This window comes from Perna viridis, chromosome 4 (genome assembly GCF_037379345.1).
Source record: "Perna viridis isolate PV_CMFRI_1.1 ecotype Kerala chromosome 4, ASM3737934v1, whole genome shotgun sequence".
Taxonomy (NCBI): Eukaryota; Metazoa; Mollusca; class Bivalvia; order Mytilida; family Mytilidae; genus Perna; species Perna viridis.
Genome location: NC_142448.1, coordinates 40,098,567 through 40,170,655, shown reverse-complemented (window position 1 = coordinate 40,170,655; position 72,089 = coordinate 40,098,567). Strand labels below are relative to the sequence as shown.

At 32.3% G+C, this 72,089-nt stretch overlaps 2 protein-coding genes and 3 long non-coding RNA genes across 6 annotated transcripts in view; 2 read left to right on the top strand and 3 right to left on the bottom strand.

Annotated features, from left to right (window-relative positions):
- Window positions 1-2,225: 2,225 nt before the first annotated feature.
- LOC148620063 (uncharacterized) lies at window positions 2,226-9,600 on the top strand. Its single transcript, XR_015921706.1, has 2 exons — window positions 2,226-4,954; window positions 8,815-9,600. It is a non-coding gene; the product is annotated as an uncharacterized LOC148620063 (long non-coding RNA).
- Window positions 9,601-16,967: 7,367 nt separating this feature from the next.
- Window positions 16,968-31,935, bottom strand: LOC148620062 (uncharacterized). Its single transcript, XM_088580645.1, has 9 exons — window positions 31,855-31,935; window positions 29,520-29,618; window positions 29,070-29,245; window positions 27,974-28,130; window positions 25,187-25,351; window positions 23,971-24,051; window positions 22,902-23,012; window positions 19,526-19,613; window positions 16,968-19,144 (listed from the first exon to the last, which is right to left on the bottom strand). The coding sequence occupies exons 1-9, from the start codon at window positions 31,925-31,927 to the stop codon at window positions 18,973-18,975; spliced, it is 1,122 nt and encodes a 373-aa protein (XP_088436771.1). The 5' UTR covers window positions 31,928-31,935; the 3' UTR covers window positions 16,968-18,972.
- On the top strand, window positions 30,861-32,798 carry LOC148620061 (uncharacterized). The gene is made up of 3 exons (XR_015921705.1): window positions 30,861-31,086; window positions 31,509-31,668; window positions 32,637-32,798. It is a non-coding gene; the product is annotated as an uncharacterized LOC148620061 (long non-coding RNA).
- An 8,857-nt stretch (window positions 32,799-41,655) lies between these two features.
- Window positions 41,656-54,290, bottom strand: LOC148620060 (uncharacterized). Its single transcript, XM_088580643.1, has 10 exons — window positions 54,045-54,290; window positions 53,770-53,895; window positions 53,494-53,619; window positions 52,832-53,001; window positions 52,459-52,603; window positions 51,509-51,673; window positions 50,982-51,071; window positions 46,382-46,417; window positions 45,347-45,431; window positions 41,656-43,322 (listed from the first exon to the last, which is right to left on the bottom strand). Exons 1-10 carry the CDS (start codon window positions 54,220-54,222, stop codon window positions 43,166-43,168), a joined length of 1,278 nt encoding a protein of 425 aa, XP_088436769.1. The 5' UTR covers window positions 54,223-54,290; the 3' UTR covers window positions 41,656-43,165.
- Window positions 54,291-70,155: 15,865 nt separating this feature from the next.
- LOC148620059 (uncharacterized) overlaps window positions 70,156-72,089 on the bottom strand; it is a 5,417-nt gene continuing 3,483 nt past the window's right edge. The window contains exons 2-3 of one of the 2 annotated variants that reach the window (XR_015921324.1): window positions 71,354-71,447; window positions 70,156-70,681 (exon numbers count right to left, since the gene is read on the bottom strand). This is a non-coding gene — a long non-coding RNA (uncharacterized LOC148620059). Of the gene's footprint in view, window positions 70,682-71,353; window positions 71,448-72,089 lie in introns of those variants that run through there. The other variant, XR_015921323.1, reaches the window with a different exon arrangement.

Sequence of the window (72,089 nt, the reverse complement as noted above, 5' to 3'; positions counted from 1 at the left end):
GTCTGCGTAGTTTCGGCAAGCTCTGCCATAACATATGAGTTATGATATGAGAAATACCAACTGAAGAAACGATGCTTTGTTCGGCCTGAGTCTGTTATATGCTTAAATCATGGTTGTTCTTCCTGTATTCACTTCTTTATTTGTTAGAAAACTATATATAATTCTTTTACAAATAACCCAGATCAAATCAAATCAAGAACAATAAATATTGTAAAACGCCAATTACATGCACAATCTGCATTTTGTTTGAATTTTTTATCTCTCTAGAGCAAAAACCGAATGAGGAAATAAACTTAGTTTTATGTAAATGTGGTCCGTAACAAATTGTGTATAAGAAAGAAACATTCGGTCGTTTTTCGACATGCAATAATCACCTGCTGTCCAATTTTTGACAATGACCGCTACTTAATATTTATTTTCACCCCCATTGTATTTACGGATGTATAAAATCACATATTTCATCGCTTGAAAAAGAATCAATTTGACAAAAAAAATCAAAACTTTTTTTATAACAGAAACATACATTGAAAAACAAATATATCATGTATCAAGTAAAATTAGACAGAAAGGACATCCTGATACAGAATTAAACATTTTCAAAATTACATGATATTATTACATTATCGGGTTGTTTTTTTAAATGATAAACACGTTAATGAAATAAATCAAATAAATATAGTCCTCTACAACGTATCACCTAAATGTGCCAATTTACTTTCCCAACCTTTAGTAAACCAATACCTTTCAACTGTTTAAGAGCTGGAATCTGTAAAAATTAGGCATTGTTTTAAAAAAAATAATGAATCATGATAACCCATAAACACAAGACATTTGGCAAAAAACGTGTGCCGATATATTTATTTAAGACGAATTGACAGTGTTCCCGTCTCAGAAGTCTAAAACTGTGAAAATACTATTGTTCGTGAGGTACCAATTTTTGTGGGTTGGATGGGTAGTTAAGCCATGAAATTTAGTTCCCGACGAAAAGTAGATGTACATTGATTTGTATACTGAAAACTTCAAATCACGAATTTAAGAATCCACGAACTTGTGTTTCTTTCCTGATCCACGAAAATTGGTATCCACGAATTAAAGTACTTTAGTACAGTAGAGCGTAGAAAAGCAAGTATAAATTTACAGTAGAATGAAAAGTAAGAGATGCCAAACAGAAATAATGAGAGCAATTTCTAATTTCAGATAACATTTAGAATCGTATTTTTTCCGACAATGATTCACCCACTGCCTCATTATTATATATATTAGGTTTTGATCTGTAAACATACTGAATGCCACCAGGAAGTAGTTTAATCCGTTGGTCGGTATGTATTATCAATTACAGACTTGGACGTATTAATAATGTTTTAATTAAGACATTTACATTCCCGACAGTCGTACGATTTAAATATGTTTTTAAAATGTTTTGTTATCAAATAAAATAGAAATAATTTGTCGTAGCGCTTAATAGAAATCATGTCTGCCAGTAAATAAATCATAAGTTCTCTCGATCAGTATGTCTTATGTATTAGATAATTGAAGACGCTCAAATAATTTCTGAGACAACGCTACATGTAATCAACAGTTAAAAGTTTACATAGATACATAAATAACTTGGATTGTTAGTGAAAACCTTCATTACTGGTAATATTTAGTTGAACTATCTATGTCCTTTTATGCTACCGGATAATATCAGTAGACATTTGGCCTTCACTAAAAAAAAACATTTGAACAATAAGAGTAGTCACTGTAGACTTGATCTGTAGGGATAGTTTAACGTTTTCTTCGTATAATTATCACAAACCGATGACTCTATTTATTCGTATTTTCTACAGCTAAAACTGTAGAAATAGAACCCTGAATAATAGTACCATCTGCCTGAACAAGACACATTTTTTAAACGCCCCATAAATCAATAAGGAGATGGGATGATAACGGCTTTCATAGGCCTTGAATACGACTGAAAATTGATCATTAACTGTTATTATGTATCTAGGTTTACATTTGATTGTGAACTTAGATACATGGATCTGTTATTCCTGCATAAAAGGGAAAATAATTGCTTGAAGTTAATTCAAATTTTCAGTATTTATACTTTAAAATTAAAGCCACTTTAAAAATTTTACACATCAGGTTACCAATAGAAATAAGTATTTAGTTATCACAAACCGAATACTCTATTTATTCGTATTTTCTACAGCTAAAACTGTAGAAATAGAACCCTGAATAATAGTACCATCTGCCTGAACAAGACACATTTTTTAAACGCCCCATAAATCAATAAGGAGATGGGATGATAACGGCTTTCATAGGCCTTGAATACGACTGAAAATTGATCATTAACTGTTATTATGTATCTAGGTTTACATTTGATTGTGAACTTAGATACATGGATCTGTTATTCCTGCATAAAAGGGAAAATAATTGCTTGAAGTTAATTCAAATTTTCAGTATTTATACTTTAAATTTAAAGCCACTTTAAAATTTTTACACGGTTACCAGTAGAAATAAATATTTAGTCCACGTGGCATATATAAGAGCATTAGTATCCGGGTATCAGTTTTGTTTACTTCTTGTACCGATTTCTGACACTGTCCTTGCTTTTATATTTATGATAACATTTTGGGATGGACGGCCGATTTTGAATATTTGACCCAGAAAATATTTAATATATTTCAATAATATAGTCATACATCTCAACAAAATGCATATAGACCCTACAGTAGTTTCCATTAACACATGTCTCATCCTCATTGACAACTTGTCTTTGAACATAAGCTAGGAAACATATTTGCAGAATTTTGATTAATAATAATAATTGCTATATAAATATAACTGGTGTCCATTAAATTTTGGCTGTCTTATTACGAAAATCATGAACGATATGACACTGTTTACCTGCACATAGAATGAAGCCATGGTCGTATACATGACAATAACTAATTGTGCTGCAGGACGGCCTTATTGCGTTGTAGCAGGTAGTGAGATTCATATAGACAGTAAGTTAAGTTGGCTAACGATTATTTCTTCAGCTGAATCATAGTTTTGTCGCAAGCTTGTCACCGAGCGTTCTATGGTTTGATCCTCTGTGAGAACTATGTAATTTTGTGAGTGAAATCATCCTCTCCTCTTACATTTAGAGCCCCAACTTAAAAACACAATGGGTTAAAATAGCCGTTTAGGCTAGTGTAAAGAACTGTTCGTAATACATATACTTTTGAAGTGGGTAAGTGAGACAGGATGGCATACCTGCGTCTTTGTGGGTTGTGAGATTTAAAAAAATCAGTAAATAAATTTGGTTAAAGGAATATTTCTCCAGCCGAATCGGTTTGTCGTTTGCTTGTAAGTGAGCGGTTAAGTGTGCGATCATCGGTTGAAATGATGTATTTATTTGAAGTCATGCTCCTCCCGTTACATTTGATAGAGCTACAAAACTAGAAGAAGTATTTTAGAATATATGTACTGTCTATGGATAATATCATTTGTTAGTTCGTAGCACATGGACATTCATGAATAATGACTAAATGTTGTAGTAGATAAATCAATCTATTTAGTCAAATAGGAAATGTGTATATTACATTTCGACACCATTTCACAGGCAGTTTTATGATTTGCCAGTATGCACTGCTCTCTGGTGCATTTTAAAAGAATATCAATTTTTTAGCCTACTTCCTAAAGGGGTAATAAAATCATTCAAATTGTTCAATCATTTTCGAATATGCTCACGTACTTATGATAATTGTTTTATGTCTCCAGTCAGTAAATGTCTGACAAATCTAGCTGGCAGGCATTGAAATATACTGAGTAAAAAAAAATCACGATGATGCCAAATTTGTATTTTGACATATTTGAATTATGCCATTGCTGACGCCTCGGTGATTGTATTTTGCTGTTATCAATATAAAATGTAGACATTGTCTATTGTCGAATTTATTCTTTACGTAGAAATACCAACTGAACATAAGATGCTTTTTATATGGTTATATGCTTAATGGATGCTCTTCCTGTATTCAATTCTTTATTTGTCAGAAAACTATACATAATTCTTCCATAAATAACACACATCAAATCATATCAAGAACAATAACTATTGTAAAGTGCCAATTACTCGCACAATCCACATTTTGTTTATATTTTTTTTTGTTTTGTTTTTTTTTCTTTTTATATTTTTTTTATCTCTCCAGTGCAACCACCGACGGAATAAATAAACTTGGTTTCGTTTTATGAATAAGAAAGGAAAAAAATGTCGTTTTTCGATATGCAATAATCACCTGCTGTCTGATTTTTACAACGACTGTTACTTAATATTTATTTTCACTCTCATTGGTTTTAACGGACTTATAAAATGTTATCAGTACCAGTCCAACATATTTAATCGCTTGAAAAAAGGACAAATTTGACAAATGATTTAAACTTTATAACAGAAACATATTTTGAAAAAAAAAACAAATGTCAAGTAAAATTTGACAGAAAGGACATCCTGATACGGAATTAAGCATGTTCAAAATTACATGATATTATTACATTATCGGGTTGTTTTTTTAAATGATAAACACGTTAATGAAATAAATCAAATAAATATAGTCCTCTACAACGTATCACCCAAATGTGTAAATTTACTTTCCCAACCTTTAGTAAGCCAATACCTTAATTCAACTGTTTTAAGTGTGTGAATGGATTTATTGAAGGCGAATTGACAGTATACCCGTCTCAGAAGTCTAATACCGTGAAAGTACTTTTTGTTTGTGGGATACCAATTTTCATGGTTTTCGTGTGTAAGTCAAACCATGAAAATTGATTCACAACGAATAGTAGATTCCCGTTGATGTGTATAATAAAAACTTCAAAACCACGAATTCACGAATTAACGTACTTTCACTGTAGACAAACAGGTTTAGATATTCAGTAGAATGGAAAGTAAGAGGTCCCAAACAGAAATGAGAGCAGTTTCTGATTTCAGGTAACATTTAAAATTCGTATATTTATTTTTTTTCCAACAACGATTCAATCATTGTCTGTCTCTTACAGATAATAACTTTTGATTTGTAAACACGTTGAATGCAATCAGGAAGTAGTTCGATCCGTTGGTCGGTATGTGTTATCAATTACAGACTTGGACGAGTGTTTAGATGTTTTCATTGAGACATTTATGTTCCTGATAGCTGTACGATTTAAATATATTTAAGATATATGTCGTTATGAAAAAGGAAATATTTATTGTAGCGCTCTATGGATATCAATATTGCAAGTTTGCCAATAAATAAACAAAACAGAAAATTCTCTTGGTCAGTATGTCTACAGTAATAGACAATTTAACATGCTCAAGCAATCTGACTCAAAAGAGAGATATTTAAGTTCCTATGTCATTATTTCTGAGATAACACTAAATGTTATCTACAAGTAAAAGTTTACATAAATACTTAAATTAGCTTGAATTGTTAGTAAAATCCTTCATTACTAGTAATATTTTAACAAGTCCTTCTCAGCTATTGGATAATATCAGTTGTGAACTGGCCTTAACTTCAGAAAAAAAATTAACTCTTCGTCAAAAGTTTTATTTTGTACAGTTAAATTAGTCATTGACGACTTGATCTGCCATCCGAATAGTCGTAAATTCAATATGATTAGCAAAACAATCCGATTGGCAATACAACAGGAGGAGGAAACCGTCTGGTCATGTGGACCAACCTCAAGCCGCATCAGCAAGAACAATTACAGCTTCTACTTCTAGTGTAGCTACCAGTCCCAATGCCAGCAGTAGACAAATTACTATTGCTTCCGCTAGCAGTACAGATAATACTTGTCTGTCAATGCTTAAGGTGAAAGTTTTTCACATATTTCATATTGCATATTTAATTCAATACCTTGCTCAATGATATTTCACAAGGTAAATATCTGGTCAGTATATCCACGTCTTTTTCTAAAGCCAGCATGTTCTTCTATAGCTTGATGTCAATCACATCATTAATCCTAGCAAGAACCATCCCTTTTTCGGTATTTTGACAATAAGGCCTATAAAAGATTCGCGTTAACCGATTACAGCAGTTTTGTTAAACTAAATTATACGTGTTCTTTCATTTATTTCCTTCAACAATTATGAGTCATTACTAATCAAAGTAGCATTTTTATAGCAGATCACGCTTTACGTAGTAAAGCGTGAAATTGTGGGTTAAAATTGCGACATATTTTATGTTTAGATGACATCTTGTTCTTAAACGATGTTCTACATTTAAAGACAGGAACGTCGGAAACAGATCAGTCATGTGAGGGTTTAACTCTCTGTTTAACTGGTCATTCTAATCAAGTTATTTGCCCAGTAATGATGCTGAAGAGTTTCTTGAGTCGTATTCCAAAAGGTCAAGGTCCCTTTTTCTGTCATTTGGTTGGTAAACCCCTAACCATATTTCGAGTGGTATCGGTTATGGAAAAAGTCATATAGTTTCTTGGGTATCGACAGGAAAGTTTACAGTTTCCATTCATTCCATATTGGGACTGCATCTAGCATGGCCCAACAGAGCATTCCAGACCATATAAGAATGAAGGCCGGGAGCTGGAAATCAAATCTGTTTAAAGGGTATATTGATTTAGGATTTAGCTTAAACTTTCCCATCTATTTTATGGGTTTTTTTGTTTTTGTTTTATTTTTTGTTTTTGTTTGTTTGTTTTTTGTTTGTTTTGTTTTGTTTTTTTGTTTTGTTTTGTTTTGTTTTGTTTTATTTTGCTTGGTTTGTTTTTAAGGTAGCCATTTATCTGTATGGTTCATCTATAACTAGGATAGCACAGTTTGCTGCCAGAACTAGACCTGGTTGCATGAATTTAGGTCTGGAAAAATTAAATGTTAGCATTAGCATAGTTAGCTTGAAATGGGTTCCGGGAATGCGCATACTTGATTCCTCTGATTAAATTTTTCATATTGAACTCTCATATTGACAACGGTATCATATCGTGTGTTCCCATGGTGATGCTAAATTTTAATCTCCATCATCTGTATTCCCACGGTGCATAAGTTATCTACAGATCCCCAAATGCGAGTGGCCGGCGTCCACTTGATCTAGCTATAAATAGACATTGCAAATATTATCTAAAGATTTATCTCACCTTGAACGAGTGAATTGTTGATTTGTTGATTTGTTTATTTTATCTAAAACAAATAAAGCTGTGGCCAGATACCGCCAAACATGCAAGTTTTTCATATTTGAAAAAAAAAAGGCTTTTATTAGATATTTGTTTTTAAAAATCACAAAACACGGCATGAACGTGACAACAGGAAACTAAGACAATTAATATAATAATGTAGCAAACCGAATAAAATAGATTACATTGAGTATCTTAGTTTAAGATTTATTAATAAAAATAATAGGGTTTTAATGTGAATTGAATCAAACAATTCACGAAAAAAAAACGAAAAACATTAAATGCGCATGTGTCCTACCGAATTCCAATTTACAAGCGTTTCTAAAAGTATCTCTATGATAATACGTTTTCTGTAAACTATGAAATACAACATAGCAAGACACAAATTTGTAATATTATAAAGGTTTTATTACACAATATACATATGAAATTAATATGACATTCAATATGTTACTTTAGAAATAAACTGTGTTTAATCCTATCTAAAATCAAGCGTAACGAGAGGGGCTCGGTTTACATCTCAAATTATACTATCGTTTTTCACAGACAAACGACAACCTGACCGCTTGCGAAAATCCACTGACCAACAAATTCGGCTAAAGAATGAATCACTTACCTAAGTCAACAAGCTGTTCAAATCTCAATACCCACTACAACGCGGCAATGCCGTTTTGTCACCCCCGCCCAAACTCTGGGGTCGTCAAACCACGAACGACTATCAGCAATACTTAACTCAGTTCCTATCAAAAACTGGTGGGTTTTTATTTGGGCACCAAATATGATTTACCTCATAATATCATATATTCGCCGCCGATAATTGAACTGTAGACTGTTCAATGCTCATAAAAATGGCATTCAAAGCATCTGTTGTTTTCCATAGTAAAGACGAATGTCAATAGAGAGGAATAATTGAAATATTATTTTGAGACAATTAAAAAATGTCAAAAGTGAAAAAACACGACATGAACCTGAAAAAAAAATAAATAAAACGAAGGCGATATACATATACAACCGCATTGGAGCAAAAATCACCTGTTTACAGTATAAGCCTGAAAAAAAAATTGTGGAAGTTTCGACTTTCGATAAGAAAGGACAACCCAAGAGATACAATCGGAAGAATTAATTAATTAAATCCTTAACTGTATGGCCGGTTATTTCTGAGGTGTAAAATTTTGCGATTTAAAGTCTTATGAATACACAAACATTTTAGAAGCGATTCTTATATTGCCAAATGCTATTTTGAGCACAAAGTATTCAGTCCGCGAATAAATATTTGCGGACTTATGTAAGTAGATACCATTACAAATATAATGGAAATTGAGGAACAAAAAAATTAACTAAACAATACGAAAGTCGATTTGGACAAAATTTTCTTATTAAAAGACCCCAATATCCCCAAGCTCATAGTCATCTCTTGTTGAACAAACGATCTTGAATGCATTTATACAACAAAATAATAAAACATAGATGATCTCTTTTGATTTGTACATCCCGAGAAAATGGCTACAGACAGATTGAAATACGCAAAATATGGTAATGAAAGTAAGTCTTTTTGTTTCGCTTAGTTTTTGTACACTTATAACATTATTTAAGAAGCTATGATATTATGCTCGACAAAGGATAACTCTCGTAGTTCTATAGACAAAATGTGTCTTGAAAAATATGTTTTTTTGTCTTTTCTTTCAGAACGATTATTGCTGCCGAACGAAAATGAAAACAAGAAGGTAGGATTTTATGCTTATATCAGAACACCAGATACCATTGGTCAGCACAAAGTGATGGTGTTCAATGTTGTTGAGACATATGTTGGCAGCGCATATGATAACCACATGTGAACATTTAACGCACCTGTGTCTGGTCTTTACGCATTTGCATGTTCGCTTTATCCTGGTCATGAAAGTTATGGGAACTTGTACATGTTTGTGAACGACAGAGTTGTCTCCAGAATATTTACGAATTCTTACACCGATGACTTGGATCTTTCTCCATCTTCGACGACAGTCCTTTTATCATTGAAGCAAGGGAACGACGTATACATCCGATCTAGAGAAATAAGTGGATTAAAAAATGTCGGCATCATTGAAGGCGGTACGAGAGTGACATCGTCACTTACTGGTTGGTTGATGTCTGAATAAATAGAACTTTTGAAGCTTTTGAGTAGATTCTTCTTAAAACACCTACGAAGCTCAAATGAATGGAGACAAATTATTGATTCAAATAAAGTTCGAAAAATGGTGACTCTGAAAAAATTGAATTCCATGTCCATTGTCGAGAAAAAAAATAGCTTCCAGACAAACAAACACATCTGAACCGATTCATTAAATAACAATCTTATTTGATCAATGATAAAATATCTAAATTTAGCAATGGTCTTCACATGGACATAATTGCACTCTGTCGTCTGTTGGTGTAACGTTGTTTATAAATTAGTTTGTGGTTTATCAAAATATATTTAAACTTGTTTAACGATCATAGTTTTGGGGAGAAAAAAAATAAAACTAGTTTCACTCCAACATCGAAACTGCAGTGTTATGGTAGATTATTACTTTATTGCAAATATTACAACATAATTCATTGTTATAGGTACATGTTTGTATGTGGTTTTAGAAGGTTACATATGTACTTTGGTACATATAGCTAATACCAACGTCAAAGAGTACAAAGAGAAGGGACTTACACTATTTCAGTTTTGTCATATAGTTACCAATGATGGTGAGATAGGGAAAATTTATTTTCCTAAGCCTTCCGGGTAGTCAGGACTATTTTGTAGTTATGACAAAATGAACGTTTGTGCATAATATAAGGGTCTGGAAATTTATTAAAATGAGGTTTTTAATCCAGATACTAACAAAGAGGTGTCCACACTGTTTTTTTTTTTTTTGTATTTGTTACCGAATGTTACATACATTTTTTTTGTATGTATATAGATATATCTTTTGTTAAAATGTTTCACAAATGGTATTTTTCATATTACGTATTTGAATATCAGATCTGAATAAGAAACAAATATTGAAGCATAGAAAATATTGACATTTTACCTTATACTAAAATGAATGTTGTATTAGTATGGTACAAATGAAAGTAAAACTGCATTTTGTTATCCACAATAGGAAGTGGCCCGTGAGTTTTTCTTCTTTCCTTTTCTATTTCGTCTGTATCGGACGAGATATATCATGAGCAACTTGGTGGATGGTTCTAGAAAAGTAGAGGACCTTACCGGTATACTTGGTCCATACTCCAAGTTTTTGGTTGGCAGAGTTGGTCATTTGGCTTTGGTTCAATTTACATGTTTTTGTTTTTACTGTTGCATGTGTCTATTTTCTTTGTTTGGGTTTTATCTTTGGATAGTAATCGTTCGATTTCCGCACTAATGACGGTTCCTTATAACTTTTTGTTCGTGTACTGTTATTTCTAGAACTGTTTAACTAATATAAACTTGCACTTGATTATACCCTTAATCGTGTTGATTTATTAGACAGGATATGGTTATAAATTTATTTCTCTTAATCCTTTTTCTTTTTTTTTTATATAGTTTGTAATATTTTATCTCTTTATTTTATAATTTAAAGTCACTAAACCACAAAATAAAGAACATCAATGGTTCACCTCAATTTACCGTAGTATAACACTTGATACGTCTTACACAACGAACTTTCATTCCTTGTTTTAAACAAGGGGCTTGCTTCAATAACATAGCTTCTTTGAAAACATGTGTTAGGACTTATCGCGCTGTATGTGGCTTGAATCTCCGATACTTATTCGGGTTTTTTGTGTGTACTAGATGTTTTCGAAAAAAAAAAAACAGATATTGGACGCCAACTACTGTAGTTTGACCGTGAAAGAGCACGACCAGTATCATATACAGCTTAAGAGCTATTCTATGTAACCATCAAAATTAACCAGAAATGGTACATTGCAAGTTTGGAATAAAGTATTGCGCAATGATAGTGTATCATATGAATGTTTAAAAAATGGTATGCTTTGCTATAAAAAAAATCGTGTCACCATAGCAACAACATTAATTCTGTATGGTCTTCACAGATTTGTTATATCTGTATTGTTCAATAAAAAAAAACCATCCACATCCGTTTATCTGCCATTATTTTGGTATTCAATTATGATCTTGATATAATTAACTAAATAATGAAAGGAATACAATTGTTTTATTAATTTACATTTCTTCATTAAGACTGTCCTTGTATCACTTTCAATGACATTTAGAGTCGAAATCACACTAAATTGAAACATGTTTTATTTCAAAATGCGACGAAGGAAGTTCCTCCTGATATCTTGTTTTTACAATATTTAATATGTGTAAAAAGTAATCTTAAAAAATCAGAATGGATATTTCTTCAATAAAAAAAGATATTGCAAAAAATCAGATGGCTTATCTCTGGGAAATGCCACAAAGCACCACTTAAACCCTAAACTGACCCCTTTTGCACATTTCTGAATACATTTAATAAAGAATTTATTTTTCTAACATTTTTGAGTACAGCATATTTAAATCTCATCCTATGTTTATTGCCTTGTCATAGGTTTCCAATTAGAGTTATCTTTCCTTTCATCTAGTTTACTCTCTAACAGGGAGGCTATAAAAAGTCGTTTGCTTTTTGAAGAAGATGTTTGTTTACAAAATAGAATGACTTGTAATTTTAACTATCTTGCTGAATCTGTAGTGTGTTCAGGGGATTTTATTAAAAGGCATTCTAGGGAAGGCATTAAAATAGTATTTACTGAATGTAGAATTTTGCCTGAAAATTTGTTTGAAAGTCCTTTGAAAATTTGTACATCACATTTTGCAAGTATCTTGCACAGAAATAATAAGCAAAGCAGAAGGTTATATTGCGAAATACCCCAGCATCTAAGCACACATCCTGAAGCTAATGTTGCGTCTGCGTGTAGCTTTTTTTTACCACCGAAACGATCGAAACGGAAAAGGGACGGAGTTTTTGTCGTTTGAAAATGTTGTGATAACTACGGCATTGTTCTTCCTGTTAGAACTCGCAAGTAGTTTTAGCTATGCTATTTCATTATTATATTAAAGGTCTCTTGAACATAAGCATTAAACACATGGATCTGGGAATAATAAGACCGATAGAGAGTCCTAGTATACATGTACTAATTTAGTAAGTATGGATCAGATGGAACTTTCTGTAATTATCACCAAAAAATCATAATAATAAAACAATAATAGGAATATAATTATGGAAACTGAGCTTATTACATGTACAATGATTTTGATACTGTTTACAAGTAACATTATGTAAAAAACGTTCGTTGGTACATATGTACAAGAGTAATCAAGGGAACCAAGATTATAGCGGTAATCAAAAGAATGTAATCCAGGGACAAAGACCCAACATAGAAAACAGACATACACAACAAAGAACATAACGTAACTAAAATCATACATACAAAGTAACAAAAGTAAATGAGCAACTCGGACTCGACTAAAAACTGGGAGCATGTACCAGGTGCACCGGTAAGGTAAGCGTCCTCTGCTTTTCTAGAAACTCCCGCCGAGTTGCTCATAAAAGTCAAGTCCGGGGTATACAATATACAATATCTATACTTTTGACGTTCAAACCTTCTTCTGATCACAATGAGAAAGTTAAACATGGAAATTTGATAACAATGGCATCGTTTTATCTCATTTTTTGTTTTCTTGTAAACAGTGATAAAAGTACCATGTCTATCCAAAACTTGCATCTATATAGAATATTATTTACTGTTAGCTGAACTGTATGTTTACTAAACTTCATTCAATGCAAGTTGATGAACAATTATGGTTCTTTGCTAATGGTTTCCATAGTGATCAAGCTCTAATTTATTCTTGTTATGGAGTGTAACACAAATTATCAAAAGGCCATATAAAGCAAATTATGTTTTGCTTTTAGACCTTTTTTCCTAGAAAACTAGACTTTGTGTAAACTGTAACTGATATCACATACACTTTCACAGTAATTTTATTGAATATGTGACCTTTATCATAGCCAAATAATTCCCAACAATATATTTTTTAAACATATATTAAACTTGACAGTTTACAGGTAGTTTATTACTTAGTTCTGATAAGAGAGTAAGACAGACATTAATTAATTTAATTCCATTTATTAAAAAAAGCAATCCTCAAATAAAAAAAAAAGAATAAATAAAATAAAATAAAAACAACAAAAGACAAATCAACGATTCATTATACAATATACAAGTGCAATATAACCAAACAAAAGTATAATGTTTTCTTTTTAACCTTCCCATTGTTATTTTTTGAATTTTTTCATCATTTCATAACAATCATTTCTCTATTTATACTTGACTCTTATATGCTATATGTAAGTCATAAAACTTAAAGCCAAACCAAAAATGTAACCAAATACGATGGTGAACTGGTTAAATGCATTTTTTTTTCTAAAAGGGCGAAATAGCCCAATTTTCAGAACCCTTTACTATTAAACGAAAAAAATACCCGAGCCAATTTTGCAATATTTTTACCTATAGGACCAACTTTATATTTGACATAAATTTCCAGATATTTCTCAGTTGCATTTTTTGTTGGTGAAACTTTTAAATGTTGCAATTTCAGCAAAAAATCGTAAAATGCCCACTTAAGAAATTCCAGTTTTTGGACTTTTTTTGCTTATTTCAGTATTTGTGATAATTATGAACACAGTGAATGATCCTACATTTTATATTTAAACATATATGGTTTCATTGAAATTATCATTTTAATGATTCATTTAGCTATTTGAACAGAAAAAAGTAATGAAATATTGCTAAAATTGTGTCTTTTTCTGCAAATTTTGCCAATATAAATAGAAAAAAAAAACATAATATTGTTGCTATCGTAACATAAAGTATATTTTTTTTAAATCATTATACTGCTTAATAGGAAAATGTAAAAATTCTGAGAGATGTCATTTCTCATTAATTTGTGGATTCTTTGGTGGTTACATAGAATCGCTCTTAAAATTTTCTGCCATTTCAGCTGAATGGATTTTTAACTAACACACGGAAAATGCCTGTCAACATGTTTACGATTAGCAACAGAAATTGTCAAATGCAGTATTAATAGAATATCAATAGAACCACAATTTGATCGGTAACAAAAATATATTCTAAGGATAATTACTAGACAGTGACAAAAAATCAAATAAAAATAGTAAAAAATAAACAAAAAAAGCATGTACAAAGAAACAAAAATAAATGAGCAACCCGGACTGCAGTAACAACTAAGATAATGGATCATTTGCACACGTAAGGTGCTTTTCTATAAACATCAGCCAAATTTCTCATAAATGTCATGTTCGGTCTTCTCGCTCATTAATGCAACGATCTAATAAATCATATTTGGGAAAATGCAAAGACAACAATACGTTCACTATATTTAACTATGTTCATGCATACATTACATCACTAATGAGCAATGAAATATAGTCAAAACTACTGATAACCTGTTTATCTTCTATCGGCTAAAAAATCATGGTCAGGCATTGAAATATCATTTCGAAAATCAAATGGTTGTTTGTTGCAACAGTACAATAACAATACACTAGTCTCGACAGGATAAGAGTGGAATACATACATGTTTTAATGTTAGAATAAACATTGTAAATTGCGTGTGTACAGCATTGGCGATTTTGCTACATTAAAAAAAATTAACACACTTTTTTGCCTTTACTTATTACTAAAGCAATATATCGTCACAAAATATTGATCTGTCAATATAAAGACTATTTATAATTAGATATACCAAAATACAGATGCGTAGCCAAGAATCGAAACCAGGAAACAGAGACAACCTTCGTTTACAATATAGAAAATAAAATAAAATACAATTGATAACTAAACTGAAGATAAAGAAGGAAAGACATACCACAAAAAATGAATAAATGAAAAAAATAAGAAAAAAATACGAAAATAAAGCACTAGCAATATAGAACTCAAATATAAAAACGGGAGTGATATCATGTGCCCAACCAGCTGCACCCGTCACAGTGCAAGTACATGTATACAGTGTACGTTACATCCTCGTTATATCTTGTAAAAGACTAGCTGCACTAGGGTTGCTCCCCGACATACTCTTTCAAGGCAGAGTGGCAAACATACATCATAAAAAACAACGGAACAACTTCATATATAATTCACACTTAGAATCTGTATCATTTAATTCGACGAAGTGTATCAGGTAAATAATATAGAATTGAAGGAGGGAAGTTTTCTTTTACACAATTAATTTTAGTCCCCATCTTCACACAGTAGTGGCAACATTGCTTGTATTGTGAACACAAGAGCGGTCAAAAAAGTTTTCATTTCATAATTCGACCTTTCAGATATCTGTCTTGGTCGATGTTGATGAGGAAACTGACCCTGCGTTTCATAAGTCAACACTACTGACCTCCGCTTCTTTCTAAAAATCCTCACACAAAAAAAAGGAAAATTGCTAAAATGAATGAGCCGCAATTACACACTTCTGTTAACACAACCAATTAACAAGATGCAATGTGCCTTGCATTAATTTAACTTTTGACACATATAGACACGTGCTTATATTCATTAAGTGAATATTATATTAATTTCTGTAGCAAAACCTGACACTTATATCACATCTTATTTTACCTTCTTTTTTTACCTCCAAAAAATGTAATTCCACTTAATATCAACAAAAACAGTGCACCAAATTGTACAAAGTGATTCACAAAATGATCGACAACATCATTCAATTCAATGATATTGCTTATCATGACTTTAAAACACATTTTACAATGTTGTTTTTCCAAAAAGAATGATATACCTAGATACAAATATATAGTAGAGATTCCTCAAACTTTGTAAAACGTAATTCCAAATCATCTTCCAAATATACAGAAGACTATGTTTACATAAAACTATTGACCAAACTTTGCGACAAACGTAGTGATTTTTTATTCATTTCTGTAGCAAAACCTGACACTTATATCACATCTTATTTTACCTTCTTTTACCTCCAAAAAATGTAATTCCACTTAATATCAACAAAAAACAGTGCACCAAATTGTACAAAGTGATTCATAAAATGATCGACAACATCATTCAATTCAAAGATATTGCTTATCATGACTTTAAAACACATTATACAATGTTGTTTTTCCAAAAAGGATGATATACCTAGATACAAATATATAGTAGAGATTCCTCAAACTTTGTAAAACGTAATTCCACATCATCTTCCAAATATACAGAAGACTATGTTTACATAAAACTATTGACCAAACTTTGCGACAAACGTAGTGATTTTTCATTCATTGCTGACCTATTCCTTCACTCTTTTGAGACTGACTTTATAGCTGATCTGATCAGAAAGAAAGAATATTGTTTGGCTAGATCCTTCAATCTCAGTTTCCGCTCTATAGATGACGTATTATCTTCAAACAATCCTAATTTCGGGGATTTGATACATCGCATATACCCAAAATAACTTGAGATAAAGGATACTACGGACACTGTGAAGTTAGCCTCATATCTTGACCTACACTTAGAAATCGATGTTTATATCGCATTAAAATTCTAATAAGTAGGCTTCTGTAACACGTTTATGTTGCTTCAAGATTAAAGTCATCACTACTGAATTTTTTATTGTCATCATCATACGGTGTATCCATCTGCGACATGAAAACTGATTTGTTCAACGTGTCAGAGTTTTCCTTTCCTCTTTCGCCTACCCCGGACTTGACATTTTATTTGCAACTCGACGGGTGTTTCTAGAAAAGCAAAGATCGCTTACCCTAGTTTTACATTTGCTTCTGTTACTTTGTATGTATGGTTTTAGTTGCTTTGTGTTATTTGTTGTGTATGTCTGTTTTCCATGTCTGGTATCTGTCCCTGGATCACATTTATTTATTACCGCTATAAACTTGGTTCACTTTACTACTCCTTAAAAATATTCCAAGACGTTTTGCAATTGTCACAAATCTTGTCGATGTCAATTTGTCTTAGAAATGTTTCTCCCTTACTTTAATTCATTCTATACATTTTTATTCGATTTTGCCCTGTGCTAAAGTCAAAGAGATCTTTGCACGAAAGGAAGGAGTCCATCAAGACATCATGCGTCTTAGGAGATGTAAGGTGGTGATGGTCGCGATTCCTATTCTGTCTTAGGTTGTTATTGATAAAAGTCGATCCATTAAATCTGTTTTTGAAATTATTTAAAATAATTCTGATACTTCTTATTTTGTAATTGCATTTGCAATATATTGCAGTATATACTATGCATTCAATCATACTTTAAATCTTGAAATAATATGATAAAATAGCATAAAATACCGAGGAGATAATTTATGGAAAATTGAGAATTATAAGTACATGGCCTAAACGTAGAAACATGCAACAGAAGCTACCTGCATGCACTGTGTATCAAACAGAATGGAATATGCAAGTGCAAAAAAAAAAAAAAAAAAAAAAAAACGCCAATTACAACGATTTATTACAATTCACACCTGAGAGATATATTTTTTTCAAACAATGTTTCATCATAATAAAAATATGAAAATAATGGGAAAAAGTTGTAAGAAAAGAGTATTCAAGAGAACCAATAGCGGTAATCAACAGAATGTAATCTGTTGACAAAGACCCGACATGATAAACAGATATACATAACAAAGAACATACAGTAACTAAAGTCATACATACAAAGTAACAAAAGCAAAATAAGCTAAAACTAAAACTGGGAGCATGGACCAGGTGCACCGGTAGGGTAAGCGTCCTCTGCTTTTCTAGAAACACCCTCCGAGTTGCTCATAAAAAGTCAAGTCCGCGGTAGACAAACCAGGAAAGGAAAACTATGACCTGTTGAATAAATCAGTTTTCATGGTGCAGATGGATACACTATAACAATCCACGAGTTCATGATGACGACCATAGAACTTCTGTAGTGATAACTTAAATTTGTAGCAACATAACCCTGTTCCAGAACCTTATTTGTTAGAGTTCTAGTGCGATACAAAAAGTCTTTGTAGTTTCGGCAAGCTCTGGCATAACGTATGAGTTGTGATATGAACTGAAGGGATGTTGCCACGGATGAAAGGAAATTTGACAATTCTGAATGAAAAGTCATCACGTTTGTTGTAAATTTTGGTTAATAGTTTTTCTTTACCATCGATTTCTAAGTGTAGGTCAAGATATGAGGCTGACTTGACAGTGTCTGCAGTATCATTTATCTCAAGTTCTTTTGGGTAGATGCGATGTATCAAATCACCGAAATTAGAATTGTTTGAAGATAAAAAGTCACCAATATAATGCAAACTGAGATTAAAGGACAACAGAACAAATGAAATCCCCGAAAAATCTTCTGATGACAAAAAAAGGTGTACAACTTTGCAAACCACCAATTAATCCATGGTGTTATTGGAAAGCGAATGCCATGTTAATCTTTTTATTCCCTAAAATAAGATAATACCTCATCTATATAGCGGAAACTGAGATTGAAGGATCTAGCCAAACCATATTCTTTCTTTCTGATCAGGTTAGCTATAGAATCAGCCTCATAAGAGTGAAGGAATAGGTCAGCAAGTAAAGGAGCACAATTTGTTCCCATTGGAATGCCGACCGTTTGTTGAAAAACACGTCCACCACACTGGACACATATGTCGTCGATTAAAAATTCCAGCATTTTGTAAACATCTTCCTCTGTATATTTGGAAGATGATTTTGAATTATTTCTTACAAAGTATGAGGAATCTCTACCAAGAACTATATATTTGTATAATATATAATGTTTGTAAGTCGGGATTTAAAACTGAGAATGGGGAATAGAAGTATACAGTGTTGAAAAATCATAGGTTGTAATTGTACATTTGACACTTTTATCTACACTGAAGTAGTAACATACCTTTCATTACATGTATTGTGAGCACAAGAGAGATTAGAAAATGTAATCATTTCATAATTTGAGCTTTCAGAGATCTGTCTTGATCGATGTGGTTGAGGAAAGTCTTCTTCCCGAATTCGTCGAGTGCAAGTAGCCGAGTTCCGTTTCTTTCTATAAATAACAGGGGTATTGTTTTAAACAATGAGCCATATATGCACACTGTGCATAACGCAACAAATAAGGCAATAATTTTTGCATGAATTTAACTATTTCCAACTGCGTATTTACCAAAAAAAATGCCTTCTCAGTTTCTTCTGAGACAACCCGCTGTTTTAAATTTTAAGAACAAATCATTTATTGGACAACGCATATAAACATTTAAAAAGTTTATTCCCAACATTGCCTGTTTTGTTATTTGAATACAGATATTCATAATGTGACTTTCTGAAACAATGTATGACATTCCTACCACATCATAATATACAAAATACATAAAATGTGAATTTCGTAACAAATAAAGATATTCATGCTACATGTTTATATACTAAATACCTTATTTTAAGTCCACAAACTATAATTCCACTCAGTATCAACAAAACCAGTAGCACCAAATTATATAAAATGATCACATCGACGACATCTATCAATTTAAAAACATTGCTTATCATAACGGTAAAATATGCAATGAAGTTTTGCAATTGTCTCAAATCGTGTCAGTGTCAATTTGTTTCTTTTAGAAAGGTCTCTTTCTCAATTTAAGAAATGCTACTTGATTTCAGCGACCTTTTCAAATTGTTGGAACTCGAATTTGAAATACTGATATAGCACTATGGTTTATCAGTTAGACATTTTGAATCATTTTCTTTTTTAAGAGAACACTTATTTGGTTAACTTGGGTGTAAAACACGGAGTTCTTTTATCCAAAACCCCCCTCGCTTCACTCTCTGTAGATCGCTCCAGATCATGCTTTGTTCCAGGACAGAGATTTTTATTTTGTTGAAATCACCGAGGCAGTGGTTTGGTAATCTGAAGAGTTGACTCACTAGAGTTAAAGGGGTTTTTTTGTTAGGTCGCTCCTGTGTCCGTCCAAGCGCTTGTGAAAAGGTTGTTTAGATTCACCAACATATTGAAGACAGATGGGACAGTGAAGTTAAAATTAGCACTCTTGCAGTGCACGTTACACAATATTTTGTAGCATATCCCCGGGACTGTGCTGGTGAATGATGACGAGTGGTGCATTTGGTTGCAACATTTGCACATTTTGTCACCACAGGAGCGACTCTCGCCTGGAGTCAAGTTGGGCTTAGATATTTCAGCCCTCACAAGCAGACTACGCAAACTGTCTGTCTGTCTGAAAGCAATCATAGGTGGTTCCGGAAAGACTTTGGATAATGTTGAGTTTCTTTCGACAGAGGCCCAAATGCTCGCGAATGGTATTGTGGTTCTTTTAAGGCAGGGTTGGTATGTTATAACGAAATAGATTCTTTTACATTTTTTCTTTGCCCTGTACTGTAACAGACTACTTCTTGGGATATTGTGAATTTGTTTGAACCCTTTTTGATGGTCTTGTATCTATATCCTCTTCTTCTTAAATTGTTCTTCAGTTGACCTAGATGTTTTTTTTAAAAATTCGTCATTTGAACAAATACGCCTTAGCCTAAGAGCTTGACTAAATGGTATACTCATAGACAGGTGTGATAAATGACAGTTTAGGCATACGATATTGATGTGTGTCAGTTGGTTTGGAGTATAGGTCCAGGGAGAGCTCACCCCGATAAGATTCTAGGGGTATCGAGGAATGAGATATTAGTGTCAGATGTTTCGTAAGTGAACTTAATTGAAAGATGTTGATTGTTGGCATGTGTGATGAAATTGATTAGTTCTTCTGCGTCATGTGTCCACTTTATATCCACGTCGTCAATAAACCTGTACCAGGACAGAGTTTTTCCATAGAGGAATTAAGTAGTTCTTTTTCAAATTTTCCCATGCAAATGTTGGCATAAGACGGAGTCATTTAATTACACATAGCTATGCCATTTATTTGTAAATAATGGTTTCTATTAAAAGTAAAATTGTTCTTTTTTTAAAACCATTGTGAGTAAAGTGACTTGGCAGTCAGTAGGTGAAACTTTGACCTCCCGAGAAGCCCATACTTCTCGACAAGCCTCGATACCATCAGAGTGAGGAATTTTCGTATAGAGAGATGTGACGTCCACAGTGACAAGAGTGGTGTTTGGTGGAAGGGTATTCAGAGCCTGCATCTTCTGTAAGTAATCAGTCGTATCTTTTATAAATGATGGAAGTTTTTCAACATGTGAGCGTAGATGACACGAATTCCGAAATTTTCTCTGATGGATGGCCGTTAGCAGAGACTATAGGTCTACCTGGGTTGGTGACTTTGAAAATTTTGGGGAGAATCGACTATGTGTAGGATTTTCAGGTTTGAGATATTCAAGAGTTTTAATGTCAATGTGGTTATTTTGGTATATTTTGTTTAACTCATTAATTATTTCGTTCGCAAAGGGTTGAGTGGGGTCTGTTGTTAATTTGATAAAAAAAACGGTCGTCCCTAAGTTGACGCTCAGCCTCATTAATGTAAACGGATTTGTTCATGATGACTACACCGCTGCCTTTGTCTGCAGGTTTTATTATGATATTGACATTGGTCCTTAGAACTTGAAGCGCTCACTTTTCTTTTTAAACCGATAGTTGTTTTCATCTTCTGATTCACTCTCACTTTGCCCTGACTCTCTTTTGATCCTCAAACTTCTGGCAAAGTTGTCAAAGTCCTCGGTCAGGATGGTTTCATTTACAGGACCTGGAACTGGGTAGAAATGGAGACCCTTAGCTAATATTTTTTTCATCTTCAGTTAGGTGGGTAATGAAAGATTAATAACAGTGTTGGATGGTCGACTGTCAGGTTTGTTTATTCTTCTGAAATGTCTCTTGCGTCTTTTGCTTTGTTTTTCACATGGTGTGACTGTTATTGGTGATTTGCTATCACGTTGGAATTTACCTTTCTGTTTGTCATCAAAGGGCTCGTTTTGAGTTTTTGTGATGTCATCAGGACGCGTAATAATAAATTCATGATCAGAGACTGTGAATTATTTTTTCGATGAGTTTATCAATCGATTGAATTCTGTAGTAAATTTCTTAATATGTTCTTTGCAGTGTTTCTTCAGAAGAATCAGTAGGTGATTTGAACATTTGATCACTGTCTGATCCCAACTACGAGATAGGGTGCCAGAAGCCTTACATGGTGTTTACAGCAAGAGCTTGAGGTGAAGACCCTTAAGAATGACATCTTGTTGGATATATTGAGTAAAATTTGGTAAATGGTGACTACTTCTCAGTTGTTTCTGTTTAATTATTCTAAATTTTTAAAATATTCGTCACAGTTTATAATGGATAGACATGGAAAATTTAAAATCTACTGCAATTGCGTAAAAACACAGTTCAGGCAGTTCTAAAAATTATATAAAGTCTAAAGGAATCTGCAAACCAGCAAACTTAATGGGTATCGGATCGTCGAGTCAGCACAAACAAAAAAATATATACGTGACGACGTAGATGTATATACACAACATCTCAGAATGTGACAACTCTTTTCGCTACACTGCAACATCGGATCAAATTAACACAGGGATGACTTTCATAGTGATATCATATAAATATTTACATTTTAATCTCGAAAATGCGGCCGGGTAGAAGGTCGCTTCAAAATATCCGCTAATTCCGGTAATTATCAAGGCTTCCGTCAATTAACAAACTGCATATATTCACACACAAATTAATGGTATATAAACCAAAAATTGACAAGGGAAAATGGAACAGGAATGAGTTCTTGCAACGGACTTTGTCGAATACTCCGTCTAACATTTTCAGTTCTTAATAATATCTACTTATCTAAATTGATGTTTAATTTTACTTTGATGTTCTCTGGTCACCGTTGTTTTTGTCTGTGATTTCTTTTCTTTGTCGTTCCTCGTTTGATTTGTTAATTTGGTATTAGTTGTTTTCTTTTCCATTTGCGTTTCATCTGTAAAAAAAAAAAAAAAGCAGTTTAAATAAAGGTAACAGCAAAATTACCGAACACTAATCCGATTTATAATCCTGTGCAACACAAATCTGACAAAATAAATATGACACCAACGGAGCAGCTGATAAAATAATCTCATCTTTGATTAAAAATTTAGTTTAGAGAAACTATTATGAAATGATTAAAAATATTTTCAAAATGCTTGATTGATTTTATATACAAAATATGTTAAGTATTTTATAATGAATCATGTGCATTTTTATCTACATAAATCTTCACTTATTTTTCATATCTGAACTACAAACGATGAAGGCATACCTTTTCCTAGGTTACAACTGGTCAGGAACTAGTATTTCAGCTAACTGCTAGTAGTCGTTTGTGCATTTGTAAAACGCATAACATTTTTTTTATTTATTTTATTTTTTATATTTTTTATAAGAAATGCAAATCTTTTTGAACTAATTTTCAGATATGTTTAGTTGTTTAATATTTTTTTTCACAGTGGTCGGATTAAAAGGGGGTATGTGATCACTCCATAATCCATTTTTTCTTGCGCCTGTCTCACGTCAGACATTTCTTATATCTGTATGTATTGTAAGACGTTGCTTTAGGGCCAGCTGCTGCCTGCCCTGTTATGTGGTGCGATATGTTTTTGTCGTCGTTTGTTGAAAACCAAAGCGTGACCTTGCGCTGACATTTTTTATGGCGGTAAGGTTGTTCTTTGACATTTTTACCATTTCCGTTTCAATTCTCGTTATGCCTTGACTGGAATTATTTATGGAAAGAATGAGGTGATGTCCTTAACTTTGTTATTCAATAATATTCGACTCGGGGTTATCTTAATGAAACTACAGTAAGATTTTAAGCGCTTTATTGCAATTACAAATGACTTGTTAGAATCGATTTAAAAATGATATGCGGTTAATATTTTCTCGATTGATTTTTAAACGAAACTTACCTACTTCCTGTTTTCTTGAAATCCGGAAATAAGCTTTACTGGATACAAATACCCATTCAACAAAACCAATTTCGTCTGAAACTGTAAATTAAATGCAAATTGATCAGTATATCTGTTTCCTTGTTTTGTTTGTGAACAAATAATCTGTATAAAAATTTTGATATATCAACATACTATCCATCTGAAAATGTATAACACACAAAATGGTTGCCTAAAACAAGTCAACGAAACGCAAATACTCATACTCAATTGTGGGACAATATTCAGCACTATTTACCCTGGAATTGAACATTTTAACGCTTTTTCCTTATTGAAAAGAAACATTGCCGTATATCAGGAACTAGATTCCCCGGGTGTGAAAATAGCGAGTTTTATGTGTTTTCTGATGTAGGTTTTCAGATATAGATACGAGTTATATATTTTTAGGATCTTTTTTAACAAAAATACCGGCATCTTTTGGGACACGTTAAAAGCATTAAAGATCATCAATCGGCAACATCATATGAATTCATTACATTATTCAATGAAAGATGTCATGCTTTATTCGTGACATTAAAATATGGCCAGTTTCGACAAATATATCTTCCAAACGATTTACGTAATACCGCAAATTCGACCTGTGCTCTTCACTATTGCCCACGTGCACTATGCATTGCAAGGCGAGACAATTACATCAAAATTAATAAGATCAATTTGAGGTATGTTATTTGATTTAAATCGAAAATAACATTGACTTTGTAAGGATGATATCAAGTGGTCTAAATTACAAAATATTACAAAGTCGGCTATGGCTATTATTCGTGTTAACAAGTTGCACTGCTATGTTTATATACTGTTTAACATAACTAGACATGTAGCTTTGCTGTGCTGTACATATCATATTAATTGCTTGCTTTCTCAACAGTCGGTTTGAAAATACAAGCAAACGATTTAATCAAATTCCAGTAAATGTAGAGCTGTTATTTAAAAGGGAAGGCATGATGACATTCTTCTTGTAGCATTCTTTAGGGAATATTTTTATGTTATGGTCTCCATATACATACATATATGACCGTATTTAAATCCATTTCCCTAAAACATTGAACACGCAATGACACTTAAATACAATACTTTTTATTAAGTATACATGAATATATTATTAATTAATTATTTGCTAAATTAATAATTATAGGCACAATGCTGTAGACATTTAGAGCTAACGGTTCCGTTACAGTACCTTTAGTAGTTATTATTCTTTTATCCAAATAGGAAGAATCTCTTATCTTTGCTTGACATTTTTTTACATTGACCATTTCAAAATAGGTTGCATTCTTTTGGATTGCACAATGTAACGTGGGTATAGATGGGAAAACGGACGCGTCATTACTATATTCTTGTAAATCTACAAAATATACAAAAATGAATGCTCAATATTTATATATATCAATTCTCATATCGATTACGTTACAGAAATATTAAAATGTATATCTGAATTCGCAAATTTTGTAAAGATTGAATCATTGTTAGTTTGTATATCCCCGCTTGAAACCTGGACGTATATAGTGATCACACTCCGTTTGTCAGGCCGTCAGCCCGCATCACGTTCTAAATCACACCCTTCTCAGACCGTTTAATTTGACTTAATGAAACGTTCACACATTCTTAAACACACGATGCAATTGACCTAACTACCTGTCCTTGTTGTGCCGAGTGGCACATGAGGCTGATACCAGATCTCTCCATTTGTTTTTGTACATAGCTATCTTGTCCACTGCTTTCCAGGTTTTTTTCCATCTTCTTTACGTCTCACTCTATAGTCCTGCTTCAAGTCTCATGATTGTCCTCTGCTTCTTTTTTTCCGTCTGCTGGTGTCCATTTCAGGGCTGTTTTTGTGAAGGACTCATTTTTCTTCCTGATGACGTAGCTCAACCATAATTTTTGTATTAGCTTTATCTCTGTAGCAAGGTATTGTTGTCATGTTCTATTATATAGGTCTTTGTTTGATATTTTCCTGGACCAATATACCTTCGATATCGTTCTACGACATTTTGTATGGAAGCCAGACAGCCTTTGGTTATCCTTTTGTGTTATTCCCAAACATTTTGCACCATATAACAAGACTGACAGGGCATTTCTTTGGAATAGTCTGATCTTTGTCGCCTTATTGATGTTACTAGATCACTATATTTTGTTTAGTTGATAAACATGTTTTTTAGCCTTTTGCAATTTGTTACTGATATCTTTTTCTGTTGCATTTCCTCTGCGGAGAGTGCATCCAAGGTATGTAAATTCTAAATTCTCATGCTATAGATGTTTTTTTTGTTTTTTTGTTTTTGTTTTGATTTGTTTATGATAAGGCCGATCTGTTTCGCATTTCTATTCATGTCATCTGTTTTCTTTTGTAAATGGTTTGCAGTAGACGATAGTAATGCAATATCGTCAGGTAAATCTTACACTTCCAGCATCGATGTCCAAGTCCATCTTATTCCGCCGTGTTTGTTACCAATAGCTCTACTCATAACCCAGTCAATTGCATCTAAGAATAGCATAGATGACAAAAACCATATCAAGTACATCTGCATTGGTTGAATGACGCTGTATCGAAATGCACTCCAGTTATTTTCAAACATCTTCAAGCGTCTTGAACCTATTCCTCAATGTCAAGGAGAACATTTTCTTAGACGGATTTTTTCATAATAGTAGTAGGTGATTGTCATTTCGCACGTCTGTACCTCCTTGAACGATGACAATTTCTAACACGTGCCTCAGTTTCCAGTTAACATGATGCTGTGGTCTGTCTGACTGTTGTCTCTACCATGTGGTGCCACCTATCACACAGTTGTTAATTTCACAGCTTTCAACTTTAGCATTCAGGTCTCCGATTATCATGAATAGATCATGTTTTGGTATTTTATCTATTGACTTCTGCAGTTGCACTTTCTTTCTGTTTTTTTCTCTGCATTATTTGTTGCTGCATATCACACTATTATTAATGTGTTGGAATATATTCCATTAATTTTAATTTTTGCCATTAGTTAGTATTTCATTGATTGGTTCCTATTCTCTCATGATTTTCTTTGCTGTTGGTGCCATTATGACGGCGACTCCTTTGTTGTTGTTTTCCGCTATTTATGAATATATGATTTCATTGTGAGAGCTATTTGTAATTATTCAATTTCCGGTCCTCCTGCTTTCACTGACACCATGAACTCTTTCTTTACATACAGCTTTGCCTACATCATGCATTGTTTTCACGTTTCATGCCCCAATGTAACAAGACTGCATCGGATACAATTATGATTGTCTATTCGTGCCATATGCAGCCATCTTTTAGTCTGATTTTAGGTGGGAGATCATCATTATCGTCATGCTTACGAGTTTGGTTCTGGTTTTCTGTTTCCGTAACAATAATTAATAGTTTTTGTACATAGTAGAGCAGTTAACACCAAGAAAAACCTTCGTACTGTAGGACCAGGTTTTCTTTCAGGGTTGTTCTTCCCTTAGACGACTGTAGCCCCCACTCCTTTCTAGCTCCATCTACCGGGATGTCCTGTCTGAATTTACTTCTATAGCCTTTGACTTTCCAAAGTCATCAAGAAGTCAGTGTGGCTATTTATCCATAGCTGGGGCATGATTAATGTCTGCTAGGAAATATCCACATGTCAGTGGACATCCACAGTGCATCTCTGGGGTCCGTACTAATCAGAGATATTTATAGTTTAACATAGGATACTAGACGGTAGTTTACCGTGTGGTGTCGATTGCAGACACTGTAAAAGTTTAAGGCCGGAAGATGCCATTGAACACTTCCTGGTTTGTAATTTGTTTTGATCTTTTTTTTTTATTTTTGTGGTTGTCTATATGGTTTAGAGAAGTAGGTTAACACCAAGTAAGTTTTGAATTTACCTTTTATTTTAGTTTTCTCGTGGACGATTGATTAACACAGTATATGTATCTTTCATTTGTTCATTTTATTTTCAAGGTTTGGTTTCATTTTTAAAATTGTATACTATAACACACTTACTGTGTTCAAAGGTATAAATCGGCAGACTAGTTCCACTCTCACAAAAACGATCATAAAAATTAGTGCATTTACTGCTATCTATACAATTCAAGTCTTGAGAATCCAATGAGCTATTAACATATTTTGATAGATCCTCAAGACACTGACATATAGTTTTCTAAAAAACAACAAAAATTAAAGTTATCATCATTTTCCAATGGAAGTAATATTACAGGTATCTATTTAAATCAGGGAAAAACATCATGGCTACTTTAAAGCTTTTCTGACGGACTCACTTTGAATATCAAAGTTAAATGTATTCCAAAAGAAACGCAATGGGTTCAAAGAAAAATTACTCCAAACTAAATATTAATGGCTTTGTATATCATATTGTAAGCTGACCTAATCAAGATGTCTGGCTAAGTCATAAACTCCAAATTACAAATGTTTTTTGACACGCATGTAAAACGGACTGAACGAAGTTGCCACAACTTAAAGAGGTATATATAGTACAAATTAATACTATGTAATAATTCAAACTACCACATACAACGCCCACCTTATTGCAAGTACATAATTTTTTCAAGAAATATTTTTTTAAATATGGACTTTTAAGGAAGTCAGTGCATGATATATGGACCTGTTTAGATTATATTGGTCGAGGACAGAGTCAATATATTTAAAAATAGAAACAAATTTTCATGTACGTGGAATATCCTTAGCAACACTTGATCATAATAACTTATGAACACAGAAGGCTGTTAGACCATATGTAATATCTGACTATATATAACCCATTTAAAATAATCCTTTCGACCATACATCGTGTACTAAGTTACAGCCCTAGATTAATCCTATGAGGAGAAATGACCCGGCCAGCAAAAACTGTATTTTTATATAGCCTAGCTGGCCGAGTGGTCTAGGGCGTTGGACTTTGTGCAGGCGGTGTGTGCTATAGATGTCACTGCGGTACGAGTTCTAGTCCTGCGGAGGGAACGACCAACAGTTCTAATATCGTTAGGAATTTTTCAGATCTTTACATATGTTTGCATTATACATACATGTATATATATATATATATATATATATATATATATATATGCATATGCATACTTACAATGAAGGTAAAACGAGATACTTGAGAACTCCTGTCACATTCTAAAGAACAATTGTAAAAATCCATGCCCATTGTAAAATTGTATGTACTGTTTTTGAATATCTTCATGAACTTTTGTTGTACTTTAGAATTCGTGTCTGTATTTAAGTCATCTTCTGATGATGGATATACACAACCTTGAAAAATGATGACATTCTTTTGTCATTTTGTTAAAAATGTAAATTTAGTGAGCTTAATTACATGCTTTACTTTAGTATTCATGATCATTTAATGAAAATGATATAATACGTTTAATCATTATTTCTGTTAACATAAAGAAAAACGTTGTTTATGGTTTTTGGGGTTGATTTTGTTTGCTGTTGTTTCTGCTTGTTTTGCATTCCACCAAATGTTGGTATGAACATTTTTTCAAATTTGTAAACCCAGAGCAATTCCGCACAATTAATTTACCTTCAAGCGTAACCCACTTTGTAGATGCTATCGAAGTATCCCGTTTTCCAATCAACATTCTTGTATGATTCGGAGTTTTTATAACGTCTGTTTGTTTTCCTTCCAAAGAAACAAAATAAAAACGTTTAAAAAACAATTAGCCAAGAAAATCCCTAGTGCAAAATGTTTATACATGTATAAATAATAGAGTAACCTTAATGTATCACTATTACATTAAGCTCAAGTAATTTTCTTTTTCAAATATAAGAAATAAACAACTTTATTATTATTTTTTGTTCTTTTTTGTGTGTATTTTGAATATTTATATTTTGTTTTACAGTTTTTTCTTCCGTTCTTTGCACACCCATTGTTGTTGTTTATATCTTAGCTTTTTTTGTTTTATGTTATGGCTGTTGCGGTTTTTTTTTATTTTGTATTTTCTTAAATCATTTTTTTTCATATCTTGTATTTTGTTTTTTTCCCTATATATTAAGAGTAATCAAGGGAATCAAGGTTATATAGCGGTAATCAAAAGAATGTAATCCATGGACAAAGACCAGACAAGGACATCAGCCATTCACAACAAAGGACACAAAGTAATTAAAACATGTAAATCATACATACAAAGTAACAACCACAATGAGCAACTTGGACTCCACCAAAAACTAGGAGCATGGACCATATGAAAGGAAAGTTGACAATTTTGAATGAAAATTCATCACATTTATCGTTACGTTTGGTCATTAGTTTTCTTTTACCATCGATTTCCTAAGTGTAGGTCAAGATATGACGCTGACTTCACAAAGTCTGTTGTATCCTTTATTTCAAGTTCTTTGGGGTAGATGCGATGTATCAAGTCCCCGAAATTAAGATTGTTTAAAGATCCGTCTTCTATATAGCGGAAACTGAGATTAGATCTAGCCAAATTGTATTCTTTCTTTCGGATCAGATCAGCTATAAAGTCAGCCTCATAAGAGTGAAGGAATATGTCAGCAAGTATAGGAGCACAATTTCTTCCCATTGGAATGCCGACCGTTTGTTGAAAAACACGCCCACCACTCTGGATTGTTGTCGATTAAAAATTCCAGCTTTTTGTAAACATCTTCCTCAGTTTATTTTGAATATGATTTGGAATTATTTCTCATAAAGTATGAGGAATTTCTACCAAGAACTATATATTTGTATCTAGGTGTACTAATTTTGTCGGAAAAACAACGATGCATATTTTTTTAAGTCGGGATTTTAACTGAGTACGGGGAAGAGAAGTATACAGTGTTGAACAACCATAGGCTTTAATGCTATTGTATTCAGATAAAAGTCTTGAACTTATTGACTCCAAAAGATCTTTTGAATTTTCAGGATTCACATTGAATTATTACTACTACGGGAGTAGCAAGTATGTGGTAGGACTGCAGACTCTCTTTGATAGTTGTGAGTATAGAAGTTAAAAGTTTTGAAAGAGGTTTGGTGGTACATTTTGCAGAACGAAAAATGAAACGTTGTTTGTGTGGATTATTGTGGAGTTTAGGAAACCAGTACATAGAAAGTAAATCACAATCATCGTCCTTGGTAGAGAGACCGAAAGAGGGTAGCACAGATTTATGGTTTACCACAATATCTTCTAAAATATAAAGAGCATCTTAGTTTCCCATCTAGTTTTCAAATTATATTTACAAAACAAATTTACCATACTAAGTTGGGCGCTCACACAGAAAACCCTATAACACATTCATGTCGTGTCTTGTAACAATCCATTATGTACATTCATATAAGAAAAGTTTCAAATTTGGAAATGAAAAAATGTTGGAAAATATTCCATTTTGGGACCCATTCAAATATCCGTCTACCAATATTTCTTAACATTTTCACACAGATCCTTCTCTTCGTGCTAATCAATGATCATCCATGTTGATTTGAACTAAACCCAATTGTTTTATGAGTTATTTGAACAATTCTGCAATTTGACTCCTATTGTTTAACCTTAGTAACATCGGCCTTGTATTTTGTTAGGTAAAAAATCCCTACACAGAGATTTATAAAGATATACGGAACCTTTAAGCGCAGTTTGGTTACAATTTGTCCAAGTTCTTTCAGATGAAAAAGTGTTTGAAAGGTTAATGGACGCGGGACACAAAAGGTTGGCAATAGATTATACGGCCCATCTAGCTAGGTAAGCTAAAAAGTGTCATGTAATTATACCAACTAATGGAAAAGGGACAGACAACCTGAAATCTATAAACTGCTCGCATGACATAATATTTCTCTACATTGTTATAAGCAGATATATTAAAATTTCTGCTGAAATTTCATTGGCCAATATATGTAACACGCTACATTGTGATACGGCTAAACTTACCTGAGACAATGACAATCTCATGAGAAAAAGAAAGACTGATCACAAATGCAACTATTACAATATACACAGACATGATACTCCTCAAAGTGTTAAACTTTTACTAGCACAAGGAAATAATAAGCATGGGTAAAAATTTTGAACTTTATCACATTTCAAGTATTTTTTGTCATGTGACAAAAATGATTTATTAGATTCATTGTTATGCTTTTGTTTTAATATAACGGATTTGATGTGTCAGTGAAATGGAAGTGAAAATATAATGGTTTTGAAACAAAGTGTTTTAATTGAAATAATAACAAATTTACCGAACTGGTAAACTCAAGTCAAATGAAAAAAATGGATGCTTAACAAATAACAATGCCAAGGTATAAACAGGAAAATTGGAAACAACCACAGTTTAAAAACAGACGATGCCATACATGTAATTTGTAATAAAAAAAAAAAACAGACAAAATGCGAAAAATCAGAAACATGCATGTCACCACACCACCGATCTGACAATATTATTTCGCTCAAGGATGTTTTCTCTTTTTGGCAAATAATCATTATGTGATCTCTACTCATAAATGTTTCAATATATTGTTGGAGGTTTTTGATTGTGGAAACCCATGAATTTGTGCTATAGTCTTTTGTTCTCTAAACAAAGGACAATGATGATGATTTACCCTCTATGAACTGGATTCTGAAACACCACAAGAATCCACACAAACAACGTTACATAGCTGGATCTGCAAAATATACCACCAAACCTCTTTCAAAAATTTTCACTTCTATACTCACAGCTATCAAAGAGGATGTGCAGTCCTACCACAACACTTGTTACTCCCGTGGTGGTATTAATTCAATGTGGATCCTGAAATATTCGAAAAATCAGTTCAAGACTATAAAGGCATTAAAACCTATGATTTTTCAAAACTGTATACTTCTCAGTTAAAATATATTAAAATCCCGACTTAAAAACATAATACATCGTTGTTTTTCCAAAATAAAAAGATGACACACATAGATACAAATATATAGTGCTTGGTAGTGATTCTTCATACCTTACAAACATAATTCATCTTCCGAATATACATAAGAAAATGTTTACAAATTTCTGGGATTTTAAATCGACAATATATTTGTCCAGTGTGGTGGAAGCGTTATCAACAAACTGTCCCTTAATCTCAGTTTACACTATATAGATGACGTATTATCTTTAAACAATCCTAATTTGGGGACTTGATACATCGCATCTATCCCACAGAACTTGAGATAAAGGATACCACAGACACTGTGAAGTCAGCCTAATATCTTGACCTATTTAGAAATCGATAGTCAAGGAAAACTATTAACTTTACGACAAAAGTGATGACTTTTCATTCAGAATTGTCAACTTTACTTTCGTTTGTTGCAACATCCTTTCAGCACCTGCGTATGGAGTGTTCATATCACAACTCATACGTTATGCCAGAACTTTTCGAAACTACGCAGACTTTTTGTATCGAGCTGAAAATTTGACATATAGGCTTCTGGAACAGGGTTATGTTGATACAAGATTGAAGTCATCACTACAGAAGTTTTATGGTCGTCATCATGAACTCGTGGATCGTTACGGTGTATCCATCTGTGCCATAAAAAATGATTTATTCAACATGTCATAGTTTTCCTTTTCTCTTTCGTCTACCCATGACTTGACTTTGCATGAGCAAGTCGGCGGGTGTATCTAGAAAAGCAGAGTTGCTTACCCTACCGGAGCACCTGGTCCATGTTCCCAGTTTTAGTGAATTTCGAGTTGTTCATTTGCTTTTGTTACTATGTATGTATGATTTTAGTTACTTTATGTTCTTTGTTGTGTATGTCTGTTTTTCATGTCTGGTCTTTGTCCCTGGATTACATTCTTATGATTACTGCTTGGTTTCCTTGATTGCTCTTTTTTAACAATCGCGATTTTCACTTGTTTTCATATTATGGCATGAACGTCTGTTTAGTAATCGTGTTTGTATTCGAATTTCTGACATTACTGTTTTTAATGATGAATTTTGATTTTGAAAAGAAGAGGTATCAACAACTTAGTAAATACAGAAGAGTACCAGTTTTATATATTGTAAATCTCGATATGTTGTACACATGTTTCAAGGAGTAATTTCTCATCAGCAGCATTGTCAAAAAAACAAAAAACAAAAAAAAACAAAAAAAAAACAATTTCATAACTAAATAGGACGCTTATGTGTAAATAATTGAGTTTGCAGAGCTGCAATATTAGAAAACATATTATAAGATATTTAATCATTTACATTGAACTTGACATAAGAGATGTATGCATGGATGTGGTTTAAAAACGCTGAAAATGCGAGGCTGTGTATAGCAAAAGTATTTTTTAAGTACCAGTCCACGTAAAATTCAGACTTTACCAATTGAAAAGTGATTCATGGTCTTTGTCCCAGGATTACATTCTTTGTTGTGTATGTCTGTTTTCCATGCCTGATCTTTGTCCTTGGATTACATTCATTGTTCTGTATGTCTGTTTTCCATGTCTGATCTTTGTCCCAGGATTACATTCTTTGTTGTGTGTGTCTGTTTTCCATGTCTGATCTTTGTCCCTGGATTACATTCTTTTGATTACTGTTTGGTTCCCTTGATTACTCTTTCATAACAATCGCCGTTTTTTTAACTTTTCTATATTTATAATACAGCTTTATGGCATTAACATTTTTTTAGTAATCGTTTTTGTTTTGTCAAATTGTGTATTCGAATTTCTGACATTACTGTTTTTTAATGATGAATTTTGATTTTGAAAAGAAGAGGTATCAACAACTTTTTAAATGCAAAAAAGTACCAGTTTTATATATTGTAAATTTCGATCTGCTGTACACATGTTTCAAGGAGTAACTTCTCATCAGCAGCATTGTCAAAAAAAAAAACAAACAAACAAACAAACATATTATAAAATATTTAAGCATTTACATTGAACTTGACATAAGAGATTTATACATAAATGTGGTTTAAAAACGCTGAAAATGCGAGGCTGTGTATAGCAAAAGTATGGACTGGTATTTATTAAGTTCCAGTCCACGTAAAATTCAGACTCTACCAATTGAAAAGTGATTCATGGTCAAGAAAAACCCACCAAACAAACGATGCTCTTTTAGTCTACATATGCTATACTTTCAAATAACAACAACCTTTTCTGTATTCAGATTAGCACTTTTGAGAAATACAATTATCTCCCACTGAAGGCAACCAAATAAAGTCAAATCAAGAACGATAACTCTTGCAAAGTATAAATTTCATGTACAATCTATAATTTTTTTTATCTCAAAAACGCAACAACCAAATGAAAAACTAAGACTGGTTACGTGATCAGTTACTGTTTATGAACAAGGTAATAAACTGAATTTGGTGGGTTTTTGACACGCATGAATCACCTTCTGCCTGATTTTTAGAAATGCCTCTACTTAAGTAGTACGATACTATTTCAAAAATAAGAAATATCATCTTAAATTCGCAAAGTAAATGACTACAATCTCTAGACATATTCATTTTTATTTGTTTGTTTGTTTCTACTTCTACTTTTTCTTTATGAGTTTTTTCTGCATTATATATGCATGGTGTATTATAAAAAGTAGATTTGTTTTCGTTTTACCTCTAAATGTAGTCCAGGTCATTGCTGTTCCAGTAACTCGTTCATCACCAGGGTGACGTTGGACAAAATCACAGTGCATCACTTCAAACGTCATATGCATCACGTTTAATCATTGTTGCTTTGTTGAACTTTTATACACACCTCCTGTTAACATTGGGAGGAATTTTACAATGAAGCAATAGTTTTTAATGAACATTTCTAAAATTGAAAAAGAATCTTTTTGTGATTGCGGTAAAATGGTTTCAATAAGAAAATCAAACAGTTTTTGATAAAGTGCGTCGTACTTTTAAAAAGGCTTAAGTTATGTATGTACAAACAGGAAATTGCTACAAGGTCAAGAGACACTACAGCTATTTTGGTAGATTTATAGGTTTTATTTTGAATTAATCAGGACATAAATTAAAGAACAAATATCTTTTTTCCGCTTAACATTAGTATTTTTTGTACTGCTTCATATATAGATATATTCAAAGTCTTTCAGTACACTACCCAAACCAGTCATGTCATATAATGTATCCCTTTTGAATATATGGCAAACGACAGTTTTGCTACATTTCAAAGAAAGGTTTCAAACATATATTTAATCTCAAACATGCAATTAAAATGTGTTGGTATGTTACTTTCGTAGGAATATGTAAATGCAAACTAACAATTTTAACAAGCCTCATTTTGCATTCCACCTGACGAACTCCATGAATAATAATCAACGTGTAGTCAACTGTATAATTTAGCCATTGATTTGGGGGTTTAAAAAAATTCCAATCGCAAAAGCTTATCGGTTTTTTCCTGTTTAAAATGTTTTGTGTCCTTTTTTAAATTTAGAATGAGTGGAATAAAAAAAAAACATGAATGAATTGGAAGATATTAAAAAAAATGTAAAAAGAGTTGAAAGCATGGCATTTGTCCAACTATTAACATACATTATTTTTACTAAATATTTCGTGTGTTAGATTTACTTGCCGAAGATTTACCTTATTTGACTAACAAAGACATGTATAGCTATGTTAAATGTACGGTGTATATGTGAAATTGCACCATTGAATGCATATCAAAAATTGATTCGTGCATTTTACTGGTTAACAACCAATCAGTTGATATTAAGAATACTCAGTATAAAGGAAAGCGGTCCCATAATTGTAGGGGTCATTAGTAAATTAATATACTTGTCAAAAATATCTTTAAATCACAAACATGCGATATTTTACTTCAGTCATTTTGTGTAAAAGCACAGAATCGTATAGGCGAAAAACAAGTTTGCTAACTATGCGATCCATAAGAAATGGCATTTTAGTAAAAGGTCGATACTCCCGATAATGATTGGGGTCTAATTTAATTTAGGCTGTTGTGAACTATAGGGATTAAGGGAGCTTATCTTTATTTTTTGTACTTGAAAATAAAAAATTGTAATAATGCCAATTACCACCAAATAGATAATTGGGTATAACTCGGCAGCCGGTGCTCGGGCTTGCTGCTTCGTTCAGTTTGAGAAACTTGAATTGCGTTTTGGGGCTACACCACCATAGTTATTCTTATATACCGCATTCGATGTTTTTTTCTCTCGTAATAATTCTAATTTATCACAATTTGCCTTTGTAATTGGAGATGGAATTTATATGGACATTGTAGTTACATTTGTCTACAACTGATAAAAAGTCAAGAGTTTGAAAGATTATAAACACCAGGAAATAAAAATGACAAAATACATGTCCTTATTTATGTATCTTCTGTTGTAGTGATTGATGTGATTCATAACAGTTTGGGAAGACAGGTAATCGTTTTTCCAGATTCTTTGATCTCAATTTCTACTTGATATAAAATATCTTATGCCTTAAAAAAATCAAAGACTCGATGACTTTATTCATCGCATCATATATCCATCCAAAAAAAATTAAGACAAAGGATGCTACAGGTCTAATACATGAACAATAAAGACTGCAGTTCTTTAATATAACAGGGAGTTTATATTTAATCCACACTGTAGTTATATTCATTTCCAAAGATGATTCAACGCGTTTATCTTGATGCGTGTTTACTTAAATGTCAATATCTGTAAAAACATGCAATGGGTGAAACATGATATGAGAAAAAAAATCATTTATTTGACTATATGCCACTAGATTCAAGGGAAAAAAATCAAGATTTCCGTAACATGTTGACTAATTGAGTGATGATTTTATTGAAATGCACTGAAAATAAACATTTCAAAGGTAGATAACTCTATCAAAAACATGATTTTTCTAACATTCTATTGAAAAATTTCCGACCAAATCCAGTGATGCAGAAATACAGAGATCAAATATTGGTATTTTCAAAAAGCAAAAACTATTGATCAAACGTTATGACTTTTCATTCTGTATTGTCATTTTCCTTTCATTTGTGGTTACATCTCTTCATCACTTGCGTATGCAGTTTTCATATCACATTTAATATATTATGCAAGAGCTTACTGTAACTACGCAGACTTTTTGTACCGCACTGTACTACTAATAACTAGGAACAGAGTTATGTTGTAACTTGTTTGAAGTTATCATTCCTCGTCATAGGATTAGAACTTGGATATTGTTTCCTATTAATCAATGGACATACAGACAATTACAAATATCCTGTTGGAATCCCCTTATCAGACAACGATATATAGGATTGTGAAATCGAATGTTACATGTTAATGTGGTCAGCGAAGATTACGTTGGTCGTCCAATTCTCAAATCTTTCAGTTGTTTGATCAGTGAAAAATGTAGAGACACACTGGGAGCAGAAATAGATTACACAAACGATAATTATGAATTTGACGAATAACAATTATGCTAGAATATAATTCAGAACAATATTTAGTAAAAATAAAATTCAGAATACACATTAACACACATTAACAATTTTTTATGCTTAATGTATGGGTTTCATTAAAATTAACCTGTTTATGAGAGAGTAATCAAGGGAACTAAGGTTATAGCGGTAATCCAAGGAATGTAATTAAAAAGACCAGACTAGGAAAACAGGCATACAAAACAAAGAACATAAAGTAACTGAAATCATACATACAAAGTAACAAAAGCAAATGAGCAACTCGGACTTCAAAAAAAAAAAAAAAAAAACTGGGCCCATGGACCAGGTGCACCGGTAGATTAAGCGTCCTCTGCTTTTCTAGAAACACCTGCCTTCAAACTTCTTGTTTTAGATTTTTGACTTTGAATGCAATACAGCTGCGGTCTGCCCTGTGATGTATGTGATGGTTTCCACGGCATTCATTGAATTTGTCATCCCAGAAGGGTTGTTATCTCTTTGACATATTTACCATAACCTGTGATAGACGTGTTGTCTGGTCATCTGGTGCTATTGTTTTGTCTAAAGCGTACTTTTTTCGTTCTTCGGTAATTTTCCTTGATTCTAAGTAGACTTGCATATGGAATTTATAAATCATATGTCATACGTTTTGCCAAAGCTTGCTGGAGCTATGTAAACTTTTCAATATTTAGATCCACAAGCTTATTAAGATCATTAAAAGTTTATTGCGGTGAACTTTTGTTTTGTTGAGTGTGTTAAACCGTTGCCTATATATTTGCAGCAATACCAGATATATAATTTCAAGTTTCAATGGCTTAGCTACATGTACATATACGTTTTCGCTTTATTTTTTATGCAGTGTGTAAATAGTGCTTATATTATATGTTTATGGTGTCTTTTGTCGCAAACTAACTTTTAAAAATAAAAGTACATGTTGTATTATTAATATATTATTAATTATTACCCAAATTCCGATAAAATATGTCTAAAACTTACCAATTGATGTGAATTTAAACCGGGCATCTATACGAGGCCAATATGAAGAAAAAGAGGCAAATATGGATCAAACCAGGGCCAATACGGCATCATAACTTCCGGTCGTTTGATACCGCCATTTTGAATTATATATTATCACTTCATTATCATGCTGGATTATTTATGCATATGTACATAAACATGTATATAATTAACCAAACAAATAAAAAAAAAATAAAAATGAGGTAAGAAAACTTTATTTTGATTTGGCATATTATATTATTCAAATACAATCACAAGCTCTAAAGAGCTTCAGACCAAATATAAAAAAACATACATTATGAAAATTAAACCAGACAAACTAGAATTAAAGGATGTGCACATACAGGTAGAAAACATAAAAAATCAACATAACAATGATTTGCAAACCAATAATTTATTACACCTGGTAACCCTATTGTAATGCCTAAAACAAAAGAGAAGAATATAATTTCATTTACACATTTGAATATCTAAAATGTGCTTTCAGAAGAATTGTGTTATTTCAGGAACTTTGATCACCAGGACTATAAGATGCATAAACACAACAAAATAATACAAACAGGATATTTAAGAATGATTAATGCAAATAAACCTACTTGTTCTTGGTAAAACACGGAAACAACTGTTCCACAAATCCTATAGTTGAGTTGGCTAATACAATTTTCAATAAATATGTAATTAATATTGGCCCTGTTATAAGTTTCGACCAATATGACAGACTTCAAACCTATAGCAGGGCCAATATGAAATTAAATATGTATTAACACATTAACGTATTAACATATAGGAATAAGTGAACGGAAACGTAATATTGTTTCAGAAGAATTGCAGACAGGTAATGCAGCGAGTAAAAGCCTACTTATATCATATCTCTTAACCCATTGACACTTTGAATTCTGTATAATTTTTTTTTCGAAAATGAGATTAGTAAATATAATCACATATTTATTGTGGCTTTATTTCAATGCAAACTCTGTCAAATCTAAACATTTACCCTTACATGAAATACATCTCGTTGAATGAAGAAAAACATGATAGTTGTTAACTTGACGTATCATGTTTGCATTAGCTATCAAATGTTTCATCTCATTCGTCTTTATCTGTTTATATATGTCAATTAGGGCAATTCTGCCGGGAAGCATCTATTGGTTTTTTAAAACATCATATCACATAAACCTGAACTGTAGTCAGAGAATATTTCTGCATTTCCAAGAACAGGTACACGTAGTGCTTGACGTTACTATTCTCGACGTCACATACAACACATTTTCGAATTGAAGCTCTCCTTTTTTAACCGTCGGGACTTACCGCTACAGTTGTCGCTGTTTTATTTAATCTGAAGATAGTTCGCATATATGCATGACGTGTTAGTACCAACGAGTCGCTTATTAGCTTAAATCATGCGTAACAAATCCTTACGGGAAAATCCCATACTAATCCGCCATGTTGGTTTCTACGGGACGATTCGTTTAGAAACGAAGTTCGTAAGTTCCCGTCGAACTCCGGTGACAATCGTCTGCTTGATCAACTTCTCGGTATTGAACGTTTTTCGCGTAAAATAAATCCGAGATATCCGAAATAACGCCGAAAAACATTATGGGTTCTTCGGTTTTTGGACAAAGCATTTAAACGTAAACAATATATCCTAGCAACCCGATCACTGTAAACATGGCCGACTTTTTACAATGTAAATATTGGCACCGAGAATTAAAATCGGACCGGAATTTAACGATTCAATGCTTAGGGAGAAGCCGTTTGGCTAAATGAATGAGCAAGTCATTTAAGACAATTTAAACGACGGTAGGTGTCAATAAAGTCGTAGAAAATATTTTTATTCAAATTTTAATAGTATATTATTTATGCGACGCCGAGTATAATCAGAATCCATTCCACTGAAATAGTAGTGACATATTATTTCCAATGCTGGCAGTTTTCATGTTATTGTCATTCTTTAATATGTTCTTAGCCAGCTTTCTGTAACTATTGGCATTTTTAAGCGGATATCTAATTATGACTCGTTGGTATTTGATGATGTATCCTACGGAGAGACTATAATGCATTACTGAGTATGCTTTATGGTGCATTTGTTAGTTTTCTCAAATCATTTTTTTTAACCTTACATGTATATTTGAAGCTCTGTGTATTATTACATCACTGTTTAGATTGATTTTGAAGAATTGGATTTTTTTTGTCTCTTCTGGCGCTGATCTAATACTTGTCAGATATGTATGTGCAGTTATTTTGTCATGTTAATGTTCATACATGATATAAATATCTATTGTATCGTTGTTACTGAAACATTATGGCATGTGATTACTTCCTTTATTTATCAATATTTTTATATTGAAGATTTCTGTACATTTTTTGCACCTCAATATTTACAAAAGACACTATTTAGACCATTAAGTGAACACATGAAGTTAGAACCGGTTAAACATTTTTTGAAATTGCCCAATTTACACATTTAACTGTATAAATGTAAGTTGTTCATACATGATTATTATTTTTCTCTATGATATGGTCATTGCATCAACTTTCAGAAGGATAAATATATGCGACATCACACCAAGGGTGATGTGGAATGAACAAGTGATATAAATATAGGCGTTAAGACTGGCTGTCTGTGTGGTTGTGTATCATTTTCTGTAAAAAAAACTTGAAAGGTCGAAAGTGACTATCTGTCGTTTCTAACTTGTTCTTCCAACACTATTAGTGACGTCACAAACGGACAATCGCTAGAATTTCTCCCATGACAATGTCCAAACTCAATCGGCAAAAATATTCTAAAGTAATCCTAGATAAATGTATTTTATAACCCGTGAAAATCGAATGTCACAAAATATGAACTCACGTTTTTTTTTATATCAACATTCTTAGAAAATTGTTGTTACTATGTTTTTGAAATCAAACATCTTGAGTTGATGTTTTTCAATGAACAATTTTTCGCTCATTATGAAAGCTATAAAAATCAGTTGACAAAACATGAATGAAATGAGAAACTAATTAATATTTACTGAGCAGTATGTACAGTTCAGAAGCTGTAGATGTAAACATGTTGCAGAATGGACAACTATTAAAGGTTATGTAATACAATTGGTCCTATTGTATTTGAGTTGTGCATTGAAAAAAACATAAGTACAAACAATAAAACAAAAAATTATGTACGGGGGATTATCATGCATACAATATTGTCCATTGAATAAAACACAATAGCTCCATATGTACAAGTGTCATCAATAAAGTATCTGCTCTTGGGTAGTAATATTGCCTTCAACATAAATAACATTTTCGCCAGCGGCTAGATGCGTTATCAAAAAAATATGAAATGAATGGCCGATCGTAACGGAGAAGTTGGTTTGTTATCATCACTAAGTAGTTACTTTGTGTTATGGAATGAACCACTATTTCTTTTGGGTGTGCATGTACAACTATTTCATACCCTCATAAATGAAGTAAAAGAGAGACTTGAGCGTTTTGTTGATTTCACGGAACAATGAGTATCCATATTTAACAGATTGAATTTAATGTACTTGAATATTAATTATACATGAATTGTTCTACACAAACAAACCAATCGATGCAAAACACAAATGCAGGATTATCTTCAAAAAAAGTAAAAGTATTAATTTCCCTTCGTGACTGAGTGGTCTTAGAAAAGATGGAATACATACAAGGAATCAATTTTCAAATCAACAAATCCCTGAAAAAGGGAATATAGGGGCAAGATATAAAATGATAAATATATTGTAAATAAAATAATATAATATGAAGTTCGGCTCCACTTCCACTAGTCCCTTCTGACATTTACCAAACCTGGTAATCATAATTGTTTGTTTTCATCACCTGTATGCAATCGATGGATACACAGTTTGTATGGTAAGGTTCGATTCAAACTAAGGCAGAATTTTGGTTTTCGTCACTTCTGTTTGGAGGACTCGAAATTACAATCATTTCATAGATATCACTTCTAGAAACTTGTCTTGTGTGGTGAGGTCGTTGATACACGTCTGCCGTTTGATTTCTTACCGCAACTAAGCTCTGCTTCCTTCCGAAAAAAAAAAAACATTTTTGTGACATATGTTATATTTTTATTCAAATGTGTGACTTGAGTAGTTATAAACGAATGAATGACTAAACAAACACTTAAAAGATGTTTTTAGTGACTAACGTCCGAATATTAGCCTGAATTTGATCAAAATTGCCAATATAATAAAAACTACAGAAGTGCGCCAATACGGGATATAGCTGTCTAATATGAGATTTAGCCGTCCAGAACGGCTTTTACTTATTAAATATGTCATATTGGACTGGTTAAAATCCATATTGGACTAGTTAGTCAATAAAGGTATAATTGCGTAAGGTTTTACGCCTCAGTACATTCTGGCTAGCTACGGACCAATAACTAAGCGAATAGGGAAAACCTTACAAAATTATACTATAATACGTTACTTTTGTTGGTTTTCAAATAAAAACAGCACATGATATATACACATTATTGAGAAGTTGGATAACTAATCAACCTATCAGTATTATCTTAAGTGACCCGCAAATAAACCATAACCTACAGATCAGAGATTTATTTTTGTGATACCGCTATTGTTGACAGTTGGAATAGAGGATACATTATTATCTCAGCATCGTCATTATTAAAAAAATAATATGTCTTCAAAGTAAAGATTGAAAAAGAACACTTTATCGACCGACAAGTTTGAGTTATAACAATTGACATTACTTCTTTCTTGTTTGATCTGGTAGAAAGTATTTTGTGGTTTGGACATAGAGCTTAGATATCGTAGAATGGGAAACGTATGTTTTTTTTTATTATTTCAGTATTTGCAAAACGTTTAATTTTGTTGTTTTAAGTCAAGCAGTTAGTGTTGATTATGTAAGAGCTATCAAGGGAACCAAGGTTATAGCGGTAATCAAAAGAATGCAATCTAGGGACAAAGACCAGACATGGAGTTGCTCATAAAAAGTCAAGTCCGGGCTGGACCAAAAAAGAGGAAAGGAAAACTATGATAAGTTGAACAAATCAGTTTTCAATGCGCAGATGGATACATCGTAACGTACGACATAGCAGTCCCTGTCGTGCGTTAATTTTATATTTCAGATAAATGCAAATAATTTTTTGTATTTTTTTGTCTCTGGATGAATCAAGTTTATCAAGTAAAATTTTGAAGGCACAGCTTGACGCTACAAAGACAAATATGCCTATGACTTAAAGCATGTTATAGTAAAGTTTAAAGAGTACTCAAGGGATCAAGGGAACCAAGGTTATAGCGGTAATCAAAAGAATGCAATCTAGGGACAAAGACCAGACATGGAAAACAGACATACACAACAAAGAACATAAACATCCGCCGAGTTGCTAATAAAAAGTCGTCAATTTTTTGTGGTGCAAACGGATACACCATAACGATCCACGAGTTCTTGATGACGACCATAAAACTTCTGTAGTGATGACTTCAATCTTGTAGTAATATAACCATGTTCCAGAAGCCTATTTGTCAGAGTTCTAGCGCGATAAAAAAAAGTCTGCGTAGTTTCGACAAGCTCTGTCATAACGTATGAGTCGTAATATGAACACTCCATACGCAGTTGCTGAATGTTGCCACAGATGAAAGGAAATATATGCAATACCTTGTTTTGTCCTTGTCATGAAACACGCCCACTCTTTCTATTATATAGGGTTATATAATGGATTTACACGTATTGTTCCCGTTTCATGACAAAGGATAGTTGTTAAGGATATTATACAGATCCAATTGAAAGTATTCATTGATACTTTAAATGCCCATTTGTGTAAATAAACAGGAACATATAACTATATTAGGTTATGTATACTGCTTAACTTTTTTTCTCATAAAATGTAAATTTGTATACATTTGTATATCGTTTTATAACAACATGGAAAGTCGAAACCTTCTACGTAGTCATTGTCACGTTATTAATTTGAATTATATTTTTTTTTGTTTTTGGTCAGTGTTAAATATGCAATTTTGTGCATTTCTTACACAACTGGTTACTTATAAAGTATACAGTTTATTGACTTTTAACTAGTTTAACTACCTTGTCTTCCATACACAAAATGAAACCCCAATTGCTATCATGACTAATAACACAGCACTGCATATAACGATTCCTTTGAGGTTATCTGTCCGAACAAAAATGTTTGTTACTACAATGTATATGTACAAAATAACAAAACTGATTTTAAATTCTAGATATTAAGCTTTTCAGAGCATGTGTTGCCGTTTTTAATACTTTATATTCCGTATGAGGCTAACAGAATCAAATAAATGTGGCCATCGGCTTACTACATTTTGTTTGTACTACATTTTGTAACACACTGTACTTTGCAAAACTGGGTAATTAAATGTATGAACTGGATTGATGGAGTTCGATATCGAAGGTGTTTATAGTAACTAAACGAATTGCTGCTGTACTATTTTTTATTTTCTTTTGCTTTTTTTATGTATATGAGATTTGGTATATTTTTGTTGTTGTTCAAGTATAAGTTATTTTTTATTGAATGTTTTATTTTCTTCCTCTTTTTTTCACGAGGAAAAGTATATGAAGTTACTGCAAGCAATAAACCTAAGACGTGATTTTTTTATTTCTGCCCATATACGATTTATGAATGGATATACAAATGTAGTACTTAATAAGGTTGAGCTAGGGTAAGGAAACTTGAATATTGAAATCATTGATATGTGTGTATCATATTCAAAATCATTAAACTCTATCAAGCTTTCAAGTGTTCAGTTGAAACAGAATGAAAATATCCCAAGTTACTTTGATGAATACATGAGGTTGATGTACATATAAAATACTGAAAACAAACTAAACTGATTAATAAAAGTTGTGTGCCTTACCCTAAGGCTTGAGTAATGAAATGCTTTAAATTTTGATAAGCATAGTGATGGATAATTGTAGCAGATATAAATTGTTTAAAGGCAAATGCTCAGTCCTTGCATCTATAAATGAAGGTATTTGAATGAAAAATTGGACAAAATGTAACATATTTTCCCTGTGATTCCAATAGAGATAATATTTTGTTGATTCATTTTCATGAGTTGACACTGTTACTGCATTATTGCTTACTGTGACTGTTAGTTGTAGTTTTTTCTTCTGTCAAAACTGTAAAAAACAACAATGTATTAAAATTCAGATTAATAATCATAAGAATGAACAAAATGCGATACACATTGCTTATCGATAAATTTTTTCCTAGATTGTGGTATAGCCTTCCTGCAACAAGATATTTCCTGCTGTGACATCCAAGTTCGAGGAACACGTTAAGAAACCAACTGCATTTTTTAAAAACACATTGATACCATATGTATAACAACAAATGTGCATGCTGTCAAAAATTAAAATCTAGGGCCACTACAAATATTTGGTAAAATTACTTAAACACATTGTCGGTGTAGTCCTTTGTTTGTGCATTTGTTTAACTTATTATCAGTGTCTTTATTTCTGTATCTACTAAGGATTCACACCAAAGTTCTTTAACCCCGCTGCATTTTTTTTGCGTCTGATTTGTGTCTTGTTTTTTTTCTAATTTGTTGTTTTTGAGAATTTTTTTTATTTTGCTTAAATATATTAAGTCAACTATTTCGCTGCACCTGTCCATGATATTGTTTCGGGGCCAGTCATAACCTTCCCTGTGGTGTGTTTGTTTCATCTTCGTTCATTGAAAACCCATGGGTGGAATTGAGCTGACATCCCATCGGGGTTTGTTGTCTTCTTCTTGGTTCCCCTGATTACTCTTTGACACCACTGGGTCGATACCTCTGCTGGTGGATTTTGTCTCCGAGGGTATCATCAACCCAGTAATACAATTTTTAAAATTAAATGGTTTTAATGGTTTTAATGAAAGAAAAATTGGCTCGAACGTCGTCCAGTATAAAAAGGTCCGAACCTGTCAGCAGATCGGACACTCTGTTGTCTTGTAAGTATGTGGTGTCCTCAGATGGGAATCTTAGCACACTCACATCTGGTATGGAAAGTGCCCCGACCAATTCAACTAAAAGTACCCAATCACACGTTCAGTCTGCAGAACCATCTATTCCAGTACAAAAATTCTGACTATTTTAAAATTATCAAACCATGTTTCATCACTTTAAACGATACATTTGACTACAACGATGTCGAACCACATTGTACCATATCAAAATGGGGTATTAAAAATTGCAAAACATGCAACATTCTTATAACCGACCCTTACTTCTCCAGTTCCCTTACAAACAAAACCTTCCATACAAGAAGTCACGATGACTTAAGTTGCAAATCAACAAACTTAATATATGGATTAGAATGCAACTTATGTGGTTAAATATATGTCGGAGAAACGCAAGAATGATTAAATAAAAGAATGTGCAGTCATCGTTCGGGAATTAACATTACCCAATTCCCGACAATTTATTAACACTTTAATCAACAAGAACATTCAATCCTCTCCATGAAAATTTCTATTTTAGGAAAAAAAATACCATCCTACGAACAGTCCCGTTCTAAGTAAAAACTATCATAGGGAAAGAGAGGAGTACTGGATACGCAGACTAGGTACTGCAATACCTTACGGATGCAATGACAACATCAAAAGTATCGGAAACCTTTCAAGCCAATATAACAATAACGTAAATGTGATGAATTTATTTGACAAAAATCCAAGACGGGAAAGGAGTCATGGTCATCGCCACTATACACAAACCTCTTGGACTTCATCACATTAGAATCAAACTTTATTCTATACCTCTCACTCTACTACACTCCCTGTACAAAACAAGTCTTGACACTCCTGTTTCTGACCCCGCGTCATCATTATACAGACTTGTTGCCATCATTTTGGATATTGGTTTCCACAGACTCTTTAAACCAATTTGTGTGAAAAGTCAAGATGAAGAAAAACGATCATTTCTTCCACTACCGTTTGTCAACAAAGGTATAGATGCAATTAATTTGGCTAACATCCTCCATCACAAAAACTTTACCAGCAAAATTCCCCCATATTTCAAAGACAAATCCATACCAATTATTTCATATTCCTATACTTCACCCATCGCATCCAAAATTTTCAATTATAAAAGGCTATTGCAGAAGCTCGAGATTGAGGACTTCAAGGCTAAACCACCTGACTGTTCTTGCAAAACCTCTCCATTCAAATATGGTCCTTCTGGTCATGTCGTTACTGGAGATTTGACCATTATCGAAAACGAATCTCTGCGTAATATCCTTTCTAAAGCTCCCAAGTATCGTGAACCACGCTCCAGAAATTGGAATTATAATTTTAAAGTTCTTATGGATGCCGTCGAGGACTATGCAAGAAAATGGATAAAACGAGAACAAAAAGACATTGATTCTCTGTCAGAGTGGTTTAAGGCCGTGAGATCTTTAATTTTGAAATGAATGAAGGTTTTAAATAGGTCAATGAGTGCCAAGGCTACATCAGTTTTCAAGGATCCCGATATAGCAAAAACATTGTCTACTATACATGACAAGTATGTTGTTGTACCAGCAGACAAAGCACAAAACAACATTGTTTTTGTCTGCAGAACATTTTATATCCAATCTTTATTATCAGAGGTAGACGTAGAAAATGATAGCAGTGATAGGACCTACACTGCCACCACTCTCTCCAAAGAAGAGCTTGTGGAAAACCATAAATCTGTGCTATCGTCTTTTGGTCTCTCTACCAAGGACGATGATTGTGATTTACCGTCTATATAATGGATTCCTAAACTTCACAAGAATCCATACAAACAACGTTTCATAGCTGGATCTGCAAAATGTACCACCAAAGCTCTTTAAAAACTTTTAACGTCTATACTCACAACTGTCAAAGAGGGTCTACAGTCCTACCACAACACTTGTTACTCCCGTAGTGGTATTAATTCAATGTGGATCCTTAAAAAATTCGAAAGATCTTTTGGAAACAATCAGTTCAAGACTATTTTCTGAATATAATAGAATTAAAACCTATGATTGTTCAACACTGAATACTTCGATTCCCCATACCCAGTTAAAATCCCGACTTAAAATCATTATACATCGTTGTTTTTCCAAAAAAGATGGTACACCTAGATACAAATATATAGTTCTTGGTAGAGATTCCTCGTACTTTGTAAGAATCAATTCCAAATCATTTTCCAAATATACAGAGGAAGATGTTTACAAAATGCTGGAATTTTTAATCGACAACATATTTGTCTAGTGTGGCAGACGTATTTTTCAACAAACGGTCGGCGTTCCAATGGGAACAAATTGTGCTCCTTTACTTGCTGACCTATTCCTTCACTCTTTTAAGGCTGAATTTATAGCTGATCTGATCAGAAAGAACGAATACCGTTTGGCTAGATCCTTCAATCTCAGTTTCCGCTATATAGATGACGTATTATCTTTAAACAATCCTAATTTCGGGGATTTGATACATCGCATCTACCCAAAAGAACTTGAGATAAAGGATACAACAGACAATGTGGAGTCAGCCTCATATCTTGACCTACACTTAGAAATCGATGGTAAAGGAAAACTATTGACCAAACTTTACGACAAACGTGATGACTTTTCATTCAGAATTGTTAACTTTCCTTTCATCTGTGGCAACATCCGTTCGGCTCCTGCGTATTGAGTGTTCATATCATAACTCATGCGTTATGCCAGAGCTTGCCGAAACTACTCAGACTTTTTGTATCGCACTAGAACTCTAAAAATAGGCTTCTGGAACAGATTATGTTGCTACAAGATGTAAGTCATCACTACAGCGGTTTTATGGTCGTCATCATGAACTCATGGATCGTTATGGTGTATCCATCAGCACTATGAAAACTGATGTATTCAAAGGGTCATAGTTTTCATTTTCTCGTTTGTCTCCCCCGAACTTGACTTTTTATGAGCAACTCGGCGGGTGTTTCTAGAAAAGCAGAGACACTTACCCTACCGGTGCACCTGGTCCATGCTCCCAATTTTTAGTGGAGTCTGAGTTGCTCATTTACTTTTCTTACTTTGTATGTATGATTTTAGTTACTTTATGTTCTTTGTTGTGAATGTATGTTTTCCATGTCCAGTTTTTGTCCCTGGATTACATTCTTTTGATTACCGCTATAACCTTGGTTCCTTTGATTACTCCCTCATATTAAACATATCCACTCTTGTTATATTCAGATTATTTAAATTGAATTGACTTAAATTACACACATACAAGTAGTGGTTACGACTTCCAACCAAATCGTATTCAGGGCTAATCTTATTAAAAAACATGGTAAAATTGGTAGCCATTGCATTTCTGTCAAGCAAGCAACATAAAGCAAATAAGGAGATACTCGTAGGATTCTGAGTCCAAATGATATGCCTTTGATGGAATACGCATTCCAGACTTTTGTTTCAGTAGCCAGGTATATTTGAAATTCGTGTACAATTGTCGAACAAGTACAAAACAGAGGTACGCTTCATTGAATAAATATTTCCACCATAAAATGCATTCAATAAACGCAATGCAAATTAAACTACAATCAATCGATCAAAGATGTTCTTAAATACATGTAATGTCATTTTATTTCATATGCTTAACGGTAATTAGAAATAGGTCTCCAATGTCTTCAATTGATCTCATCTATTTTCCTTCCTCTTACTAACCATTTGACGATCTGATATAATTGATGTTTCTGTGTATTATCACGCTATTCAAATGAAATTGTCTTACCTGCAACTGTGTTGTTAAGAATCCGAAAATATGCTCGAGGTGTACAATTACCATGTCTAGATTTACATATCCATTCCACTAAGCCTATTTCTTTGAAATTGATATCATATCGAAGCAATAAAAATGGAATCAATTTGAGTGGTGTACATAACTATATTGTTTTTATATGATAAAACCTGTAAACTTATTAATACGATTAATAAAAAGTCTAAAAATAGATGGTCATTATTATAAGTTCATTTTTAAGCGGCGTTGTGAATGGTTACAATTCAAATATACTGAACATATTTCATATTTCTATTTATTTTCGGAATGTTTTATCTAAACAAACATCATAAATTATTGTCTCATCCAACAAAAATATAATAAGAAGTAACTAGAACAACACTCTGTGCTGCTTAACCTTGTTCTCTCTTATCGCTTTGATTAACATGTACTAGCTTATTAAAGCATACAAACATTTGTGGTAAAAAATTATATTTTCAACAAATCAAAAAGATTAACATACAAATGATAATGATTATTACCGAATTGAAAAATAATCCCTGTAAAGTTACACGGCACTCTTCTTAATGTCTGTAAACATGTGTCGTTATTTAGATTTTCAAATGTGTTCAGATCTGTTTCAACACTGCAACCATATGATGTAACTCTGATGTTGGAAATATCATAACTCTTCTTTACTGAAGAGACTTTAGGAAATTCTTTTTGCATTAAAAAAAACAATACAATAAATATAGAAATGATGAAGTAACTTTGATCAAATGCAGTATATTCTTAGTTGAATATAAATGTTGCAGTTCAAAAGGATGTCATGGATAATTCGTATTTCTTTTAATTATCAAAAGGAACATATAACATTTTTTTGCAGTCGATTAAAACGTTCCTCACCGATGGGTCCATATCTGACAATATTGAGACAAACATACAATGCTATGACAGTGTCCTTACATATTGAGTTTTTTCTTTGTTAACCGTTTCCATTACACTTTGAAAATTATTTGATAATTTTCTGAACTGACATTAAATCACAAGTACAGACTCTTTAATGAGAGTAGTGTTACCAAAAAAGAATGGGATCTCATTAGCCTAAAATACAAATGAATGCTAGATGATGAAAGATGTGATTTGGACTTTTTAGCCTTGGATCCTTCCACAATGAAACAAAAACAAACATGATATTCCTTAAAATTTCTGCATTAAAAGGACAAGATAATTGCTTGAATTAAGCTATTTTGTCAATTCATAACCCTTTGGTTACTTTCTTGTCATATTTTGGCAGGTAAATGATGTCAACACTCAAGACAGAATTTTACTTTTAGTGAGTATATTATTATTAAGTGAAATTGTTTCTTAAGTGTAACATATTTTTGGATGTAAATATGTAAAAAAAAAAAGAAAAAAGAAACAAACGAACACAACACAAAAATACAATTTTGAGCATTTTTTTTTTTGTTACATGACATATGAATTTTACCTTTCTCACTGACATAGACTGGAAAACTCTTTCCATTTGAACAGAGTATTTCACATAATTTATGATCTACACATTGATTCGTCTTTTCTTCAAAGTGTACAATGAGGTGTTTGTCTTGATTGTGTATGCACTTACAAACCATATTCTGTGGAACAAAATATTTTATATCGACTAGAACATGAAAGGAAAACTATATTGACCATATGTAAATTAGTTAACACATCAATTTAAATCTACGTTTTTTTTAGTTTATTGATAAAGTAAGCTTGTATGTTCTATTGAATAAATAACATTTCTTTTAGATGATGTATTTAATACATTATGCAAACAAAGCAAAAGTGTAAATGCAATCGGAGTTGTGGGACATACTTACAAAATATATGAACAAATCAAAATTCAGCTCAATTATACATCGCTTCACGCAGCTATAAAATGAATTTACTATGCTGGACGTGACATTTAAGTAGTTTAAAGCCTCATCTAAAACCATTTGGACTTCTGCTTTTGTTGAATTATTGTCAAGATTCCCTTTTGTGAAACAGCCTGTAACATCAATTTTTTGAAGTAAAGTATGTTTTGCAATCTCTTAATATACAATATATTTAGCGATCATATGCAAACAAAACGTAACAACCAATCCATTCAGTTTTTGTTTTTAGCAAATAGTTTAGCCTCTATCTTTTAAAACTATTCAAGTTCAAATTTAATGGAAAGTGAATATCGCTTTGTATGGCATCTTCGTTATGAAAATCGGTCTATGGGATTTTTTTGTTAACCAATATATTACACCTAACAATTAAGCATGTACTATATTGATACTCTCCATGTTTTGACAATTATACCATATACCACTGGCGCCTTACGTACAACGTCTAACGGTGTGTTTTACTCGGTTTGAATTGTTTGTTTGAATTGAATGTATAAATATGGCTTGACACTTTTTTTTATATAATGTTAAGTAGGATGTCTGTGCTTGCTTGGTATTTGTATGCGTGGTATAGGTTAAAACATTTTTATCGATTTGTTTTTTTTTACCTGCAAATCTAGTCCACTTCTGTGCTTTTTCTATAACGTGTTCATCACCAGTGAAACCGCTCATCTCCGACGTGATATCCATGGCTTTCAATCCTTCATTTTCTGTTGAAATGTTATATATAGCCTCTGTAAACATTGGAAGAAAGTGAACAATTTTCCACTGGTGTTTAACAAACATTTTTGAACTTCAACCACTTTGTTTTCTTGCCGTTTAATAAACAGAAAAAACAATGCGTGGTATAGGTTAAAACATTTTTATCGATTTGTTTTTTTTACCTGTAAATTTAGTCCACTTCTGTGCCTTTTCTGTAACTTGTTCATCACCAGTAAAACCGCTCATCTCCGACGTGATATCCATGGCTTTCAATCCTTCATTTTCTGTTGAAATGTTATATTTAGCCTCTGTAAACATTGGAAGAAAGTAAACAATTTTCCTCTTGTATTTAACAAACATTTTTGAACTTCAACCACTTTGTTTTCTTGCCGTTTAATAAACAGAAAAAACAGTGCGTGGTATAGGTTAAAACATTTTTATCGATTTGTTTTTTTACCTGCAAATCTAGTCCACTTCTGTGCCTTTTCTGTAACTTGTTCATTACCAGTAAAACCGCTCATCTCCGACGTGATATCCATGGCTTTCAATCCTTCATTTTCTGTTGAAATGTTATATATAGCCTCTGTTAACATTGGAAGAAAGTAAGCAATTTTCCACTTGTGTTTAACAAACATTTTTGAACTCCAACCACTTTGTTTTCTTGCCGTTTAATAAACAGGAAAAAAAAAATATTTATAAGTGTGTCGTGTTTTTGCTTCAAACGAATAGTTTGAACAGGAAAATTTAAATAGTCATTTTGAAAAAAATCCTGGTTGTATTGATTGATGCAAATTAGTACAAAGAATAACAAAATCGAGATTTATCCGAGTAACATTTGTATTTATTACTTATTTTCTAAATGTTAGTGTTTTGTTACATGTTTATTTATATAATATCAGGTAAAGGCAATTTCCATTGAATAGTGTTATTACTGCCCCACCACAAAGCTGTGCGGGGATATAATTTATCTCTTGCCTGTCTTTTTGTCATTCCGGGTGGACTAGTTTCCCGGATTATTTTTTTTCCAAATATCTTGAAATATAACAGATTTTTTTTATGCACGTGTAGTAACATATAAGGTTTGAGTTTTGTTCGGGTCTGTTTATTTTAAATGGAGTCATACTAGTTTAATCTAGCAAGATCATTGTAACGATAAGTTTTCTGAATTTTTTTATAACCCTGAGACACTGTTGATTTTTTATAGAGTTGTACGCGTTCAACTTCGATAAATATTGTAACGATCAGTTTTCCATATTTGGTTAAAAATCTTAAGATATCGAAATGATTGTTTGTATGCAGATGTTAGTTGACGAGTAACAGATCGATTTAGGGTCTTTATGTACGTTCTTTTTGTAGTAATGCCCTTAGAATATGATATTTTTTCATTTCCCATACTTTTTTCGGTATGTCTTGAAACATTGAATTGACGTTTAGGATACAGGTTGATATTGATGAATTCGAGTCCTTTCATGGAACAATGTCCTTTACTATCTTAGAATTTTTCAGTGAGACAGAGTCAATTGTGTTGTGCCGACATATCTAATCACAAGGTACACCATCATTGACACTTTGCTCACATAGATATACATACTAACTTAAAGCATCAGGACAATTTAGCCAACTCAGATTACAAACAAATGACCTAGTCGATTACACAATGTTGACAATATAATATAATGCACTCACCAGACAACCAACACAGTACTAAAGCAATTACAATATGAGTTCCAACAAAAAACCGGAAATGACAAACATGTCTCCTGAAAGTCGAGCATGTGTTCTTCACTATTGACACATGTTGAGCAAGTAAGTATATTCCGATAATAATCAAGTTAGATTGTCAATCCTGAACAACTGTAGTGGAAACATTCCAAATCTTCTGCTGAACATATGTACTTTTTTGCAGTTTATGTTTGAACACACGATTAAAAAACAATTTATAATCTTTTTTTCAGACTGTTTGACAATATAATTCCACTTGTCTACATGATTGGTCTAAACAACATAATCGATCTAATAAACTCTAGACAAATGGAAAAGTCAAAAAAAGAAAGTTGGAACAACAATTGACAATATCAATGTACAATCAGAAAGTTGGGAATCACTGTTATGTTCTTGACTTGGTAAAGGCATTGCACATGTTCAAGGGTTAAATCAGAGTTTAAGTGATCCGAACCTTCCGCAAACAAAACAGTTAAGAAGACGAGAACAATTTGAATTGAAAATTAAAAGAACTAATTACACAGACGCAAGATCTATACAAACAAGAAATATTATCAATTTTACTTAACATAATTTTAAGTAAATGTGGCCTCTGTTCTAAATTATTGCTCGACTCTAGGAAACCAAATAAGACATTTCCTTGCAAACATCGATCCATCTCTTGATCAAATGTGGCGTGCCCTCCCTGTGTATACATTGCCAGTACTACAATGTAGGAAAACTTTTTTGGGTGAACTTAATAATACATGTACATACATAATCTATCTTTATATTTATAAATTTTCCATTGAATGCTCTCCTACGGTAACATAGCCTGATCCCAATGAACCGATGCCGAAGATATTACTTTCCTACCCATTAAATAGGCATCATTCCCGCTATGACAAATGAATGAAATATATAAGAATAAATAGTGTATCGTGTGTAAAAATCAAATTGATAATTCAAGTTCAAAATGATCAATTAAAAACCATCATTTGAAGATGCTTTCCAAAGCCATATACAAAAGCAATAACATTATTGTTATTGATGTGTTATCATAGATAATAGGTGTTTTATGCCGATGTCTCATACTTTCTAAGTAATTTTAGAGTAACTTGTTTTACGACTTGAAAAAATATGATTTCAACCAGGAAATAAATGTTTTTTATGTGCTTAGTGATTTTATGGGTTTAAATATAATTGAGTATGATCAGGAAATGTATGTTTTGAACACGATGTGTCTGGAGGTCGAGTGACACTTACAACATGATGTATATATAATTACTGCTATTCAGGTCGAGATTAAGAGCTATTTCCGTTGATATTAGTATAATTTTGAACTTTTCAGAAATTCTTTTTTCTCCCTGTCGTAATTCTAGTAAACCAATGACGTTTGTAATGAAGTTCACGCCAAATTGTTACTCAAGATTGAATGAATTTGATAGGAAAGGGGGGTGTATAAAGCTACAATGAGAATCTCGGGTCAGACATCTTTCTGTAATTTCTAATCTCCTTGGCAATGTACTACGTATCATAAGAACAATACATTAGATAAAAACACGGTATTTACATATCAATTTTATTTCATCAACAGAAAATAACATGTGGCTTATCGTAGAATCCCTGTTCATAGCTGATATAAAATATACAGAATGTTTCATTCCAAATTAAGGGAGATAACCCTGTAAATGGCATTAAAATACAAAAGAACTATTTAATTTCAATGTAAATTATTTCCTTAGAGCAGAGATAAAATGATAAACTACTAAAGCCATGAACATGAACTTACCATTATCATAATCATAAATGTGTCTCTCCCGGCTTGTTCTCATACAGGTACTTTAGTTGACATGTATGTGCATTTAGTTTTAAAATCAATGTTCATGCATCATCTAAATGACTTGTTATTATTAAAACATAATAGCATGTGATAATGTGATAACTACCTTTAGATATTCATTTTATATTGAAAATATTCTAATATTCATTGAAATGTATATACTATTTTTGTGCCTTAATAATTACAATAAACACTTTTGAAATTAGCATTCGAATATTCGATGACCACAGTTAAAACCGGTAAACCAGTTTTAAAATTTACTATTTACCCGCCAATTTCCATAAATATATATTGCACTATATAAATGAGTTGACATTTACGATATACAACTTTTATTCATTATGAAACTCATAACACTCTTACTTGGTCAGATAAGGTCATTTAGCGGACTATTTGAGACAAATAACGGAAACATGTTTTAGGGAGTAGTAATTATTTGTTATGCAGTTAATATATGCAATTGATATGCTGTACATTTTGTTTCACAGAATAACGTCCTATCAGCATTATTATTTGATAGTCAATATACTGTGATATATGGATCATAATTCTGCTTGTTTGCAAAAATACAACTTTAGCGTTGATTGATTAAATTCCATTCACACAAACAGGTTTAACTTCTCAACATGCTTTATAAACATATTTTATTTTTATATATTTCGAAGCATTTGACAGTTTGCTTTATATAATCATTGCCAATCATTGAAGACTGTGTAGTTAACTGTTGAAGCTAAATTGTTCATTGCTTGGCTTATGTTGAATGACTGTCTCTTTGGCAATTATACTAGAGCTCCTATGTTTATACGTTCAAGCCATTGTTTGCATGACAATGCTGCAATTATGTTATTGGAAACAGGCTATGCTTCAATATAAATATTTGCCAACCTATCAAGGCATGCCAAAAAAGTCCTCTAGTGAGATGATTTCTTCATCCAGTCAATACTTTTACGATCACAAACTTTTTTTTGAATAAATGCGTATGTTAAATGACTTAATAAACACTGAAATAGCAATTCATAAAGGTAGACATCATAACACAATGAAAAAGCAATTCATAAAGGTAGACATCATAACACAATGAAATAGCAATTCATCAAGGTAGACATCATAACACAATGAAATAGCAATTCATCAAGGTAGACATCATAACACAATGAAATAGCAATTCATAAAGGTAGACATCATAACACAATGAAATAGCAATTCATAAAGGTAGACATCATAACACACTGATAACCAAATAAAAGTAACATGTAATTATATAAACATTAAGGAACATGACCTTCAAAATTACCGTTTAATAAAATCTTGTTTCGATTCTGTCTGTTTTTCCATTGTCAAAATCAAGCTAGCGCTGCTTTACCTGACGTGAGATGTTGTTATTTTTATTGTTGCAGGATTGTGTTTATTATAAATTTGTATACAAGGAAACAAAACATAAAATTAAACATTGTATATATTAGTTAATTTTTTCTCATTATATTTTAAACAAAAGATCTTTACCTTAACAACAATGTAACAGTTTATAAATATAAATATTAAAGCCACACCAGGTTGTTCTGCAGATTTGAAGGCTAATATTATATGGGAACTCGCATCAATTTTGGTCGTACAGCATGTACAATTACAAGGACACGTATGTCCAATAATCTTATATTACTATAAGAGTGCTGTGCAAAATGTCAAAACGAAAACAAATGAAACAAATAAAATAAAAAGAAACAAAACAAATCAAAAACTACCATTGAGTCAAAAGATACAGACATAAGCATGTATTAAAATTTGTTTCACGTCCATATAAAAACACTTAATTTTCCTAGATTACAAAGCGTAACATTTTGGAGACTGACTTCTTTGTTCTAGAAGTTCAACCCTTTATTTGTTATATCCCTTTTACAACATTATCACATTGAAACACAGAAGTTATTCAAACGTTCTAGTGACCGAAAACCAATCAATTTGGACAACCTCCTTAACACTCATTTTATAAATTCTGGGAACGTGAAGTAAAGACGATTTACATGCATATTTCAAATATTCAAAATCATTAGCTAAAAACCACAAACTGTCTTGCCTTCCTAGTTTCAATTTGAGTAGTATGTACAACATGTCTTTGGGGAATTGAATTTGAAGGATGAAATTAAAATTAATTAAACTGCTAAGTATGAGACATACATTATATAAAGATCTGTGTACATTAAAAAACCTACCAAAGAATAATATTAAAAACGACTATCAGTATAAGATTGTATCAAACATATCAAATAATGTCAAGTAAAAATGTACAATGTCTTTACAAAGTTGATAACAACGTAATGTCGATGTTTTTGAATCACAAATACCAGGAAATAATCAGACGTTGCAATGGGTTATCAATAATGATAAATATCGAACACTTTCAGTTGATCTCAAACGTATACGATAAGATATCCGATCGTGTACGAAAGTTCTTTGTGCACTGGTCTGTGATTATGTAATCTGTCACAATCAATGTTCATATTAATTTGCCAACCGGGTTGTCTCACATGTTAAAAAAGGAAAATAACCTTTATCAAAACTAAAGACAACAATATGATATATAAATTGATTTCATTTGATAAGTTAAAACAAAAATGCATCAATGAAAACCTAATATAACACGTTAACCTTGTCCCTACTTACGCTCAATGAGAGAGTATTTTTTCAAATCTAATTTCAAAATTTAATTTAAGTTGACGTAGAATCAGTGGTTTCATAAACAGTTTTGGGACATTTCAAAATATTAAAACTGTAAATCTGTTCGTAGATAGATTTTCCAGATTTGTCTTGTTTGTTGTGTTCTTGGGTAAAAAGTTCTGTCTTAATTTTCTGCTTGCGTCTTAACACTTCTCTTTTTTCTGAAAATAAATATAGTTTTTGTATGTGTCTAAACACCTGTAGAATACATGGATAATTTTGAAGATCTTATCATTTTTACTTCAATAATCATGATTTGTACGAAGTTTAAATTACATTTCATGTTTAAAATGACTTAATCTTAAGCTTGTCAATAAATGAAAAACATGTTAAAAATTCAGACAACAGCGGAACACAAGCAACAACAAAAAATTATAGAAACCATTCACACAATTACACTTAAGGAGGTTAGCGTAAGGGCCATAATTCATGAAGTCAGTGATATGTTTGTATCATATTCAATTTCACCAAAGGCTATCAAGCTTTCATTTGACACAGAATGAAATTAATCTAAGTTACTTTGATGCTTACATGACATTGATGTAAAATGTTGAATACCAACGTTCCAATGATTGGTAAGGGTTGTGTCCCTTACCCTAGGTCTACTTCCTTAAACATTTCCTCAAAGTAAACATGGTAATGGAAATAAGATTTTGGCTGATTAGTATTTATGACGCCATTAATCAGTTATAATGTAACATAAAGATTAGTCATATCCTCAATCAAAACCACCAAGTCATGCCTATATAATATATGTCTAGACTGTTTCCAAAATTAGTCTATTAAGAACATGTATTTGTTGAAATCCCACAAATCTGAAAAAACTGAAAAATACACGTGAAAAACCACTGATCCAACACAATGAAATACGCCAATCTGTGGTGACATCCCTTCGGCATTTACGCAGGTAGTTTTCATGTCACAACTCAAAGCTTGCTGTAGCAACGCAGACTTCTTATAACTAAGCTTCTTGAACAGGGCTGTGTTGCTACAAGATATAAGTCATTACTAAAAACGTTTTATGGTCGTCATCATGAACTCGTGGATCTTTACGATGCATACATCTGCACCGTGAAAACTGATTGTTCAACGTGTCATAGTTCCTTTCCTTTTTCGTCTATTCTGGACTTGACCTACTATGAGCAAGTCGGTATGTGTTTCTTTAAGAAGAACCGCTTACTCTACGGGTGCACATGTTCCAGGCTACGAGTTTGTAGTGGAGTCCGAATTACTCATTTACTTTCATCACTTTTTTGCATTATTTTGGTTTGTTATGTTCTTTATCGTGTTTGTCATGATTTTTTTGTCGCTGGATTACATTCTTTTGATTTCCGCTAAGATCTTTGTTCCCTTGAGAACATTTTCAAATCACTGAAGACCACTATATGATTTCTTCACCAGAATGTGAAATTTAGGGTTTTTCCATAGTTGAGACTGGCATTTCACTTTGAACCACAACCCTATATTTTATCTTCAAATACTCTAAACATAACTTACTAATATGTTATTTCAGATTTGAACATTTAAAGACTTTCGTCGTTTGAAACAAATTTTTATTTAATTCTGCAACACCAATACAAATGCATGGTGTTTTGAACATTTAAAGGATTTTGTTGTTGGAAACGTATAATTCATTCTTGTATAACCTATAGAAATGATATGATGACACTTATATTGAAATGACTCGTTTGTGATTTGACAATATTTTTTTTCCATTTTTCACAACATGTAATAAAATATTTCTCAAGTGGCTCATCGTTCTACAAAAAGGTACGGGAAATCAACTAAAGCACAATGGTTTTCTACTGTCTTAATTAAATTGCATGCAATACAATTACTATTGCTATAAACAGTACTATAAGAACCAGTATCACGGCATTATATACATAGACTCCGTTGACGTTATCTGTCAAAAATATCACAAAACTATACCATGAGTTTATCTTAAATAAGTGAAACAATTTGAAATATGTATTAAATGAAAACTTGCATTTTGAATGAAATGCAAGGCGAAGTAAGTTGGTGGCGTGCTTGTGTGTGTGTTTTGCCGATAAACTTATTTACCTGTATATATTTTCAAAAACCTTTCTTATTGATATTTTAACCAATTATCTACCAAATTTAAGTTATGATGTAAATACACTGTAAATATATGCATGAAATGATTTGATATGTTAGTTCTGCTATTTAAAATATCATTTTCATCTACATGAATTTACCCGAGTTCTAACAAAAGCATTCTAATATGTATGCATCGTAATGTTTCAAACAAGAGATGTCAGCAGCATTCTAAACCAAATTAAATAAACATTCACCTGCATTTTTGTCGTTGGTAACATTTTGTTATTTGTTCCTAAAGTCAACCACTGAGGTTGGTGAATTAATTTTGATGTTGGATGCTTGTGGGATTTTTTCATCTGGTAAAACATATATTTAGAATTATCTATATATCAATCATCATAAAACACATTTTGTTATCAAACAAGAGGCTCTCACAGAACCTGAATCGCTCACCTGAAAAACCATACCCTTTTAAATAAGTAAGTAACGGTATCATGCTTTGTTACCACGTTTAACAAAAACAATGTCAAAAAGGAGCATGTATTGATGTTGTAATTTTAAAACAGTACCTAAGGCATTGTAAATGGTTGAACTGTCTTAAAAGTGTTGTTATAACCTCTCGAAAAAAATTGGACAGGGGTTCCCCTATGTCCTGTTATTCCATCAGGTCTAAGACGGCATTAGCCCAGTATACATTTGCTGAAAAAAAGAACATCAATTGACGTTAAACCATGACAATTTAAAATTTTGATCATCACCATTTATATCAGGAGACCATGTTTACTATATAAACCCATTATCGTTGAAATCAAAGCAAGTATAAAAAAATAGCAGGAAAATGGCCGCCTTGAACAATCTTTCGTTATCACCATTCAACTTAAAACACCTAGTTTTCTACAGATGAATTTGAGCAACTGGTGAAAATGGTCGTAAAATGGCAGCCATTTAGAAAATGGCCGCCTAAACATAATTTCAAATATCATGTTTATCTTATGGGTAGCTTACATTTTTATTATTCTTCTACAGTTGAGGAAAATATGTTTTACTTAGATACGCAAAAAACTGCTGTCTGACCCCTATGTTCTATTTTCGTAACGGCAGCCATGTTTTATAACAGAAAAAAATCCAGTCATTTTGTTCATGATGCTCTAAGGAACAATCATTTAAGTTTCATCCAAATCCATTCAGCAGTATCAGAGGAGAATATGTTTGAAGAATTTCTTAACAACGACGATGACAACGATTGACGCCAAGAGAATATAGCCATAATGATAAACAGTTAAATTATTATTTGCTGTGTATTCAGTCAATACGGAAGAGATACGTGTTGCTGTGACAAAAGAATATTTTAAGTACCACTTTATTTGACAACAATAACGAAAACAAATCAAAAACATCACTTTTATAGCAAAACTATGATATTTGAAGGATGAGGTCGTTAGTATCTACATCTTCTGTCACATGAATAGTTTGCATGGTCGCTGACTTATTCTTTCACTCGTATGAGAGTGCCTTTATAACTGATCTGATCCAAAAGAAAGAACATCGTATAACTAGACCATTTGATCTCAGTTTCTGCTGTACAGATGACGTATTCTTGTTAAACAATCATAATTTGATTTGAAAACTGGAAATAAAGGATACTATAGACACTGTAAAGTCAGACCTACATTGAGAGATCAATGGTAACGAAAAACTATTGACCAAACTTTACAACAAAGGTATTGACTTTACATTCAGAATTGTCAACTTTCTTTTCATCCGTGCAAACATCTCTTCAGAACTTGCATATGGAGTTTTCATATCACAACTCATACTTATAATTTATTTTGTTGAATTTTCACCAATATTCTTTACATTTGCACAACCTTTAATATTCATAGTAATGTAGTAAATACTTTTTGGCAATTATTTGTTTTAATAATCTAAAAAAATCAATGCATACATTTCGAAAGTCTGTAAATATTATTTATTTCCGTTGTCATCAAATTATGCCAGTTATGAAATTTCCAAGAATTCAATAATTCCGCTTACTCTATAGCACCGTCATCCATAGTTGTGAAACTTTCCTGTTTTTGTTTGTTCTTTTTTTTTTTTGTGTTTTTTTTTTATATATTTGATGACAGAAAAAGCTGATTTAAAATAAATATCAAGTGAACCAGAAATCTGTTGATATGAAGTTTAATATATACAGGTACTAAAAACATATTCCTTTTTATCCGTGTTTTATTATTTTTTGTTTTATTTAAGAGGAGTTATTTTTGAATTCAATAACCTTCAAAAGTTGCCCATGCCGTGACTTTTTTTTGTATCTTCTTTATCACCAGAAAAGGATTGATGTCTGTGTTTACTTCTGTCGGAATCGGCACATTAAAACCATGCTCTTCTGAATCTACAAATATTTTTTTTCTGTAAATATAGAAGGAAGTTAGTGAAACCAATCTCTTTTAATTCTTTGACCACAAAGTGCCTTTTGGTTTGTTTATTTGCGTGCTTATTGTTTGTTTGTTTTTTATGCTTATTTTTCGTGTGTGTGTGGGTGTGTGAGTGAGATTTGAAATCAGTTTAACTATCAATATTAACTTTCTTATGTCGAATATCATAACTGTCGATATTTTTGCCATTGCTTCGTAATAATCAGGACATACTAGAAATTGCAGCTATATCCTGTTGAAATCAATATATATATTTATGTCGCCCCAGACGACAGGTTTTTTCTACTGTTTCTAATTGTTATGTCACCACAGACGAATGTCGGGCGACAAGTTGTTATTGTACTGTTTCTTCTTCTTATTCTTCTTCTTCTTCTTCTTCTTATTATTATTATTATTATTATTATTATTATTATCATTATTATTATTATCATTATTTTTCTTCCAGTGATTTTGTCCAGAGTTTTTAGAGAGCATCACTGAAAGCAATGAATTGAAATTTAGTATGCAGGTAGATGGTATTGAGCAGGGGTTCATAATATGGGACATTGCATATCTCGAAAACCTAGGTGCCTAGAAACTTCAAATTTGGTATGGTGATAGAACTCAATGTGCCTAATAAAATTATTGAAAAAATGAACCGATATGTTGTCAGTTGCCATGGCAACGAAAAATCTGAACATTTCATGAATACAAAAATCCACTTTTTTCTCACGCCTGTGGCAATTTTAATGAAACTTTGTTGTATATTGCGTCTCATTAATATCTCGGAATTCACACCAAAATTTTTCGTCGATATGCCGCCATTTTTAAAATGGCTACCAAAGTTCACAATCTAAAATATTGCGATATCTCGGAAACCTAGGTGGCTATAAACTTGAAATTTGGTATGGTGATACAGTTGTTTAAAGAGCCTAATAAAGTAAAGCAAAAGTAGGCAATCGATATGATGTCTGTTGCCATGGCAATAAAAAACTGAAAATTTTATGGATCCCAAAGTCCACTTCTTTCACATGGCCATAGGTTTTTTTTATTGAACAAATTTAATGAGACTTAGTAATATAATGCATATCAACCAGACCTCGAAATCCAAGGAAAAATTCTGATGAAAAGTCGCCATTTTCAAAATGGCTGCCTTAGGTCACAATCTAGGATATAACATTATCTCATGAATAGCTACAAATTTGAAAATAGGTCGTTCAAAAGAATTGAATAGGTATAACAATACTATTGTAAAATTGGGAACTTAAATGGTTCCCCGGAGGCGACATTCGCTATTGATCGCAATGGCAATTCTAGTTATTATTATTATTTTTACCGGTGAACTTGTCCGCGCGTTTTCTTTGAAACCAACTGAGGGATTGGAACAAAATTACTCAGATGTTGGGCCTCAACCCACAGATGTGCACGCCCCCAAAAAAATTAAAAGGAGGGGCACTTTGGCGGAAATGGGGTATTGGTCATAATTTAGGACATTGCAATATCTCGGAAACCTAGGTGACCAGGAACTTGAACATTTATGTGGTGGCAGAGTTTGATGAGCTCTACGATACTATGCAAAAAAAAAATGAATCGATATGTAATGTGTTGCCATCGTAACAAAGAAAAACGTATAAAAATCGCGATTTTTGGTGTTTTTTTCAGAGTTTTTTTCTATATGTAGGAAAAATGGCTTGAGATATCTTCACTAAACTTGGGATTTATATAAAACCATCTAAATGTGTTTGAATGCACATTTCAGATTTATTTAGATGGAATCACTGAAGGGAATGAATTGAAACTTGGTAAGGAGGTAGATGGTATTGAGAAGGGGTGCATCAAAACATTTGGCGAGAAAAATGACTACCGTTTCCATGAAAACGTGAAAGTTCATTATCTAGGACATTGCAATATCTCGGAAACCTAGGTGCCAAGAAACTTCAAATTTGGTATGGTTGTAGAACTAAATGTGCATAATAAAATTAAGCAAAAAGTGAATCCATATGTTGTCTGTTACAATGGCAACGAAAAAATTGAAAATTTCATGGATACCAAAATCCACTTTTTTCTCACGTATAACACTTTTTTTATTTAGTAGGCAATTTAATTAAACTTTGTTGTTTGCTGCGGTTCATTAAAATCATTAAAATCCTGGAATCCGCATAAAAATTCCACGCCGATATGCCACCACTTTTACAATGGCTACCAAAGTTCATAATCTAGGACGTTGCAATATCTCGGAAACCTAGGTAGCTACAAACTTGAAATTTGATATGGCGGTACAGTTGAAAGAGCCTAATAAAATAAAACAAAATAAGTGAATGAATATGTTGTCTGTCCTCATCGTTACGAAAAACTGAAAATTTCATAGATCCCAAAATCAACTTTTTTTACACGGTCATAAGTTTTTAATTCATTGAACAAATTTAATGAAACTTACTAATACCATGCATGTCAGTTAGACCTCGGAATTTAAGCAAAAATTCTGACGAAAAATTGCCATTCTCAAAATGGCTGCTTTAGGTCACAATCTGGGACAATACATTATATCGGCAACATGAATAGCTACACATTTGAAAATAGGTCTGCAAAAGAGTTGAAGAGGCATAATAGGCATAACAATACACTATTAAGATTGGTAACGTAAATGGTTGCCGGGGGCGACATTCGCAATTGCTCGCAATGGCAATTCTAGTTTTTTTTTATATTTTTGATTTTTCAAAATCTAAAAATACTTTATACGTCACATTTTTCATATCTTTGATAGATATAACTTGAAAAGCTACATGTTTAAAATCGTTGAAGAATCTAAACCCTCAAGCGAACGATAAAGTTGTACCCACAACTCCATATGCAGCTAAAACTTACAAAAGTTTTCCTTTGATGTAAAGGTTTGATATTGTCTGTATATTATTAATTCAGGTATTTATTTTCTTTAAAAAAAACTATCGAACTTCGAGAATCAGAAAGAAATTGTTGTTTGTCAAAATGTGTTGCTTACGCTGTCTTTACTAGGCTACAAGCTATTTCAGGAAAAGAAATAAAATTTAAATAAGCGAGTTGTTTTATATGTCTGCTATCTTGAATGAACAACATTTAAGATTGTCGACATTGCTTGAAGTTACGATATATTCGGCGAGTTAGTTTTTACTTCGGTTTGATTTTTTACATCTTTTGTGCGTAATATATAATAATTAATTACAATTTTATCTATCAAATATCCATTTGATCAGAAATTTTGATATTATCTGTACAAAATTAAGACATGTATTTATTTGCATTAAGAAAATAATGACACTCATCCTGTGGTTTCATCAGAGAATCAGAAAGAAATTATTGTTTGTCAAAATTTATTGATTACACTGCTTCTACTTGGCTACACGATATTTCAGGAAAAGAAATCAAATCTAAATAAGCGAGTTGTTTTACATTTGCAGTCTCAAATGAACAAATTTGAAGTTTGACGACATTGCGTCAAATTAGGATACATTCAGCGAGTTTGTTTTTTTAAATCCGGATTTGCTTTTTGCATTTTTGTGCGTGATATTTAATTAAAGTAAACTTTTACTTCTAGTATTGCTAAAGCCCACATCAAAATACACTCGTACTTCATACATTTGTTGAATAAGTGATCATATCTCATATAAAATTTTACTTGTACTTTGTTCAATCTTCACACGATCATAAATTATCTTCATTGATTAACTTTACTTAGTCAAATGCCTATTCATGTTTTGCAAGGTTTACCAGTACAAAATATTTATAGTTACTTTGTCGTGGTAAATGTAACAATGACTTAAACTTACTCACTGATTTATTTACTCATATCAGGTTGATTTTACACATGTAGTTGATCTTGCCCAAAGGAAGGTACAATGTTTTGCCTTGATCCTTTGGTTTCAGTTTCAATAATGTAGATTACCTGCTATCTTTAAACAATCCAAATTTCGGAGATTTCATACAGAATTTAAGATAAAGGACACTACAGACACATTCGGCAACCTATAACCACTCTTTGAGGTTAATTGATCGGAAAGAATCTTGACCAAAATACAGACAAAGCTGATGATTTATTACTTAAGATACGTATTGTTATATCTGCGGCTATATCCTTTCAGTACCTGCTTTTGGAGTTTTCACATCACAATCAATAAGGTTCTGCCAGAGTCTCTCGAAAAAAACGCATAGTTTTTGTAATGTGCTAGACATCAGTAGGGGTCTGGGAGAAAGATGTGTTACCAAGGGATTTAAGTAATAACTTTGAAAGTTTTATTGTCGTCATCATTAACTTGTGGATCGTTTTGCTGTATCCATCTTCACTATGAGAACTGATTTTTTCAGCGTCTCATAGTTTTGCTTTCCTCTTTCCTCTACTCAGAACATAACATTTTATGAGAAACTCGGTGTTGATTCATAAAAAAAGCAGGAAAAGCAGAGGACGTTTATCCTACCAGTTCGCCTGGTTCATATTCCCTATTTTGTAACTTGTATCAATAATTCTTTTGGTGCCAAATTTTGCACCGATTACATGTAATAGACTTATATACATACATATTTTTGAGTATGAATATTATTTTTTTTATAAATGTTACAAGATAGAAAAAAATAGATAAGTTAAATAAAATACAACAAATACATGGTCACAAAGCATCATGTACACTATGTCAGAAAGGGTATTCAGTTTTTTATCTAAAAGACGTAGGGTTTTAGATGACATGGAACGTATTTACAGGTTATTGTTGTACATGCGATTTTTTTCCTCAAACGAACTACTTTTATTGATCCAAGGATCATGACATCTCACAATTTTTTAAACGCACAAAGGTACTGTGAAAAGCAAAAAATGCAACAGTAATCAAGGGAACCAAAGTTATAGCGGTAATCAAATGAATGTTATCCAGGGACAAAGACCAGACATGGAAAACAGACACACACAACAAAGAACATAAAGTAACTAAAATCATACCTACAAAGTAGCAAAAGCAAATGAGCAACTCTGACTCCACAAAAAAACTAGGGACATGGACCAGGTGCACCGGAAATGTAATCGTCCTCTACTTTTCTAGAAACATACACCGAGTTGCTCATAAAAAGTCAAACGAGGAAAGGAAAACTATGACCCGTTGAGCTAATCAGTTTTCATGGTGCAGATGTAGATACATCATAACAATCCATGATGACGAACATACAGTTTCTGTAGTGATGACTTCAATCTTGTAGCAACATAACCCTGTTCCAAAAGCCTTTGTGATAGAGTTCTAGCGCGTAGTTTAACCAAGCTCTGGCATAACGTACGAGTTGTGATATGAACATTCTTTACGCAGGTGTTGTAGGAATGTTGCAATTAATCATATGCCAGTTTTTACTTACCATTTCTCAGCTGTTGGAAAGTTGTCAGTTTTGAAACAGTGTAGAAAGAGTAATATAGGGACCCAAGGTTAAAGCGGGCATAATGTATAATGTATTCATCATAAAAAGTTTGAAAAAAAGGCAAACGGTTTTTTGGCAAGTTGAAGCCATAAACAATATTATTTCCAAAACACAACATAAACAACGTCGCATTCATTCTTACCAACATTTTTTTTTTTATGTAAACCAAGTGTTAACAAAACTAATTGCAAGAGTTTTCTTGATTATTATTTTTTTTAATAAATGGAAAATCAATTACTTTTTCAAGTAGGAACATAAAACTAAATAAAGCTATATATTCTGGCAAAATGAATACCTTAACTTAACATTAATTATTACGTTATTACATTGACTAAAAATGAATTAATATTCAAACATTTCAATGAAGATACAAAAATGTATTTGTACAACATTCGTTAGAAGTCGTAGTAGGTAACTGATACATGCAAGAAGCAGTTACTTTTTGAGTAATACACGCATTTTTTGTCGTTCTGAACAATGTAAAGGAAGAAAATCTGCTGAGTTGTATATCCTGCTGTGTACGATTGGCCCTTACAATTACATCGATATCCATTTCAATTATGTGTCACGGCTATTTTCCATAGCAATTGGACATCAAAGAAAAATTTCATGACTAAAAATTGGACATATTGCATCTCCAAAATGAGAAAAAAAAGGATATAATTTTAGCGTAACAGCGACAACACATGTATGAAAACAATATTAAATATGTATACGTCCCAAGAGTCAGACTTGTACAAATATATTTAATTTACAAATGTGGTTTACACCCGAGCAGAAGATGACTTGTGTTTCCAGAAATTGAATTATCAGATGTATCTACCATGCAAAATGCAAAAATTGAGCTTCTAGAAATGTGTCATCTTCTGTATGATCGGTCGAGAAAACAGTTTCTATATTGAATTTCTGCCACCGTCTGAAGTCCGCTTCTTTCTGAAAAAGTCACTTCATTGTGAGCACCGTTATATTCATTGTTTGATAACTTTTGACCTCATCTTAAATGCGATAAATATTCTTGCTTGGTAAATTTTAGAGCAATATTCTTAATAATTCTTATGTTTTATGACAGTGAATTACATAATTGTAATGGAGATTGTTTTGCATATGATTTTTGTCGTAAGCACATTTTTCATTAGAAAATGACAAGACAAAGAAAACATCGGAAACACTACTGCAATAAACAACAAAAATATATGAAAAAAAAATAGTTTTTTACAAAACAAGCTTGAGGTCTGAAATACTATATCAGCCGCCGATAATTTTCAGTGATGAGACATCATATCTTAAAATTGTTTCGGAACCTATTTATTGAATATCCATCGCACACTATTAATTGTTATAATGTGAATTTAAGTTTTGTATATAAATCATTCTGAATGACGCAATATATTTCATTATAACTTTAAAAACAAATGTTTATATCAATTCAATGAGTTTATTTGACATACAAATCCAAGAATTGAAGAAAAATGTAAAAAGTGAACCCGAAGGTTTCATCTAACAGACATACTATAGTTCATCTTTTATATACCATTGCCGTCAACGTTAAAGGACTGAGAACCCCATATATTTTCAAAGAATATTAATTTCTACTACATTAATTACCTTTGATGCCAAACAAGATACATGTATGCTACTACAGTAAGAATGATTATCACCAATATTGTAGCAATGTAAACGTAGATTCCATGAAAGACATCTGTAAAAAATAATTACAAAACATTGTTTAATAGCGAAAAAAAAACATACCAGAACATATCACTGTTGATTTTATTCTTTTATCAATCGCAATTTTAATATTTTATTACCGATGTAATGTTTTAACACAATTCAATGTAATATTTTCAATCTTATTGCGTTTAACTGGGCAATTTTTTTGTTGCATTTTGATTCGATTTGTCTATTATTCAATAAGCAAAGTAATATGGTGATGTGCTTATCTTTTGTCTCCAATTCTCTTTGTTCTTAATCAAATAACACCTTGTACATTGAACAAACTACTAAGATTATGTCTGAGAAAATCAAGGGAACCAATGTTATAGTGGTAATCAAATGAATGCAATACAGGGACAAAGACCAATAATTCAATGTGGATCCTGAAAAATTGGATTCAATTTGGAGTCAATCAGTTCAAGACTATTGTCAGAATAAAATAGGATTCAAACCTATCATTTTTCAACACTCTATACTTCCATTCCCCATACTCAGTTCAAAACCCGACTTAAAACCATTATACATCGGTAATTTTCCAAAAAAAGATGGTACACTTATATACAAATATGTAGTTCTTGATGAATAGTCCTCATACTTTCTGAGAAATAATTCCAAATCATCTTCCAAA

Excerpts from the sequence above, each read along its gene's own strand:
- LOC148620060 (XM_088580643.1), bottom strand. The coding sequence starts at position 54,222 with ATGTTTGTTAAACACAAGTGGAAAATTGCTTACTTTCTTCCAATGTTA. Across the intron at positions 45,432-46,381 it reads AACTACAACTAACAGTCACA|ATAACCTCAAAGGAATCGTT; the intron begins GTAAGCAATAAT and ends TTGTTCGGACAG. Across the intron at positions 43,323-45,346 it reads TTTTGTGTATGGAAGACAAG|GAAGCAGAGCTTAGTTGCGG; the intron begins GTAGTTAAACTA and ends TTTTTTCGGAAG.
- LOC148620062 (XM_088580645.1), bottom strand. The coding sequence starts at position 31,927 with ATGTCTGTGTATATTGTAATAGTTGCATTTGTGATCAGTCTTTCTTTT. Across the intron at positions 19,614-22,901 it reads GGTGACCAGAGAACATCAAA|ATGTCGTCGATGTGATCATT; the intron begins GTAAAATTAAAC and ends TTAAATTGATAG. Across the intron at positions 19,145-19,525 it reads GTTTGTGGACTTAAAATAAG|AAAGAAACGGAACTCGGCTA; the intron begins GTATTTAGTATA and ends TGTTATTTATAG.